The following is a 52500-nucleotide window of genomic DNA, read 5'->3' as shown; positions in this document are numbered from 1 at the left end:
CAGCGACGCCCGCAGCGTTCTACTGGAGGCCATTCGTAAAGGTAGGCGGAGTTCCGCTAAATGAAGGCAATATATTATGCAGATGCTGAAAGTGACTGGGTAGCTCAGCGAGTATTGACGCTGACTATCACACCTGGAGTCGTCGAGTTTGAATCCAGGGCATGCTGAGTGACTCCAGCCAGGTCTCCTAAGCAACCAAATTGTGCCGGTTGCTAGGGAGGCTATAGTCAGGTGGGGTAACCTCCTCGTGGTGGTGATTAGTGGTTCTCTCAATGGGGCGTGTGGTGAGTTGTGTGTGGATCGTGGAGAGTAGCATGAGCCTCCACATGCTGCGAGTCTCTGCGGTGTCATGCACAATGAGTCACGTGATCAGATGCGCCGATTGACGGTCTCAGAAGTGGAGGCGACTGCACCACCGAGTAACCGGACCACCATGAGGACCTACTAAATAGAGGGAATCGGGCGTTCCAAATTGGGACTGGTAATCGGCCTGGGATTTAACATAGCAACTGGACCAAAGGGGGTGTTGAGCCAAAATTGGTTGAGCAGAGGGGGTGGGGGTGTTCGCTGTCCTTTTCTGCATATCGCGGCACCATTTTTTGGTCCGTTCTGCATAACACGGCAGCTCATTTTAGCTTATCTCGGCCCATTTCGTGGCCGACCCACCGGTCCGATCGGTTCTCCCGATGGTCAGTCCGCCCCTGATCGCCCTCAAAGTGCGTCGGCCCACTGGGAAAATGGCTGGTATGCCAGATTACCAGTCCAGCCCTGCGCACCACCACGAGGACCTACTAAGTAGTGGAATTGGGCCATTCCAAATTGGGAGAAAAAGGGGATAAACTTTGGCTGATTGCAACGCCATTTCACTCGCTTTTGGCGCCCCCAGCTGGACATTTTACTGGGAAATGGCAGTGAAACGTGCTAATTTCGTTGTGTAAAACTGTTGCCACAGTTAAAGTTCACAAGACAATTAATATGATGTAAAATGGGTTGGGAACGCCGTTAACTAACCTCATTGTGTTTGTCAGGTATCCAGTTGAGGAAAGTCGAGGAACAGAGGGAACAGGAGGCCAAACACGAGCGTGTTGGGAACGACGTCAGCCACCATTCTCTCTCGCCGCATCGCTGTGGAGTACAGCGACTCCGAGGACGACTCCGAGTTTGATGAAGTTGACTGGATGGAATGAGAAGTGAATGTGGAACAAAAGAGGGAATATCATGGGAAAAGTTTGGGAAGGAGGCATAAAAACAACAAACGTTAACCTTCTTCCTTATAACAATTATCCAGTGAACACTTCTGTGTCCTTCAGTTGTAGTTTTATTCAGGACACATAATTCCCAGAATTCTTTGCTTTAATGTTTTTAATGACTTGTTCAAGAGTTGAATCTTCTCTGTTGTGCAATTGATGAATGGGAATAACCATGTTGGGGTTTTTCGTTCTCCGATCTTTTATTTATATTAGTCTTTAATTCTCAATAATAACAACAAAATCTGTTATTTTTGTTGTTGTAATGCGCTAGTTGGCGCGACCTCTTTTCATAGCCAGCCCTTCTGGTCACTAAAGGAAGTGGCTCTTGGAACATATCACCAGAATCTCTTGACCTGGGTATGAAAATGTGATGGATGCATATTATTTTTATTTTAAATATTGTTAAAACTGTTCTTCCATTTCAGAAAGTAAACATGTGATGTCATTGCATGGTCGTAAGGAACAAACCTAGGAAGAAACGTTTTTCTTATTAAAGTGTCAAAATTCCTACAAATCAATATCAGAGTGAATCTCACGAAACTCTCATGGGGCGAAGATTCTGGGGTGCACAGGGGCCCCCCTAAGCGCCCCACCCAATATTAAGCTCATTATTAGGACTTTTATTGTATTTTTTTTTGCAATGTGAGATTATTTTCATGAAAAGCATATTTCATCCCCATAATAAAAAAATAAAGTATTTAAACATCATAGTATTTGTTGTACTGCCTTTATGCTGATTTCGATTAAAAGAAATGTCAAATAGCCTTAATTGTCATATAAAAAAATTATAATTCATTTTTTACGAATTGTGACCCAGACATGTTTTCGTGAGATTCATCCAACATTGAAATACTGACACTTCCCATAATACAAGTCCCACATACAACATTGTGGCCGTGCGTTGGGGTCTATACATTGTAATTTATTGCATTTTTAAATTTATTTTGTTAGCCAGACAGAAACTGAAATTAAACATGATTTTAAAATACTGTATACAGTGTAACGTATGTAACTGTTTACTTTAACAGTTTGCTTGAATTAATAAAAACTAATGTTTAAGATTCTGACAGATTTGGTAGAACATTACTTTACTTTAGAGGCTTAAAAGTCTTAAGGAATTAAATATATATAGGCCTATATATAATTAAATGTCACTTTGATATAGATTGATACTTGCATAATAATGCATAAGTCCACGTTATGCATTTTTGTTCAATTTAGCAAGACATGCCAATTGAAACAAAATGCTAATAAAGAGATAAAAATGTATGGATGCTGTCAATGCTGAACAGGACAACGTGTTACTCAACGGCGCCCTCTTTCTGTGACAGCGGAGAAGTGCAACTGGCAAAATTCTTAGTGTTGCAATTTGTACCTCGGCCTGTAGATGCCGCTGCAGCATCAATGATCGATCCCCAGATAGGAACAAGTGCACTCTGAGGAGGTCATAAAGTTAGACAGGAGCACATCTTATTCAGCTTTTGCCATAGAGACCAACACAAACTCACTGCCAGCTCATGAGTGAAGTTATTAGACATAAAAACAATTTGAATTTTAATGGTGGCTTTTTGTAAAGATGCACTCTACAATAACTCTAGTTATTTCTGGTGATGAAAAGAGGTAGGTGAAATGAAGAGAGAAGGCTTGTGATGATGATGATGATGATGATGATGATAATAACACTTTGGATTTGGGCTGTTATGAATGTGTTGTTCAGTGGGTGCTCAGTTGACTTGAGCCTGATTAGAAATGCAAAAATTAGCACGGACCACCACATATGCATGCAACATCCAAAAGCACGTGACAACCACCCCACAGATAGCGCACAAAGGTCTTTTTGGGAAGGCCGGTGAGAAGTCCATTGCTGTAGTCCGCCCTACAGGTGATGAATGCATGAATACATTTCTCTAGTCTTGACTGGATACAAAACATATAGTTCTGGCTCTGTTCTTTAATTGCTTTGGTGCGATTGAACGACTGAAGCTAAGGTCTGACCCCAAAACGACCCCCAAAAGTTTCCTTACTTTAAAAAATATATATTTTCTCTCCAATGTGGAACGCCCAATTCCCAAAGCGCTCCAAGTCCTCGTGGTGGCGTAGTGACTCGCCTCAATCCGGGTGGCGGAGGACGAATCTCAGTTGCCTCCGCGTCTGAGTCCGTCAATCCGCGCATCTTATCACGTGACTTGTTGGGCGCGTTACCACGGAGACGTAGCATGTGTGGAGGCTTCACGCTATTCTCCACGGCATCCACGCACAACTCACCACACGCCACACCGAGAGCGAGAACCACATTATAGCGACCACGAGGAGGTTACCCCATGCGACTCTACCCTCCCTAGCAACCAAGCCAATTTGGTTGCTAAGGAGCCCCGCCTGGAGTCACTCAGCACGCCCTGGATTCAAACTAGCGACTCCAGGTGTGATAGTCATCGTCAATTCTTGCTGAGATGCCCAGACCCCCCAAGATTTACTTGATTTTTTGTCTGTAGACTCCTGGCTGGATTCAAGGAGGGAATTTCATAGTTGTTGCCAAATATAATGACAATCAGTTTTTTCTTTGTTTAACTGAAGGACGTTCTGACACATCCAGCAGTTAATTTCGTCAATGCATAGTCACAGAGAGTCTATGGGTCTAGGTAGGTCTGGAATGGAGCCTTGTGGGACTCCTCATAGATGTCCACTCAAACTGATAGTTGCCTATGTTCACATAGTAACCCCTCCCTTCTATATATGACCTGAACCAGCTGAGGACCGTCCCAGAGAGCCCTATCCAGTTTTCCAGTCTGTCTATGAGTGTGTTGTGGTCGACAGTGTCAAAGGCAGTACTGATATCCGATGAGATGTTTTGCCTGAATCAGTATTTAAGTGAATAAGACAGGAAAAGACTGACGACATGTAAAGTGACCAATGTTTCAAAGTAGCATTACAGAAAATCATGTTACAAAACTGTAATCTAATGAATGTCATTAAGCTCTCATGTAAGCCAAAGGCGACTGTGGCAAGGAACAAAAACTCCATAAGATGTGACAAAAACGGTTTGCATTAGATATCATGAGCTAAAAATAAACAGTACTGTGGCAGGGCGGAGAGCAGGGTCATAATTCTGCACACCCGGCCCCTAATCAGGCTAATCAAGCCTCAGAGAGGATAAAGGCCGACTAGAGACGGCAGTGGGACAGAGAGAGAGAGTTACGGGCAGCTGTCCGACACCTGTGTGTGTCTTTTTTGTTTAGTTCTTCATTAAACTATTATTTATATTGTCAAGCCGGTTCTCGCCTCCTCCTTTCCATTAATCCTTTACACTGGTGCCAAAATCCAGGAAGGAGGAGGGATACGCCCGTAGTGGAGTCCTCGGCACTACCATCCACCCCAACGGAGCAGCCGCGGCCATCCGCCAGAGGACGGAGGAGCCCGGCCACCTGGAAGCGGGTGAACGGCCTCCGACCGCGAGGGTAGGAGGGGCTCCCAATGAACCGCCTGGAGCGGTTACCGCTGCCAGGGGCGGGGGAGACCCCTACAGTCCACCAAAAAAGGCAGGGCGTTCTATCCGCCAGGGGCTAGAGGTCTGCCTCCGATCCGTCCGGGGAGGGTGCAGGCTGTCGTCCATTAGAGGGTGGAGGAGTGGCCGAGGACCAGGCTACGGCGTATCGGAGAACTGGCGAGTAAGTGTCTCTCTCTCCTCACTCTCTCGATCACTGCCACTCCGAGTTGTCCTTTCCTTCTCTTTTTTTAAATGTGTTGTTAATTTGGCACGATCATCGTTGCGGCATGTAAGTGCCACACTTTTCTTTTTGTTTCCCTCCCTCATCCAGGTAGACGGGGATGACCTGCTGGCAGACGGGGTGGAAGGTACGCCCCTCCCCAGGGAAAGAGGGGGAGGGGGTATACGTCATGTCTGTAAACGGCTGCATTAAACACACACACACACACACACACACATACACACACACACACACACACACACACACACACACACACACACACACACACACACACACACACACACACACACACACACACACACACAAATACTGCTTGTGGATATATAGCTTACATGCTACTAAGTGCCTCAAATAAATATAAATATATTTTATAGATGCGATGTAACTAACCTGGCAGACCTTGGTGCATCCAGTGTCAAATTAGGTCAGAAAATGGTTAGCTCTTTCCCAAAAGTGTCCCTGTTTTTGTGCACAATATGCACTGGACAGTCAGTGAACAGACTATTGGCAGTCTATGGGCATGCCATTCAACTCGGAAAGTAGGAATTTCAAAATTCCTACATGGAAAAATGCAATGACACCATTTGAAGTTGGACTCATCCTCATCTCAAACGCATCAATGTACATCAAGAGTAAGCGTGTAACCCTGGTGTCCTGGACAACCCCCCCCCACCCCGTTGGCCCTTATCAATCATGGCCTCCTAATAATCGCCACGACGCCACCCATGAATTGGCTGTATCACTCCACTCTCTCCTCTCCACCAATAGCTGATGTGTGGTGAGTGTTCTGGTGCACTATGGCTGCCTTTGCAACGTCCAGATGGATCCTGCACACTGATGGTGGTCGAGGAGAGTCCCGTCCACTGTGTAACGCGCTTTGAGTGTAGTGTCAGTAAAGAGTTAAGGAGTTTGGTTGCTAAGGAGACATCTGTGTTGACAGTCGAACACATGCAAAGCTAACATGAGCATTGCACTTTACGCTCTGTGATCGATAACATCGTTTACTTGCTCGTGACATACAGCTCTAAACTTCAGCTCAGTGTAATCTGCTAGAAAGCACATGACTGAACTCATTAACCAAACAGCAAACATGTCCACTCCCACGAGCGCTCAGAGCTCATGGCCTGTGATGTACTGCCACGTCCTTGTGCCAACAGTGCCCTGGCATCAAACAACAGGGATGTGATCCGTCAGAATAGTGCTGTGATTCAATACAGACCATTAATGTGACACTGAGCGAGTAGATTGCAGCGTTACACTGTTAGCTGTTTGTAAAAGAAGACAGGGCGAGTTACGGGGCTTCCCCGCCCTTCAGTCACCTGCACTGCCCACGCAGGGCGATAAACGTGCGGGCATCTGAATGTCTGTTTAAACACAGGGTGAGATAACACCCAAACAGACAGTGCACAAATAAATGTGCCTGGTTTGGTTTATGTTTTATGTATAAAACAAAGAGACAAAAATTGCTGAAAGACCTTTTTGGAAGAAGATCTTGTGTAATTTCCAGAAATATAGTTTATAGTCGGAAAATTAGATCTACAGACACTTCAAGATGTAACACGGTTATATTGGAGACCACTCATAAATCTAATGGGCTGAATGCAGCAAACGAAAAGAAGAATGACAGAAGATTCCATTAAAGTTCTAGAACAGTTCTAGAAAAGAGCTCATGGTGGCGAGAGGGTTAAACAGACATTTGCTGCTCCAGCTGTCTCCAGTGATGATGTAACAGTTGACTGAATTCATGTATAAGTGCCCAGAAACAACATTTCATCTCAGACTATATCAAATCTCTTGGAGCTCGTTGGAAAGGTCTCATCGAATAGCTGGAAATTAATTAGTGCCTTAGGAGTTTCTCAGGGCCGAAAAGTGTAAAATTCATGACTGCTGGACTTTACTTGCACTGAAACCTACTGCACATTAATCACAGCAAACAGCAGATCCTGACAGCAGGAGTGAGTACAAATAGAGAAGATATTTTGTGCCTTACCTGCTGGAAAAACCAGCTTGGACTGGTAGCTGCGTTTGGAACATGGTTTCTTGCTGGTCCAAGCTGGTTATTTACTGGTCTATTAGCTGGACCGGAGCTTGCCAAAACTTGTCATTAGTTGGTCACATCTGGTTATTATCCAGTAAGAGCTGGTCATTAGCTAGTCAAAATTGGTAATTAACTAGTGAACGGAAAGCTGGACATTAGCTGGTCAAAACTGGTAATTAGCTGGTCAAAGCTGATTATTAGCTCGTTAAAACTGTTCATTAGCTGGACATTAGCGGGTTTAAACTGTTCATTAGCTGGTTAAAACTGTTCATTAGCGGGTTTAAACTGTTCATTAGCTGGTTTAAACTGTTCATTAGCGGGTTTAAACTGTTCATTAGCTGGTTTAAACTGTTCATTAACTGGTTTAAACTGTTCATTAACTGGTTTAAACTGTTCATTAGCGGGTTTAAACTGTTCATTAGCTGGTTAAAACTGTTCATTAGCTGGTTTAAACTGTTCATTAACTGGTTTAAACTGTTCATTAGTGGGTTTAAACTGTTCATTAGCTGGTTTAAACTGTTCATTAGCTGGTTAAAACTGTTCATTAGCTGGTCAAAGCTGATTATTAGCTCGTTAAAACTGTTCATTAGCTGGACATTAGTGGGTTTAAACTGTTCATTAGCTGGTTTAAACTGTTCATTAGCTGTTAAAACTGTTCATTAGCTGTTAAAACTGTTCATTGGCTGGTTAAAACTGTTCATTAGCTGGTTAAAACTGTTCATTAGCTGTTAAAACTGTTCATTGGCTGGTTAAAACTGTTCATTAGCTGGTTAAAACTGTTCATTAGCTGGTTTAAACTGTTCATTAGCTGTTAAAACTGTTCATTGGCTGGTTAAAACTGTTCATTAGCTGGTTTAAACTGTTCATTAGCTGGTTAAAACTGTTCATTAGCGGGTTTAAACTGTTCATTAGCTGGTTTAAACTGTTCATTAGCTGGTTAAAACTGTTCATTAGCGGGTTTAAACTGTTCATTAGCTGGTTTAAACTGTTCATTAGCTGTTAAAACTGTTCATTAGCTGTTAAAACTGTTCATTGGCTGGTTAAAACTGTTCATTAGCTGGTTAAAACTGTTCATTAGCTGGTTTAAACTGTTCATTAGCTGTTAAAACTGTTCATTGGCTGGTTAAAACTGTTCATTAGCTGGTTTAAACTGTTCATTAGCTGGTTAAAACTGTTCATTAGCGGGTTTAAACTGTTCATTAACTGGTTTAAACTGTTCATTAGTGGGTTTAAACTGTTCATTAGCTGGTTTAAACTGTTCATTAGCTGGTTAAAACTGTTCATTAGCTGGTCAAAGCTGATTATTAGCTCGTTAAAACTGTTCATTAGCTGGACATTAGTGGGTTTAAACTGTTCATTAGCTGGTTAAAACTGTTCATTAGCTGGTTTAAACTGTTCATTAGCTGTTAAAACTGTTCATTAGCTGGTTAAAACTGTTCATTAGCTGTTAAAACTGTTCATTGGCTGGTTAAAACTGTTCATTAGCTGGTTAAAACTGTTCATTAGCTGGTTTAAACTGTTCATTGTCTGGTTAAAACTGTTCATTAGCTGGTTTAAACTGTTCATTAGCTGGTTAAAACTGTTCATTAGCGGGTTTAAACTGTTCATTAGCTGGTTAAAACTGTTCATTAGCTGGTTAAAACTGTTCATTAGCTGGTTTAAACTGTTCATTAGCTGGTTAAAACTGTTCATTAGCTGGTTAAAACTGTTCATTAGCGAGTTTAATCTGTTCATTAGCTGATTTCAACTGTTCATTAGCTGGTTAAAACTATTCATTAGCTGGTTTAAACTGTTCATTAGCTGGTTAAAACTGTCCATTAGCTGGTTTAAACTGTTCATTAGCTGGTTTAAACTGTTCATTAGCGGGTTTAAACTGTTCATTAGCGAGTTAAAACTGCTCATTAGCGGGTTTAAACTGTTCATTAGCTGGTTTAAACTGTTCATTAGCTGGTTTAAACTGTTCATTAGCTGGTTTAAACTGTTCATTAGCTGGTTTAAACTGTTCATTAGCTGGTCAAAACTGTTCATTAGCTGGTTTAAACTGTTCATTAGCTGGTCAAAATTGTTCATTAGCTGGTTTAAACTGTTCATTAGCTGGTTTAAACTGTTCATTAGCTGGTTTAAACTGTTCATTAGCTGGTCAAAACTGTTCATTAGCTGGTTTAAACTGTTCATTAGCTGGTCAAAACTGTTCATTAGCTGGTTTACACTGTTCATTAGCTGGTCAAAACTGTTCATTAGCTGGTTAAAACTGTTCATTAGAGGGTTTAAACTGTTCATTAGCTGGTTTAAACTGTTCATTAGCTGGTCAAAACTGTTCATTAGCTGGTTTAAACTGTTCATTAGCTGGTCAAAACTGTTCATTAGCTGGTTAAAACTGCTCATTAGCGGGTGTAAACTGTTCATTAGCTGGTTTAAACTGTTCATTAGCTGGTTTAAACTGTTCATTAGCTGGTTAAAACTGTTCATTAGCTGGTTTAAACTGTTCATTAGCTGGTTTAAACTGTTCATTAGCTGGTTTAAACTGTTCATTAGCTGGTTAAAACTGTTCATTAGCTGGTTTAAACTGTTCATTAGCTGGTTTAAACTGTTCATTAGCTGGTCAAAACTGTTCATTAGCTGGTTTAAACTGTTCATTAGCTGGTTTAAACTGTTCATTAGCTGGTTAAAACTGTTCATTAGCTGGTTAAAACTGTTCATTAGCTTGTTTAAACTGTTCATTAGCTGGTTAAAACTGTTCATTAGCTGGTTATAAGCAGGTCACAGATTGTAAATAGTTGGTCAAAGCTGGTCATTAGCTAGTCAAAATTGGTAATTATCTAGTCAAAGCTAGTTGATAACTGGTGAAAGGATAACTGGTTATTAGTTGGTCCAAGCTGATTGTTAGCTGGTTAAAACTGTTCATTAGCTGGTTATAAGCAGGTCACAGATTGTAATTAGTTGGTCAAAGCTGGTCATTATCTAGTCAAAATCGGTAAGTATCTGGTCAAAGCTAGTTGATAACTAGTGAAAGGAAAGCTGGCTATTAGCTGGTCAAAAATGGTAATTATTTAGTCCAAGCTGATTATTAGCTGGTCTAAGCTGGTAAGTAGCTGGTCAAAGTTGGTCATTAGCTGGTCAAAACTGGTAAAGCTGGTTATTAGCTGGTCATATCTGGTTATTAGCTGGTCAGTACTGGTAAATAGTTGGTCCAAGCTGGATATTAGCTGGTTAAAACTGTTCATTAGCTGGTTAATACTGTTCATTAGCTGCTAATAAGCTGGTTAATGTGCATTATTAGCTGGTCAAAGCTGGTAATTAGCTGGTCAAATCTGGTTATTTGCTGGTCAGTACTGGTAAATAGTTGGTCCAAGCTGGATATTAGCTGGTTAAAACTGTTCATTAGCTGGTAATAAGCTGGTTAAAATTTATTATTAGCTGGTCAAAGCTGGTAAATAGCTGATCCATGCTAGCTATTAGCTGGTTAACACTGTTCATTAGCTGGTCAAAGCTGGTAAATAGCTGGTTAAAGCTAGTTATGATCATGTCAGAGTTGGTTATTAGCTAGTCAAAACTGATTATTTGCTGGTCAAAACTAGTTATTAACTGGCAAAAGCTGGTCATTAGATGGTTGCTCAGATAGAAAACCACCAAGTTCCAAAACTATTCAGGTTTAAGCTGTGATGTTTATGAACAACTGATTTCAAGCACCGCTTTGGAGACAGGCTATTTAAGTAATTACCAGAACTGGAATTTAATCAATGTGAATAAACGCCTAACATTGCAAATGATCTCTAATTATAGAGTGCACAAGAATCATTGTTCCATATAAAACCTAATAAAGTCTTTGAGAGCTTTGTGCAATGTGACATTAGAGAACAATATTCTCATTAATCAAGTAGGCAGAGCCTTGACAGCCACAATATCTGTTTGTTTGAGCAGTTTGGGACACTATTTATTTTCTCTTGTAGTGTTACATTTGTTCCACACACACATGCACTGATACTCTCATGCTCGCAAACACACATACACGTACCGACAGCAATGAATAAATCAGTTCAAGTGTACTTTAGAATGTATTTAAAATGTACAGTCAAGGACAACTTTACAAAATAGAAAACCCACCACACACAGAACTCTTCAAACACGTACAGTAGGCCTATACAATACTGCTTTGGCATCTAGAATTTTACAGTAAAGTGCAACATTTCGGTTATAAATAATATAAATATTCATTCTCGATGTGGGTTGTTGCGTGTGTCACAGGTTTGTGTTGTTCACAGCATTTTTTAGACATACTGGTCGCAGTCCAGAGTCTTTATAAAGTGCAATTGCGCAACAGACACTCAGAGCTTTTTACACGAACAGGCAACATGTAAAAAAGCACACGGGGAACGGATCTACACCTCACTGGGTGACCTGGAGCGATACGAGCCGCTGTTCTGAAAACAGCCGCAGAAGAGTATGTAGATGGAGCGTTGGATCTCTGTGTTCCGGTAGGCATAAATAATCGGATTGATCATGGAGTTGTAGGTGGCAGGGAGCAGCGTTGCGTACGTATATACCGGAGGATACTCGCGCTCCCCGACCAAACAGTATATGGCAAAGGGCAACCAGCTCGCCCCAAAGGTACCCAAGATGATGGCGAGCGTGGAGACGCCCTTCTTAGTGGCTACGTAGTGCGACGTGGTGAAAAAAGTTTGCTGGAGAGCGATCTGATGTGCGTGATGGCACACTATTTTACAGATCTTGAAGTAAAGACTGAGCATAAGAGCGAAAATGAAGAAGAACGATGTGGCGAGGAGGGTTAAGTTGGTGCGTTTTAGGGGCCGAACGATGCTGCAGGTGGACGCGTCGTCCAAGCAGTTCCATCCCAACACGGGAAGCAGCCCTAGGCAAAGAGACGCGCCCCACGTGCCCACCAACATCAAGTGCACGTAATGCAGCGTCTTTTCAGAGAAGTACGTCAAGGCATTGTAGAGGGACAGGTAGCGGTCGACCGTGATGGCGAGGAGGCTGCTGATGGAGGCGGTGAAGGAGGCCACCAGGAAGCCGACCGTGATAAGGCTGATGGTGTCAGAGGAGATCAGATACTGGAACATGAAGTTCAGAATTAATCCCACCCCGGCGAGAAGGTCAGCGGTGGCGAGGCTGCCGATCAGAACGAACATGGGGTTTCTCAACGTCGGCGAGTAGAAGATGATGGCCACCACGATGGCATTCTCACAGGCGATGATGGTACCGGAGAGGCACAACATGATGTCCCACGGGTTCACGTGGAACTCGAGGGCTGCTGTGGTGAGCGCGAGGCTCTCGTTGCCGTCGAAGGCTTCGGACTTCAACCACGACGCCAGTGGTAGTGCTCCACCGCTCTCGTTGGCCAATCTGCTCTCGTTCATGTCTCAGTGAGCAACCTGGAGAGATAAGAATGAGATGAGATCACATGTTGAAGGTTTTAGGGTATGACAAAAATGATTGTTGCATGTCTGTTTGATAGATCTCACACTTACAATAAGGTGTAAAACCTTAAACCAGATTCAATCGTACAAAGGGTTGCATGAACGAAATAAATGGGCATAACTTTGCATTTGAAAGACACCATCGGAGCTCTCCGAGAACTTCTTTTAGAAGCATTTTGTTTGTGCATAACCCTCTTTAAAAGTTCACATTTAAAACGCAAGGACTGATTTCAATGTATAATTTGGAAAAACTGCGATTACAGGAAACGAGGTCACCATGTTTATAGACTTTGAGCATTGATTTATGTTTCATTAATGTCCATTTCACATTTCAAATAAAAGGTAACCCCATTTTAAGAGGTTGAATAATATCATATATAATAAAAGCTCTGCTTTTAAGAAGTGTAATCGTATATTTGAGCATCTATTAACATATAAAGGGTTGCATGAGGGATAAACAACATTGCAAACACAAATCTCTGTATGGGAATATCTGCTGTTTGAACGCATGCTGCTGAAACAGAGAACTTTGCTTTTAGGCATCAATTTGAATTACAAAATTAGCATTTTGTTTTGGTGTGTGTGCAAAAGCATCATTTTAAAGGTGCCGTTTAAAAACACGCATTTCAGTTGATAGTCGATCAGTTTTGTACCTTCTCATGTGTGTAGAGGACGATAGAAACAGAAGAATAAACGATGTAATGATGTAGATAAATGTCTGTTTAATGGATTGCGCCCTCAAAATAAACTTTTGCATTGAAAGAGTAATAAACATCTGTTGTTTAGGAGAAACTGCCGCTCGAGAATCCGACCGGAGCTGTCCGTGGTGCTGAAACCGGCAACTTCGGTCTCGCGCATCAATATTCATTTCAGCGCGTTTTGTGCACAAACACCATTTAAAACGCGCATGCTCTCACTGACACGTGCAATCAATGCCGTACCTTTTCACTTCACATGGAGGAAACTGGAGCTGGTGAGACTTTTTTCCCCAAACAAACCGCTCAGACGATCTCAGCTGAATCCTTTACTCGTCTCTCGATTCCCGGACATGAGTGCCGGTGCTGCTGCGGTTCACGGGCGCCGGGAGAGGCATCGCGCGGGCGGTGTGAGTAAGCGAGTGAGTGAGTGACTGGCATGTGCGGGTCCGCGCGGGTGCTAATAAACCCTGATGACGTCAGCGAGACGTCGCCTGTCATCTGAGCGCTTCAGATCATGAGAGATGAAGAACAAACCCGATCTAACAGCTGAAGCACTCTCATTGATTCTGGAACAAAACGTCAAGTCCAATATTCGGGCACTTCAGTCACACTTGTGTTGGATATTAAAACAAGGGTACGTTATTTTAAAGAGGGCACAAGCACACATTTCAAGCAAGATATTTGACAGAAGGCCTGTTATAAATGCTGGTGTCATGAACTGACTTCAATATATCCACTAAAAATCAACAATACACCGGTTCATTAACAGTCATTGAGCAAATACTGATCAGAAACAAATGTTAAATCTGCAGATTGGATTGGACACTGCGTTAGATAACAAAAAATAAAACCAATTTACATTCAGACATTTTTTTCAATCAAGTGTGATTACAGTGAACAAACACATTTGGGGACTTTGTACGTGTTGGACTCGCTTATATTACAAATGCAGAACAATTTAATCAAAAAAAAATGCACAAATGTGTGTTCCAGTGAGACACTTCCAATGCAAGTCAATGGGGTTTAATCTGTAAACATTAAAATACTCACCGTTACAAAAGTATAGACACAAGACATAAACAATATGTGTGTTAACATGATTTTACTGTCATTAAATCACTTACTAACCACATCTGTGGAAAGATATGGCCAATTATACAACTCTGTTGCCATGACGACATGACACTGTAAACCCTTAAGGAAAGTCCTGTAATGCATAATCTTAAATACATTACCAAGATTGCAAAGTTTACATTAAACGTGCCAAAGGAGGACTCAATCTACTGACGTGAGAAATAACCGTGTATACATTCCAGAAGCATTTGACAGTGAAATTATTGTAAAACTTACAAAGCGTTCATGCCAAACTGGACATTAAAATGTCACTCCAGCTCAAAATACCATCTTAAGCCATCACAGCCCTTCCAAAGTACTTTAAGAGATTTAGAAAAATGATTGTAACACAGTTAAAGATGGGCAAGGAGGAGAGAGAACTGGCTTGTAAATATAAATGATAATTTAATTAAAGCACAAACATAAACACACACATGACGGACATGCCCGTAATTCTCTCTCTCTCGAACCGTCGTTACCGGCCGCCTTTATCCCTCGCGATCGCGATATTCCACCCCGGCCCCGCCCCCCTCCGCTCCACAATGATATCCAGTTATTCATTGTGTTTTGTTGACATCTGATACTTGCTGAAAACTCAAAGTTCTTAAATGGAACTTTGTTTAGAAATGCGTTTGCAATGTAACATTTTCTTATGTAATATGTTGAACTAAACGAATCATTTGAATATCCTCCCCTTTCTTAGACATCATTTTATTGGGGGTGTAGAGTTCAAGAACTCTTAATCTGCCCACAGGTGTTAAAATCACTTGATTTAGAGACAGAAGCTGATTCGGCGCTCCAGCTGGAGCGAGAGACCTTCACGTGTTACAGGAGAAAATGAAATGTCTGTATGTCACGCCCCATGAGGCGAATGTTCTGTTCTTTACCTGGACAGGTATCAGATCAGTCCAAACAGTAAAATGTCCACACTGCACATCTGTATGATTACAGCCCAAAAGAAAGAGCTTGTACTAGAGGTCTTTTGTCAGGCAATTTACAGGACGTTCGTTCCTATCAGAGGAAAGCCAAAGACTCTTTATATGTGCACACAGAGATCCAAGAAGTAATATCATACACATGTTGCTTGTAACTAATGATTCTGGTTGTAGTTAAATAAAACAGATTGACCAACAGAGATCTGAGAGTTTCAAGGTTTCTGGATGATTGGCAGGTTACATGATTTGTGAGTGGTTAGTGTGCCAAGCGTAGTCGCTTCTGGCCAGACCGTTGAGTAAAACAGCAAAGATCTGGACTATATTGGAAGAACCGCCCACTGAGACAGGAAGAGCCGTCTAACTGACATGTAACGTGATCAATAATCAGCTGGTTTTGTCATTATGTATCATTTAGGGCGGGTTTATCAGAGATATATCATTCCATAATAAGATACTTCAAACCGTAAGTCTGATTGATCAGCAAACAATAGTTGTATAAAACTGATGATCTAAAATGCATAATTGAATCTTCTCATGTTATCATGTAATAATTGTTATTTAAATTAGGGTGACAACATTCGATTGAAGGTATAAATGCATTCGAAATATAAACTAATAAAACTAGACATGAACTGTCCGAAAGAACCGATTCACTTAAATGATTTGGATTTTCCAGAACTACATTTGAGAGTAAGAGGAAGATTTATTAATCTGATTAATCCTTTAACTTCATTACTAGAGGTCGACCGATATATCGGTTTAAGGGATAAATCTGTGTCAATAGTTGCTTTTTGTAACTATCGGTTATTTGGGGCGGCTGTGGCTCAGGTGGTAGAGCGGGTTGGCTGCCAATCACAGGGTTGGTGGTTTGATTCCCGGCCCACATGACTCCACATGCCGTAGTGTCCTTGGGCAACACACTGAACCCCAAGTTGCTCCCAATGGCAGACTAGTGCCTTGCATGCAGCTCTGCCGCCATTGGTGTGTGAGAGAGTTTTTGTTATTTTCCTCGTGCAACCCAGCGTACACATGCGTGGACATTGTAGTTTGGCTTTGCTATACACAATGCATAATTTAAAAGAATTAAAACCAATTGCATACAGTTCACAAGACTGGCGCACCGCATCACGTGACGACAGCATGACGTCCATTTCTGTGAAACGCTTCTACGGCTCTCCACCAACAAAAGTGCCTCTGCTAAGAAACCTCTTTCAGTTTTTTTATTGAAACGTGTTTGGTTGTAAAGAGTAGCGTCTCTAATTTCGATTGATATGCTGCTTTTAAAAATGTATTCATTTGTCATGCATCAGCGTGCTAATAAACATGATGTCCACATACAGGGACGCCGCTGACCATATTGATGCCCTATGCAGAGTTCCAGGTGGACAAGGGGGTCATCTGTGAGCGTGGAGCGATCGTCTGTGTTCCGGGATTTCGGGTCCTTAAATAACGTATAATGTACGAGTAAGGGCAGCCAGTGGACTTTCTGGTGCCCCCTTAGGGAGTTGGTGCCCTATGCAGACTGCGTAGTATGCTTATAGGGAACGGCGGTACTGTCCACATATTTTTTATTTTATCATCACTGTACAACACGGTTCTATTCATTAACATTAATAAATACGTTCTTATATATTCTGTGCATTATCACATTGAGATTAATCTGATAATGTTGCTTTAAAAGGCTTTATATGGAGTTATATAACAATAATGTGCACTTCACTGTTCTGAGGCCAGTGCAGACAGACAGCACACTGGAGGTTAAGTCATGAACTACATAGGGAGCATCCTATAGCTCTCCTATAACTGTTCTGAGACCAGTGCAGACAGACAGCACACTGGAGGTTAAGTCATGAACTACATAGGGAGCATCCTATAGCTCTCCTATAACTGTTCTGAGACCAGTGCAGACAGACAGCACACTGGAGGTTAAGTCGTGCACTAAATAGGGAGCAAGGGAGCATCCTATAGCTCTCCTATAACTGTTCTGAGACCAGTGCAGACAGACAGCACACTGGAGGTTAAGTCATGCACTAAATAGGGAGCAAGGGAGCATCCTATAGCTCTCCTATAACTGTTCTGAGACCAGTGCAGACAGACAGCACACTGGAGGTTAAGTCATGCACTAAATAGGGAGCAAGGGAGCATCCTATAGCTCTCCTATAACTGTTCTGAGACCAGTGCAGACAGACAGCACACTGGAGGTTAAGTCGTGCACTAAATAGGGAGCAAGGGAGCATCCTATAGCTCTCCTATAACTGTTCTGAGACCAGTGCAGACAGACAGCACACTGGAGGTTAAGTCGTGCACTAAATAGGGAGCAAGGGAGCATCCTATAGCTCTCCTATAACTGTTCTGAGACCAGTGCAGACAGACAGCACACTGGAGGTTAAGTCATGCACTAAATAGGGAGCAAGGGAGCATCCTATAGCTCTCCTATAACTGTTCTGAGACCAGTGCAGACAGACAGCACACTGGAGGTTAAGTCATGCACTAAATAGGGAGCAAGGGAGCATCCTATAGCTCTCCTATAACTGTTCTGAGACCAGTGCAGACAGACAGCACACTGGAGGTTAAGTCGTGCACTAAATAGGGAGCAAGGGAGCATCCTATAGCTCTCCTATAACTGTTCTGAGACCAGTGCAGACAGACAGCACACTGGAGGTTAAGTCGTGCACTAAATAGGGAGCAAGGGAGCATCCTATAGCTCTCCTATAACTGTTCTGAGACCAGTGCAGACAGACAGCACACTGGAGGTTAAGTCATGCACTAAATAGGGAGCAAGGGAGCATCCTATAGCTCTCCTATAACTGTTCTGAGACCAGTGCAGACAGACAGCACACTGGAGGTTAAATCATGCACTAAATAGGGAGCAAGGGAGCATCCTATAGCTCTCCTATAACTGTTCTGAGACCAGTGCAGACAGACAGCACACTGGAGGTTAAGTCATGCACTAAATAGGGAGCAAGGGAGCATCCTATAGCTCTCCTATAACTGTTCTGAGACCAGTGCAGACAGACAGCACACTGGAGGTTAAGTCATGCACTAAATAGAGAGCAAGGGAGCATCCTATAGCTCTCCTATAACTGTTCTGAGATCAGTGCAGACAGACAGCACACTGGAGGTTAAGTCATGCACTAAATCTTGTAGTGTTTATGTCTGTGTCCGTTATAGTAAAAAACAAACTACTGGAAAAGCTGTCACGCTACTGAGAAATGTAAAGTTGGTAGCATGTTACAAAGTCAGTATCACCTTTTATTTTGTTATTTTTAAATTTTCTCTTCCCTGTTTGGAACGCCCAATTCCCAAGTCCTCGTGGTGGCATAGTGACTCGCCTCAATCTGGGTGGCGGAGGACGAATCTTGACTTGTTGAGCGCGTTACCACGGAGACTTAGCACGTAGCGCGTGTGGAGGCTTCACGATATTCTCTGTGGCATCCACGCATAACTCACCACACACCCCACCGAGAGCGAGAACCACATTATAGCGACCACGAGGAGGTTACCCCATGTGACTCTACCCTCCCTAGCAACCGGGCCAATTTGGTTGCTAAGGAGACCTGACTGGAGTCACTCAGCACACCCTGGATACATACTCGCAACTCCAGGTGTGATAGTCAGCATCTTTACCACCTGAGCTACCCGGGCCCCTTATTTTGTTCATGATAATGATCGGCTGACTGCACATTCTCAGTTACAAACCTGATTGTTTTTGTATCAGGCTCAATTGAGTTTTTTATTATTATTTAGCTCAGTTGTATCTGGATGCACTCTGCCGGTCTGCTGTGGTGCATTTGAATCAAGATGACTAACCGTCGTTGGTAACCGGCTACTGTAAAGCTCACCCAAATAACCGGTTACTCAGGTGGGTCTCTGAGTGTCTTTCGATCTGTTTTTCTCCCGGTATCCTAGAAACCAGCACGGCTACATGCACTGACTCACAGCTGAAAAAAGGCGAGTGATTCTAACAATGTAAACAGAAAAAAAGAGGAAGGGTGGGAATGACAGAATGAAAATAAACTTGTGTTTATGAGACAGGATCACTAAATGAAGTGAAGAGAAAATGAAATCCGCCAAACCTCACAGCTACAGACTGAAGTGTACTTTAAACCCACATGTGTAAGATAATGCATTTATTCTGCCAATCTGGTTCATGCTTTCCACCTAGGCGAAAAAAAAAACCCACTGACACACACTGAAACCCGAGTCATATCTAGAGACCAGAAAATCATAGAGACTTGGGGTGGACTCTTTTGAATTTGCCAGTAAACAATCACCTAACAACCACACAGAACACCCTAGCAACTGCATAGCAATGTATTAAAACACTAAGAATACCTCAGCAACCAAACAGCAATGCCTTGGCAACCAACCAGAGCACTCTTGCATAGTGGAGGTGACTTTTGCACAGGTAAGCACCACTCAAATATGCATCAGAAAATGCAGCATAAACACACACACACACACACACACTCACACACACACACACACATACATACACACACACACACACACACATACATACACACACACACACACACACACACACACACATACACACACACATACACACACACACACATACATATACACACACACACACATACACACACACACACACTCACACATACATACATACACACACACACACACACACACATATACACACACACACACACACACACACACACATACATACACACACACACACACACACATACACACATACATACACACACACACACACACACACATACACACATACACACACACACACACACACACACACACACACATACACACATACACACACACACACACATTCTGAAGACTAAATGGAGCAGTTTTGCACACAGCAGGACACAAGTCATAAGATGAACAGCAGAATGTAAAACCTGAAGCAAGAGAAGAGATGCAGTGGAAACTATGGAGATAAAAACATGTAATGATTCTCGAGTAGACGGTTTTAAACTGAACACAGCAGGATGGAGAAACACAGACAGACACAAAAGCTTCATGTGTCTCAGAAACGGCGAGATAATTCAATAACTTTCATCTTTAAATGAAAATGTAGCAGCTGCGAGTACAGTTACTGCACAACAGCCGTTTCGTTACACTGAAAAAATACAATAATAAAACTGAATATTCGATTTCAATCTTTGTGAGAGTAGAAAGAAAAAAGGTCCACAGTTCTAGACAAAGCCAGCAGACACTTCAAGACTTTCGACCCTTTGAACTTGTTAAACAGATTCGGCTCAGAGTTCAGTAGACTCGTTTTTACACTCTATAGACCCACGAGTGACAGCCGTGACCTACTCCAGCAGTCTCAGAGTGAAACATGCATGCACACATTTTTATACTTTTCATCCAGGTCTCACTATTGTCCATTTGAGATTGATAGAGCTTTAAATAGCCGATAATCATCAGCACTTTACTGTGTGAGTGAGCGTGCGCACATGTGCGAGTTCCACCTGCTGTAGCCGCGTGTTTCTCGTTTCTACAGTGATGAATGCACGGGACTCACGTGGCACAGGGCGCTCGAGATGCAGAGAGAGAGACAGAGAGAGAGACAGAGACAGACACAGAGACAGAGAGAGAGACAGAGACAGAGACAGAGACAGAGAGAGACACTCTAGATATATAAACCAATGACATTAGCTGACAATAAACTAAACTGGACATTGAATGAAACGGAGAGTAAAATGTATTTATTTTGCCCCATATAAAGTTTTTCTGTTAATCACAAGTAACATATTTCTTAAAACACCCTTAATAATCTGCATTTATTCATATAAAAAAAAGCACATAACTGGTAATCTGGTACTCAGAAGGTCGCTGGTTCGATCCCCACAGTCACCACCATTGTGTCCTTGAGTAAGGCACTTAACTCCAGGTTGCTCTGGGGGGATTGTCCCTGTACGGCGGGTTCCTGGTAGCTTCATGTTTAAGTCTTTTGCAGTTAATTTGCGCCTTTTCTTCTCCATGCGTTTTCTGCGCCCTAGATCCTAGTTGGTCACGCCTCCATAGTTTAGCCATTTCAAGAGTGTTGCATCCACCTGAAAGGCATTTTACAATATTTGACTTTTCAGTCTCAGTTAAATCTCTTTTTTGGCCCATTTTACATGAACGTCAATCACATTTGAACACATTTTCTGGGCCCCCAAGGGCCATTCACAAATACTGATTTGTAAAAATCATTTGTTTTAGACTAGTGTCTTTATAAAGTAGCATAAAAACACATCAAAGATGAGGATCACTGAAATATACGGATTGAAATCTCCACTGGAGGGGTTTCACCAAACAACGCACTCAAACACAGGCCACGGGGCATGTGGCGTTCCAGCGACTCTCAGAGGTACATTATGCATTTCGTATTTCTTCTCGACGCATATCGATTAACCCCAAGATGTGACTAATGTGTTAAACAGTGACAGCACGCGCCTTGGCCTGCACAAAATTACACTGTAATTACAGTGTAGCAGGTGATGAATTTGACATTTAAATATTTCATGAGTTATAGCGTCTTGTCGCGGCCGTTGAGTTCATTTATAGCAGCGTATGCACGAGACAAATGAGCATGTGACACGTGCACTCATGATATGGCTGGATGGCACCATAACAACCAGCACCAGGCGCTGAAATCTCACAGATGATAAATGGCTGTGGCGTGCATGGTGTGGAATCAGTGATGATGCTCAGTGAGAGAGAGAGACATACAGTACATCTAAACAGAGTCGAAGATTGCTTATCTGTTTCATTCTGATACACGACTAGCATACGTCATGCCAAGGACATCAGAAGTCTAAAAAACACTGAGAGTCAAACTCAACATGTACTCTACAACAGTTGCTATTAACTGCTGTCAAAACGATCTATGCTGGTGCATCGAGGTTAACCAATCATAACAGAGGTCATGTAAATACAAAAGGTTTATAGCTACAGTAGCAAAAGCAGAATAATAAGGTTCAAGGAAATGGTCATGAGAAACTACTTGACTGACACTAAAAGTGAACATCAGGGAAAATTAATAAAATGCTAATAACGATTAGCATGTGATGACCCCTTAGTTACTAGAATGATGATAATAGATAATAGGGTCAATGACAAATAAGGTCATCTGAGAAGATTGAAATGAGAAAACGTTTAAAAGCTAGTTTAAAACACATGTGTAAGTATGCATGAATGTCCATGTTGGTTTCATAAAATTTGCAAAAACTTTTTATAACTTTTGCAAAAAATATGGTTTAATGACATATAGACTTCATAGACTTCAATGTATTCTGCAGCGCTGACACGAGTCATGTGATGACCATTTACACGTATAAATGTCACTCGCTTCATAGACTTCAATGTATTCTGCAGCGCTGACACGAGTCATGTGATGACCATTTACACGTATAAATATCACTCTCTTCATAGACTTCAATGTATTCTGCAGCGCTGACACGAGTCATGTGATGACCATTTACACGTATAAATATCACTCTCTTCATAGACTTCAATGTATTCTGCAGCGCTGACGCGAGTCATGTGATGACCCTTTACTCGTATAAATATCACTCACTTCATAGACTTCAATGTATTCTGCAGCGCTGACATGAGTCATGTGATGACCATTTACACGTATAAATGTCACTCGCTTCATAGACTTCAATGTGTTCTGCAGTGCTGGCACGAGTCATGTGATGACCCTTTACATGTATAAATATCACTCACTTCATAGACTTCAATGTATTCTGCAGTGCTGGCACGAGTCATGTGATGACCCTTTACATGTATAAATATCACTCACTTCATAGACTTCAATGTGTTCTGCAGTGCTGGCACGAGTCATGTGATGACCCTTTACATGTATAAATATCACTCACTTCATAGACTTCAATGTATTCTGCTGCACTGACGCGAGTCATGTGATGACCCTTTACATGTATAAATATCACTCACTTCATAGACTTCAATGTGTTCTGCAGCGCTGACACGAATCATGTGATGACCCTTTACACGTATAAATATCACTCACTTCATAGACTTCAATGTATTCTGCAGCGCTGACACGAATCATGTGATGACCCTTTACACGTATAAATATCACTTCATAGACTTCAATGTATTCTGCAGCACTGACGCGAGTCATGTGATGACCCTTTACTCGTATAAATATCACTCACTTCATAGACTTCAATGTGTTCTGCAGCGCTGACACGAGTCATGTGATGACCATTTACACGTATAAATGTCACTCGCTTCATAGACTTCAATGTAATCTGCAGCGCTGACACGAGTCATGTGATGACCATTTACACGTATAAATGTCACTCACTTCATAGACTTCAATGTGTTCTGCAGTGCTGACGCGAGTCATGTGATGACCATTTACTCGTATAAATATCACTTCATAGACTTCAGTGTATTCTGCAGTGCTGACGCGAGTCATGTGATGACCATTTACTCGTATAAATATCACTCACTTCATAGACTTCAATGTGTTCTGCGCGCTGACGCGAGTCATGTGATGACCCTTTACACGTATAAATGTCACTCGCTTCATAGACTTCAATGTAATCTGCAGCGCTGACGCGAGTCATGTGATGACCATTTACACGTATAAATGTCACTCGCTTCATAGACTTCAATGTATTCTGCAGCACTGACGCGAGTCATGTGATGACCCTTTACTCGTATAAATATCACTCACTTCATAGACTTCAATGTGTTCTGCAGCACTGACGCGAGTCATGTGATGACCCTTTACACGTATAAATATCACTCACTTCATAGACTTCAATGTGTTCTGCAGCACTGACGCGAGTCATGTGATGACCCTTTACTCGTATAAATATCACTCACTTCATAGACTTCAATGTAATCTGCAGCGCTGACGCGAGTCATGTGATGACCATTTACACGTATAAATGTCACTCGCTTCATAGACTTCAATGTATTCTGCAGCACTGACGCGAGTCATGTGATGACCCTTTACACGTATAAATATCACTCACTTCATAGACTTCAATGTGTTCTGCAGCACTGACGCGAGTCATGTGATGACCCTTTACTCGTATAAATATCACTCGCTTCATAGACTTCAATGTAATCTGCAGCGCTGACACGAGTCATGTGATGACCATTTACACGTATAAATGTCACTCGCTTCATAGACTTCAATGTATTCTGCAGCACTGACACGAGTCATGTGATGACCCTTTACTCGTATAAATATCACTCACTTCATAGACTTCAATGTGTTCTGCAGCACTGACACGAGTCATGTGATGACCATTTACACGTATAAATGTCACTCGCTTCATAGACTTCAATGTAATCTGCAGCGCTGACACGAGTCATGTGATGACCATTTACACGTATAAATGTCACTCACTTCATAGACTTCAATGTATTCTGCAGCACTGACGCGAGTCATGTGATGACCCTTTACACGTATAAATATCACTCACTTCATAGACTTCAATGTGTTCTGCAGCACTGACGCGAGTCATGTGATGACCCTTTACACGTATAAATATCACTCACTTCATAGACTTCAATGTGTTCTGCAGCACTGACGCGAGTCATGTGATGACCCTTTACACGTATAAATATCACTCACTTCATAGACTTCAATGTATTCTGCAGCACTGACACGAGTCATGTGATGACCCTTTACACGTATAAATATCACTCACTTCATAGACATCAATGTGTTCTGCAGCACTGACACGAGTCATGTGATGACCCTTTACTCGTATAAATGTCACTCGCTTCATAGACTTCAATGTAATCTGCAGCACTGACACGAGTCATGTGATGACCATTTACACGTATAAATGTCACTCGCTTCATAGACTTCAATGTGTTCTGCAGCGCTGACAAGTGTCATGTGATGACCCTTTACTCGTATAAATATCACTCACTTCATAGACTTCAATGTGTTCTGCAGCACTGACACGAGTCATGTGATGACCATTTACACGTATAAATGTCACTCGCTTCATAGACTTCAATGTAATCTGCAGCGCTGACGCGAGTCATGTGATGACCCTTTACACGTATAAATATCACTCGCTTCATAGACTTCAATGTATTCTGCAGCGCTGACGCGAGTCATGTGATGACCCTTTACACGTATAAATATCACTCACTTCATAGACATCAATGTGTTCTGCAGCACTGACACGAGTCATGTGATGACCCTTTACACGTATAAATATCACTCACTTCATAGACTTCAATGTATTCTGCAGCACTGACGCGAGTCATGTGATGACCCTTTACACGTATAAATATCACTCGCTTCATAGTCTTCAATGTGTTCTGCAGCGCTGACGCGAGTCATGTGATGACCCTTTACACGTATAAATATCACTCACTTCATAGACTTCAATGTAATCTGCAGCGCTGACACGAGTCATGTGATGACCCTTTACACGTATAAATATCACTCGCTTCATAGTCTTCAATGTGTTCTGCAGCACTGACGCGAGTCATGTGATGACCCTTTACTCGTATAAATATCACTCACTTCATAGACTTCAATGTAATCTGCAGTGCTGACGCGAGTCATGTGATGACCCTTTACTCGTATAAATATCACTCACTTCATAGACTTCAATGTAATCTGCAGCGCTGACACGAGTCATGTGATGACCCTTTACACGTATAAATATCACTCGCTTCATAGTCTTCAATGTGTTCTGCAGTGCTGACGCGAGTCATGTGATGACCCTTTACTCGTATAAATATCACTCACTTCATAGACTTCAATGTATTCTGCAGCGCTGACGCGATTCATGTGATGACCCTTTACACGTATAAATATCACTCGCTTCATAGACTTCAATGTAATCTGCAGTGCTGACACGAATCATGTGATGACCCTTTACACGTATAAATATCACTCGCTTCATAGACTTCAATGTATTCTGCAGCGCTGACGCGATTCATGTGATGACCCTTTACACGTATAAATATCACTCGCTTCATAGACTTCAATGTATTCTGCAGCGCTGACGCGATTCATGTGATGACCCTTTACACGTATAAATATCACTCGCTTCATAGACTTCAATGTATTCTGCAGCGCTGACGCGATTCATGTGATGACCCTTTACACGTATAAATATCACTCGCTTCATAGACTTCAATGTGTTCTGCAGCGCTGACGCGAGTCATGTGATGACCCTTTACTCGTATAAATATCACTCACTTCATAGACTTCAATGTATTCTGCAGCGCTGACGCGAGTCATGTGATGACCCTTTACTCGTATAAATATCACTCACTTCATAGACTTCAATGTATTCTGCAGCACTGACGCGAGTCATGTGATGACCCTTTACACGTATAAATATCACTCACTTCATAGACTTCAATGTATTCTGCAGCACTGACGCGAGTCATGTGATGACCCTTTACACGTATAAATATCACTCACTTCATAGACTTCAATGTATTCTGCAGCGCTGACGCGAGTCATGTGATGACCCTTTACACGTATAAATATCACTCACTTCATAGACTTCAATGTATTCTGCAGCGCTGACACGAGTCATGTGATGACCCTTTACTCGTATAAATATCACTCACTTCATAGACTTCAATGTATTCTGCAGCACTGACGCGAGTCATGTGATGACCCTTTACACGTATAAATATCACTCACTTCATAGACTTCAATGTATTCTGCAGCGCTGACGCGAGTCATGTGATGACCCTTTACACGTATAAATATCACTCACTTCATAGACTTCAATGTATTCTGCAGCGCTGACACGAGTCATGTGATGACCCTTTACTCGTATAAATATCACTCACTTCATAGACTTCAATGTATTCTGCAGCACTGACGCGAGTCATGTGATGACCCTTTACACGTATAAATATCACTCACTTCATAGACTTCAATGTATTCTGCAGCGCTGACACGAGTCATGTGATGACCCTTTACTCGTATAAATATCACTCACTTCATAGACTTCAATGTAATCTGCAGCGCTGACGCGAGTCATGTGATGACCCTTTACTCGTATAAATATCACTCACTTCTGCATATTAATCATTGATCTTCATAATAAGAAAAGTGACCGATTATGGTTTCAAAATGGCAAATTTCTCTGAAAGGTGAGGGGTTTGGATCCTTGAAATTAGAATTTTTTTCATGCATTTATTTATTTTGTGTAATTTGATAGTTTTCCATGGCACACTAGTGTGCAGCACAGTGGTTGGGAAACGTTGGGTTTCACCACATGACTTTGATTTAGTGGACAAAATGATTCCAAATATTAATCATATTTTAAAACACAATTGTTCCACTGCTTATTAAAAAAATATTATAAAAGATTATTCCAAACTACTTCTGCCAAGATTAAGATTTTAATGAGACTTTATTTAATTTGGTTAAATTAAATTTTATATAATTTATATTTTCAGATGACGACAGCACAAAACATTTTTCAGAAAAATATCCAAATAACTTTGTATTCAGTAACTGAAAATATGTTCATCATAGTAGAGGTGTAATTCAAGCAACTGTTTTGTGTGAATTCCCTTTTCAAAATATCTTTGAATAAATTATCTGATCCGAAAAACAAAAACAAAAGTGAGTTCCACGTCATTGACCCAACGGACATTATCCAAACATGTTGCACAACTGGAAATAAAACCGCATTAATTCACTCACAAATGAAGCCAATTTAATACACAGCTGCCAGTGTGTGTGTGTGTGTGTGTGTGTGTGTGGTGTGTGTGTGTGTGTGTGTGTGTGTGTGTGTGTGTGTGTGTGTGTGTTTGTGTGTGTGTGTGTGTGTGTGTATAAACGGGAGGCCGACACCTGAGAAACAGATTCGGTGGCACACATTTATCCTGCCATGGCAACAGGTCACTATGACACTGTGACAAACAATCTGAGGATTTTAGTGAGAGCTGCGTGAAGACTTTATAAATTAATCTGTGTTAGTGAAGGCGTCTTACAAGTCTAGTACACACTGATTAATACCACATCCGTTGGTTTATACCTATACACAACATCCACATTTACACACCATTGACGCCTGTTGGGTAATTAGCAGGGATGGGCATTTTGGTCATTTTGTCAACTCGAGTACTTGAAGCATGACTTGTACTTGTGTGTGTGTGTGTGCGTGCTTCTCATATTCTCATCACTCACATTTATCTCAGAATTTGAAACTTCATACAAGGAAAACTGCCACGGAACGCCACTTTATGTTGGACTTACAACTTGGAAACTCGTGCGGAAATCTTCAGCTCTTATTTCGCAGAGATGCAGGTGTGTCACGCAAACATGTCGGCACTGAGGGAGATTTACAGTCAGTTATAAACCCTCACTGTTATTAAATAACATATTTTAATGAGTCAAAATTTCTACATTATTTGACAAAATGTGTGCAGAGATGGATGATCAAAACATGGTGGATTAAACGTTCTTTTGATGATCGTAAACTTGTAGAACAAACGCTAACATCGCAGCATCATTTCTCTGTTTGGTTACTATGGGACGTCTCTGTTGTCAATCAAGGTACAGCTGAAAATCACAACGTAATCAATCTCCCTGTTTGTGTATAGTTTCAGGTAGTTGTAACTGAGATTTCAAATTCAGTGCAAACAAAGTTCTGTCTGTGTATAGCACCTGCCTACAGAAACTGTCAGAATGTATTGCAGCTTTACATTGAAGGATGAGGAAGTTAAAACAATATTGGACTCAACAGCAAACCTGCAGCTATCTGCACAGTACTGTTGCTCATTTCACAAGAGAAGTGAGAAAGGACAAGATGAGACGAGGAGAGGAGAAGAGCAAGAACACACGAGATGAGAAGATTCGAAACAAGAAGAGATATGATAACAGAAGATTTGAGAAGAGAATAAACAAGATGATAACACAAGAGTTAAGATGAGAAGTCTTGAGATGAGAAGAGACAACAACAGAAAAGAAGATTTTAAATTAAAAGAGGTGCGATAGGGAAAAGATTTGAAACAAGAAAAGACTAGATGAAAAGTGAAGATATAGGATGAGAAGAGAAGACATAAGACCAAAATAGATGAGATGAGAAAAGAGGATGAGATGAATGAAATTTTTAGATGAGAAGAGGTTAAATGAGAACATTTGAGACCATGAGTGAAAATGATAAGAGATTATTTGAGATGAGACGAGACAAGATGAGAAGATTTGAGATGAGAAGAGACTAAAATTAGAACATTTGAGGGCATGAGAGAAAATGAGAAGAGATGATTTGAGATGAGATGAGATGAGAAGAGAAGAGATGGGGAGAAGATTTGAGATGAGAAGAAAAGAAAAGCCAAGGGACCAGATGAAAATCGATACTGAGAAGAACATTTGAGATTTCAGAACATGTGAGATTAGATGAAAATAAAAGAAGAGCTCTTCACTCCAGTATTCATGTTATTCATTAAAGTTCTCAGAGTGCACTCGCTCTGACTCACTCATTCATTCATCTTTCAGCCATTATAATTCCAATCCTTCCATCCCTCCGTTTTCCCCTTCAATCCCTCTTTCAGTGTCTCTCAAGGCAAATAAATCCAAATGGCCTTGTTGGCATGGAAACATGGCAGAAACCTTGAGTCATGCACGTGGGTCGAGGGCTTGTGGAGACACAAAAGCCTGCGAGTCTGTGAGAGCGTGTGCTTTAATACTGTACATTAGAAAGAGCATCCAATATGAAGAGAAATATTGTGCATCATCCACTTAATGTTCATAAACATCAGAGATATCATTAATACTCAACGGAAAAACTCCAGAACAGCCTATCTGAACTAATGCCATGACGGCATCCATATCACCATATCGGCAGCCATATCACCCTGCAGCTCTTGCCTGGTTGCCCACTAAAGCTAAGTAGGGTTGAGTCTGGCCAGTACCTGGATGGGAGAACTCCTGGGGAAAACCAAGGTTGCTGCTGGAAGTGGTATTAGGGAGGCCAGCAGGGGGTGTTCACCCTACGGTCTGTGTGGGTCCTAATGCCCCAGTATAGTGACGGGACACTATACTGTAAAAAGGCACTGTCCTTCGGATGAGATGTTAAACCGAGGTCCTGACTCTCTGTGGTCATTAAAAATCTCACGACACTTCTTGTAATGAGTAGGGGTGTAACCCTTGTGTCCTGTCCAAATTCCCCCATTGGCCCCTATCTACCATGGCCTTGTATTAATCTCCATCCCTAAATTGGCTACATCACTCTACTCTCTCCTCCCCACCAATAGCTGGTGGGTGTTCTGGTGCACTATGGCTGCCGTTGCATCCTCATCCCTATGCTATGTAAAGCGCTTTGAGTGCCTAGAAAAGTGCTATATAAATGTAAGGAATTATTATTATGACTAAAACCACCTAGATTATATTAATATATAAAGTGTTTAAGAGTCGTAGATGGTATAAAAAAGTAGCCAACGCAATATAGCATAAGGATAGGCTAAGCATTGTTTTTACGCATGCCGTAACATCGTGGACAGTCGGGAGCTAAAGCCTTTCAAAGTATATCCTTTTGAATGCGAGCACACCCGAAAACGTTCGACATGGACTGTTCGCTTATCTAGAAAAGTAAGTCTGCTCGTGGACAGTCTGTATGTATTGTAGTGATGGCACAACTTGCCTCAAGCGCACGGTGCGCCAGACGTGCCAGCATCATTCGTACACTACAAATATGAATTATTAAGGGTATAAAAGAGTGCACTCTATAGGCAATTAATTGTTGATTGATTACACACAACATAGTAAAATGTATAGGCAATATGGAACGATTTCGGACACTTATGTCATGCTCTCAGATTATTCTCTTTCTCATCCACAAAGTAGAGAATTGTGGAATAACTGTGTTTTCTCAGGTCAAGGTAACATCAGCTACAGTGCTGCGCAGTGAGGGCTTCTCATCACATTCACAGCGGATAACTTCATAAAGAACGGATCAAGGCGTATTGTTCAGCGAGGGCATATGCGGCCAGGTATACACTCACTCAAAAGCCCATTAAAACAGCCTCGACTATCTTAGAGATTACATTGTACTTATTACCAGCGAATGAAGGGACAAGAGAGATGTGAAACCAGTGGCAGAGGTTCAAAAAGAATGTTTAATGAATAAAGCGAAAGTGTTATAACGTCTGCTTCTCATTACCACAACACATAAAACACTCTGAGTGAGATGGCGAGTCCAGGTTTCCATGTTTGAACTTATGCTCTTTCTGATGTATTCAGACCCCTTCATTATTTTCACATTTTTGTTATGATGCAGACGTATGTTAAAATGCTTTGAATTGTTTATTTACATTTTGCCAAAAAAAAAACAAAAAAAAATTGAAATATCATATTGGCATAAGTATTCAGACCCTTAACCTTGCCAGCGATTACTGCCTCGAGTGTTTTTGGGTTTGATGCGACCAGCTTTGCTACACCTGGATTTGGGGATTTTCTGCCATTCTTCTCTGCAGATCTTCTCAAGCTCTGTCAGGTTGGATGGGGACCATCTGTGAACATTTTCAGGTCTCTCCAGAGATGTTCGATTGGGTTCATGCTAGGCTCTGGCTGGGACACTCACAGAGTTGTCCTGAAGCCACTCTTGCATTGTTTTGGCTGTGTGCTTGGGGTAATTGTCCCATTGAAAGGTGAACCTTCGGCCCAGTCTGAGGCCCTGAGTGCCGTTCATCTTTCCTTCAACCCTGACCAGTCCCCAAGTCCCCGCTGCTAAAAAACACCCTCACAGCATGATGCCACCACCACCTTTCTTCACCGTTAGGATGGTTTTGAGCAGGTGATGAATGGTGCCTGGTTTCCTCCAGACATGACACTTGGAATTGAGGCCAAACAGTTCAATCTTCCTCTCATCAAACCAGAGAATCTTGTTTCTCACAGTCTGAGAGTCCTTTAGGTGCTTTTTAATGTGTCTTTCACTGAGGAGAGGCGTCCGTCTGGCCACTCTGCCATAAAGCCCAGATCGGTGGAGTGTTGCAGTGATGGTCGTCCTTCTGCAAGTTTCTCCCGTCTCCACACATGATCTCTGGAGCTCAACCAGAGTGACCATGGGGTTCTTGGTCACCTCTCTTACCAAGGCTCTTCTCCCCCGATTGCTCAGCTCTTGGAAGAGTCCTGACTGTTCCAAACTTTTAAGAATTATGGAGCCCACTGTGCACTTGGGAACCTTCAATGCAGGCGAATATTTTTTGAAGCCTTCCCCAGATCTGTGCCTCATTATTTTATATATATTCTTGGGTACAACGAATATTGTTTCAAAATTTTTAAATAAAATGGTTTATTTTGTTTACATTATTTATATTTCATTTAACAGTCATAATTTTGAAGCTGTAAGTGTTGCAGTAAGAAGAAATTAAGCAGAATATTCATTAAAATATCTCAAATAAAACATGATTAAATAAGCATGATAAAACACAAGTATATACATAGATATACACTGGTGGCCAAAAGTTTCGAATAATGTACATATTTTGCTCTTATGGAAAGAAATTGGTACTTTTATTCACCAAAGTGGCATTCAACGGATCACAATGTATCAGTCGGGACATTAATAACGTGATAAATTACTATTAATCTTCAGAACTTCTTAAACTACTTCAAAGAGTTCTCATCAAAACATCCTCCATGTGCAGCGACGACAGATTTACAGATCCGTGTTATTCTAGCGGTCAGTATGTCCAGATACTCAGGTGACCTTTCACCCCACACTTCCTGTAGCACTTGACCTTTCACCCCATACTTATTGTAGCACTTGACCTTTCACCCCACACTTACTGTAGCACTTGACCTTTCACCCCACACTTCCTGTAGCACTTGCCCTTTCACCCCACACTTCCTGTAGCACTTGCCCTTTCACCCCACACTTCCTGTAGCACGTGACCTTTCACCCCACACTTCCTGTAGCACTTGCCATAGATGTGTCTGTCTTGTCGGGCACTTCTCACGCACCTTACAGTCTAGCTGATCCCACAAAAGCTCAATGGGGTTTATATCCGTAACACTCTTTTCCAATTATCTGTTGTCCAATGTCTGTTTCTTTGCCCACTCAAACCTTTTCTTTTTGTTTTTCTGTTTCAAAAGTGCCTTTTTCTTTGCAGTTCTTCCCATAAGAGTCTTCTCTTTACTGTTGTACATGAAACTGGTGTTGAGCAGGTAGAATTCAATGAAGCTGTCAGCGGAGGACATGTGAGGCGTTTATTTCTCAAACTAGAGACTCTGATGTACTTATCCTCTTTTTTAGTTGCACATCTGGTCTTCCACATCTCTTTCTGTCCTTGTTAGAGACAGTTGTGCTTTGTAGACTGTAGTTACACCTTTGGATGAAATCTGCCATTTCTTGGCAATTTCAAGCATTGTATCGCCTTCATTCCTCAACAATGATTGACTGATGAGTTTCTAGAGAAAGCTGTTTCTTTTTTGCCATTTTTGACCGAATATTGAGCTTAAGACAAACGACAATATTGGAGTTATTTTGTCAAATAAAGTGCTGCATCACAGATGTGAGATATTGGTTAAATATAATACAATTACTATTGATGTATTATTATTATTAGTAGTAGTAGTATTACAGTGAATATCACAAAAGTATAGAGTTGTGATATATTTCAGTTGTACTTTCTGTTGCTTTTATTTTGGTGGAAGCTTTTATTTTGAAGCCCTTTCTGTTTCTGTGTGTTTATGACGGTAGTTTTTCACTTCTAGAAAAGCAGGTCGCTAAATGACTCAAAGTGATTATTAAACAGCAAAAAGCTGCCATTGAGTTAAATGAACATGTAGTCTGTATGTGCAACATGCTTCAAAGTGAACTAGCGCTCTGCTCGCTGTCATCTGCTACAAACAGACCAGACGATGCTCATGATGGTGTTTTCACACATTTAAAAGTGCCCACATTTGAAATGCGAAGGACATGCAGACTATATATTTATCTGATTAAATTGCAGCCTTTGTGGTTCCACAGAGGTGGTAAAAGACGCTGGCTACCACCCCTGGAGTTCGCTAATTCGATTCCCGGGGGATGCTGAGTGATTCCAGCCAGGTCTCCTAAGCAACCAAATTGGCCCGGTTGCTAGGGAGCGTAGAGTCATATGGGGTAACCTCCTCGTGGTCGCTATAATATGGTTGATTCTTGGTGGGGCTTGTGGTGAGTTGTGTGTGGATGCCGCGGTGGATGGCGTGAAGCTTCCACATGCGCTATGTCTCCATGGCAACGCGCTCCACAAGCCGAGTGATAAGATGCACGGATTGACGTCTCAGACGCAAAGGCAACTGAGGTTCGTCCTCCCCCACCCGGATTGAGGAGAATCACTACGTGACCACGAGGACTTACAGCGCATTGGTAATTGGGCATTCCACATTGGGAGAAATAATAAATAATAATAATAATAATAATTTGTCCGCTAAATGTGTGACACACATCAGATTGTGTTGTTGTATTGAAGCATTTTTACAACCCTACTTTTTTCTGACTTCTACACAAATTTGGATTATAAATGCAAAATATCTATATCGATTTCTGAGATGACATTTGAGATGCATTTCTGATGAGTGCAGAATTCTGGATAAGACTAGATAACAAAATGTTTTTATTACCTCGTGTGTGCGAACACTGTTGGTCGGCTCGGACAGTTTGATTGGTGTAGAGCACTCGGAGGTGGTTCCATCGTCTTAGCAATCTTCCTCAGAGTCATCCTCCAAGCTGCTGGAGATCTGCTCTTCAGTGGGAGGAGGAGGAGCGCTGGTGGCCATCTTCCTCCGTAATATTGCTTCTTATTTACTCTAATTATTACTGAAGAGACACACTCCGCAAGAGAACATCAATTCTGAACGTTCAACCACACAAAACCGCTTTAACTTGGTGGGAGTGCTTGCACTATCTATGGGTGTATGCGCACAAACTGTGGGTGTTTTGTATGTAAATGAAGTGGCGCGAAGCATAATTAGCTACTTTTTGAGAAATAGGTCATTGCGCATTTCAAGACGTTTCAGAAGCACTCATCAATATGATTAATAATACTTACATTCTCTATATTTAATGGAGCCTACAAAACCTAACGAGAGCCACATTGACACTTTGTCCACCCGATTTCGCCAAACCCACTTGCGCCTAGACTTAGTGCATGCTTGCACGAAAATACCAAACGTAGCTAGCCTAAGTGCTCTTGCTAGTGCAATAAAAATAGGGCCCTAAACATCTCTGAATTGTGTTAGATTGATTCTTACAACCAGACAAAATTTGCCAATAGGGAAACTAATAAATAAAACTTAATATAATGTATATGAGTGTTGCTCATGAGCACAATGTTGATGGGTCGCTAGCATCCCTCTGGTTGCAAACCCTAAAACTTTAACCATTATAATGCAAAACACCAACAACACACAGCATCATGCAGTGGTCCAGAAGTTTACATACACTTAGGTTGAAGTCATTAAAACTAAATATATTTAATATTAGCAAACTATAGTTTTGGCAAGTCGTTTAGGACATCTACTTTGTGCATGACACGAGTAATTTTGTTGAGTAAAATAGTTTACAGACCGATTTTTTCACTTTTAATTGACTATAATTTCAGTGGGTCAGAAGTTTACATACACTAAGTTAACTGTGCCTTTAAGCAGCTTGGAAAATTACAGAAAATTATGTCAAGCCTTTAGACAATTAGCCAGTTAGCTTCTGATAGGAGGTGTACCTGTGGATGTATTTTAAGGCCTACATTCAAACTCAGCTCCTCTTTATTTGACATCATGGGAAAATAATAAGAAATCCACAAAGGGTTAGTAGTGGTGGTGGTGGTGTAGTGGGCTAAAGCACATAACTGTTAATCAGAAGGTTGCTGGTTCGATACCCACAGCCACCACCATTCTGTCCTTGAGTAAGACACTTAGTAACCCTAACCCTAACCCTAACTCCAGGTTGCTCCGGGGGGATTGTCCCTGTAATAAGTGCACTGTAAGTCACTTTGGATAAAAGTGTCTGCCAAATGCATAAATGTAAATGTAAAGACCTCAGAAAAAAATTGTGGACCTCCACAGGTCTGGATCATCCTTGGGAGCAATTTTCAAACGCCTGAAGGTGCCACGTTCATACAAACAATAGTATGCAAGTATAAACACCATGTGACCACACAGTCATCACACCGCTCAGGAAGGAGATGCATTCTGTCTCCTAGAGATGAACGTAGTTTGTGTGAAAAGTGCAAATCAATCCCAGAACAACAGCAAAGGACCTTGTGAAGATGCTGGAGGAAACAGGTGGACGAGTATCTAGATCCACAGCAAAACCAGTCCTATATGGACATCACCTGAAAGGCTGCTCAGCAAGGAAGAAGCCGCTGCTCCAAAACCACCATATAAAAGCCAGAATACAGTTTGCAAGTGCACATGGGGACAAAGATCTTTGAGAAATGTCCTCTGGTCTGATGAAACAATATTGAATTGTTTGGCCATAATGACCATCGTTATGTTGGAGGGAAATGGGGTGAGGGGTGAGGCTTGCAAGCCGAAGAACACCATCCCAACCGTGAAGCATGGGGGTGCAGCATCATGTTGTGGGGGTGTTTGCTGCAGGAGGGACTGGTGCACTTCACAAAATAGATGATGACATCATGAGGAAGGAACATTATGTGGATATATTGAAGCAACATCTCAAGGCATCAGACAGGAAGTTAAAGCTCAGTCGCAAATGGGTCTTCCAAATGGACAATGACCCCCAAGCACACCTCCAAAGTTGTGGCACAATGGTTTAATGATGACAAAGTCAAGCTATTGGAGTCGCCATCACAAAACCTGACATCAATCCGAGCGTATGCGAGGAAGGAGGCCGACAAACCTGACTCAAGTTACACCAGTTCTGTCTAGAGGAATGGGCCAAAATTCCAGCAACTTATTGGGAGAAGCTTCTGGAAGGATCCCCAAAACATTTGACACAAGTTAAACAGTTTATAGCAACCAAATACTAACAAAGTGTATGTAAACTTCTGACTCTATTATTCCGATATTTCACGTTCTTAAAATAAAGTAGAGATCCGAACTGACCTCAGACAGGGAATGTTTTCTACCATTAAATGTCAGGAATTGTGAAAAACTGAGTTTAAATGGATTTGGCTAATGTGCATGAACACTTCTGACTTCAGCTGTACATGAAGTGTTCTGCGTTTGCTTTTAATAGATATTCAGAGACAAAAAGAGTCATGCAAGATGTGTTAAAAGGCACGAGTTCCCACAGATATTATATATTGCACATAGCAGAGACACGTGCCGCACTAGACTAAGACTTTTAAAAGCACACAGCTGGATGTCAAGTTAATAATATCTGGGATTTATTAAGCGCAATTAAGAAATGTGTTTAGAACTCATTCACTGACTCTTTTATAAACCTTTGAGCAACACCCAGCTGGATGAATCTTTAACTAAATAGTATACTCTCATCAGCCTGTTCTGTTCTCATCAGAAATTCCGGCACTTTTTCTAACAAAGTGTTGGTGAATAACTAACTAAAAGTGTGACTCTACTAACTATTCAACAATTCATTTGTGCAAATGAACCGGTTCAAAAACGGATTCAAATATTAATTTGGTTCAATTAAATGAACCAATTAAACAAATCATTTGAATGAATCAGTTTGTTCAGAAAGTTGATGTAAATAAACAGGCTCGAAAAAAACGATTCAGTAATTATTTTAAATGAATCAGTTCATTTTGATGATTCGTGTAAATGAACCAGTTCAAAAACTGATTCAACTATTCATTTGAACAAATTCTTTTTTCCCCTCGACGATTTGCGCAAATGAATCAGTTCAAAAATAGTTCAGATGGTTCAATTAAATGAACCAATTAAACAAATCATTTGAATGAATCAGTTTGTTCAGACAGTTGATGTAAATGAACTGGCTCCAAAAACGATTCAGTAATTCATTTAAATGAATCGGTTCGTTTTGATGATTCGTGTAAATGAACCAGTTCAAAAACTGATTCAACTATTCATTTGAACGAATCAGTTCATTTAGACAGTTCATATTAATGAACCGATTCAGTAATTCATTTAAATGAATCAGTTCGTTTTGATGATTTGTGTAAATGAACCAATTCAAAAACTGATTCAAATATTAATTTGGTTCAATTAAATGATCCGATTAAACAAATCATTTGAATGAATCAGTTTGTTCAGACAGTTGATGTAAATGAACAGGCTCCAAAACCGATTCAGTAATTCATTTAAATGAATCAGTTCGTTTTGATAATTTGTGTAAATGAACCAATTCAAAAACTGATTCAACTATTAATTTAAATGATTCATTTCATTAGTATGGTTCAAATAAATGAACCGCTCCACCAATTAATTTGAATAAATCAGTTCGTTCGGACAATTTGTGGAAATGAACCAAATAAAATAAAAAACAATTCAACAATCCATTTGAACGAATCATTTCTTCTGGACAGTTTGTGTAAATGAACCGTTTAAAAAAAAAAACAATTCATGTGAATGAATCAGTTTGTTTGGGTCGAATTAATCTGTTCATTCGGATGGTTAATGAATCGATTCAACAATTCATTTACATCAGTTCATTCAGACAATTTGTGACAATGAACAGGTTTGAATACTGATTCAATTTAAATGAATCAGTCATTTGGACTCATCAGAAGATTCATTTAAGCCACAGAAGTCCCCGTGCAGCATTGCACATGTATTTTGTAGCGAAATATAAAGTTAAAATCTGCTGTTTGATTAAACCGACACACCTTCTAAAAAATGGTCAAAGATGCATTCAGTGTGAACGGCCCCTGACTAGCAACCTGACTGTAACTTTAACTACTTTAAATTATGAGTAGCTTGTAGCTTGGCAATCATCAGCTCTCAAAACACTGCTCAAACACACAAACGAGCGCTTTAGATGTGTGGATCTGAATATACACATTATAAATGCATATATAAGCACAAATCAACATGTTTTCAAGTACATACGGTACATAGTACATAACCGAGAGCCCTGACAACCGGCTCTTCATGTTTTTCCATCAATGACCACTGTGAATAAAGATCAGTGTAATGAGATTCACTTTCACACCTGAAAAACAACGGACAGGTGCTGCTAGTGTGGGTAAATATTCACAAGCTACACAACATGAGTGAAAGAGTGAACTGCTTCTCCAGTGGAGAGGGTCACTGACTGTGTAAGTGTTTATATACGCCGTGTTTGTGTTGTTTTTTAGGTTAAACTTCACACCTGACTGACGGTAAAGGGCACAAACAGTGCGGGTAATTGAAGGTAAAATCTCAATATTCTGTGTGCAAACAATAGAAATAAATAGCATTAAAGCAGACCTTAAATTATGTGTAAATGATACAACAATCATTTAAATGACTCAGTCTTCAGTTCATAAATGAACAGATTCATCGTTCATGAATAAATCGATTTGGACACTTGATGACCGTTCAAATCAATGATTCATTTAAATGAATGCAAATCATACAGATGCAGATTCATGGACGTTTTGGGTAACTTAACTGTTGATGAACCTGTTCCAAACTGATTCAATGATTCATTTAAATGAATCGGTTCATTCAGACAGTTCATACAAATGAACAGTTTCATCAGTTCATTTGAATAAGTCAGATGGTTTGGACGGTTTTGGTAACTTAACTGTTGATGAACCTGTACCAAACTGATTCAATGATTCATTTAAATGACTCAGTTCATTCAGACAGTTCATACAAACGAACAGTTTCATCAGTTCATTTGAATAAATCAGATGGTTTGGACGGTTTCGGTAACTTAACTGTTGATGAACCTGTACCAAACTGATTCAATGATTCATTTAAATAACTCAGTTCATACAGACAGTTCATACAAATGAACAGATTCATCAGTTCATTTGAATAAATCAGATGGTTCGGACGGTTTCGGTAACTTAACTGGTGATGAACCTGTTCCAAACTGATTCAATGATTCATTTAAATGACTCAGTTCATTCAGACAGTTCATACAAATGAACAGATTCATCAGTTCATTTAAATAAATCAGATGGTTCGGACGGTTTCGGTAACTTAACAGTTGATGAACCTGTACCAAACTGATTCAATGATTCATTTAAATGAATCGGTTCATTCAGACAGTTCATACAAATGAACAGTTTCATCAGTTCATTTGAATAAGTCAGATGGTTTGGACGGTTTTGGTAACTTAACTGTTGATGAACCTGTACCAAACTGATTCAATGATTCATTTAAATGACTCAGTTCATTCAGACAGTTCATACAAACGAACAGTTTCATCAGTTCATTTGAATAAATCAGATGGTTTGGACGGTTTCGGTAACTTAACTGTTGATGAACCTGTACCAAACTGATTCAATGATTCATTTAAATGACTCAGTTCATACAGACAGTTCATACAAATGAACAGATTCATCAGTTCATTTGAATAAATCAGATGGTTCGGACGGTTTCAGTAACTTAACTGGTGATGAACCTGTTCCAAACTGATTCAATGATTCATTTAAATGACTCAGTTCATTCAGACAGTTCATAAAAAATGAACAGATTCATCAGTTCATTTAAATAAATCAGATGGTTCGGACGGTTTCGGTAACTTAACAGTTGATGAACCTGTACCAAACTGATTCAATGATTCATTTAAATGACTCAGTTCATTCGGACAGTTCATACAAATGAACAGTTTCATCAGTTCATTTGAATAAATCAGATGGTTCGGACAGTTTGGATAACTTAACTGGTTTTGAACCTGTTCCAAACTGATTCAATGATTAATTTATATGACTCAGTTCATTCAGACAGTTCATAAAAATGAACAGATTCATCAGTTCATTTGAATAAATCAGATGGTTCTAACGGTTTCGGTAACTTCACTGGTGATGAACCGGTTCCAACCTGATTCAATGATTCATTTAAATGAATCGGTTCATTCAGACAGTTCATACAAATGAACAGATTCATCAGTTCATTTAAATAAGTCAGATGGTTCGGACGTTTTGGGTAACTTAACTGTTGATGAACCTGAACCAAACTGATTCAATGATTCATTTAAATGACTCAGTTCATTCAGACAGTTCATACAAATGAACAGATTCATCAGTTCATTTAAATAAGTCAGATGGTTCGGACAGTTTGGGTAACTTAACTGTTGATGAACCTGTACCAAACTGATTCAATGATTAATTTAAATGAATAAATGAATCAGTTCATTCAGACAGTTTGTGTTAACGAACTGGAACCCAAAGAAATTCAACAATTCAACAATTCATTGAACGAATCAATTCTTCCGGCACACTATGTGTAAATGAACTGGTTCAAAAACTGATTCAACAACTAATTTGAATGAATCAGTTCATTCAGAAAGTTGATGAATCAATTTGTTCAATCACTTGAACCTAATTGTAGGCTAATTTTCAAACTAATTTGTATTGGTGATTTTGCACCTGTTGTTGTAGACTTATATTGGCAGCTTGAGTCGGTAAATGGATTTGGGGAGGTGGAATATACAATATTTTGCTTTACATAGAAATTATATGGAGAAGGCAAAATGTAGTTATTTGCATATTATTTGATGTGCTTATAGGAAGAAAAGCCACATTTCCCATCATTAATATGAGTGTAAATCTAGGGCATGTCTGCAGACACTCGTGAGGTGGGATATAATTGTAAAATGAGGCCAACAAAAGCACACACAAACTGAATGGAAAACAGGAGAGAGAGGTGAAGTCAGCACTTTAAATGCTTATCAAACACATTTGACTCCCGTTGAGAGCAGGACAGACGACTTTCATGCAGTATTACTGAAATAGCATGATGCTTTGGTTTCAGGGAAAGCACAATCATGAGCGTTTAGGAGCAGATTGGAAATGAGTCACAGAGTAAACCAAGTCAAAAGTGCCAAAAATGCTCCAAGTTGTAGAAAGAACCATACACTCATAGATCTAGAACTGTATGTTTCTGTATGTTCCTGTAAAGAATCGTCAGCGACGCAACTGACCTTGCGGAGTTCGTCATGACGATGCTAAACGTGTCATCGAATGAGGTGAGCTCGTACGGTCTAAAGAACTCCGTGTAGATGTCGATACCTCCTGTTCTGCTCGCACTGGGCTGAAATGAGACACTTCATGACTCAACATGCAGAACATGAAGTTATAACAAAGTGTCTGAGGTACACATCAGTACTGCCGCTCTCTATAAGCAGACTATGCAGTCTGCGTAGGGCACCAACTCCCTAGGGGGGCACCATCTTACCCTAGGAGGGCACCAGAAAGTCCACCGGCTGCCCTGCCTCGCACGTTACACGTTATTCAAGGACCCGAAAGCAGATAATCACTTTGAACTCATACAACGCAAACCATGCCAGAGATACAGGTTTGAATCCCACTCTGAGCAGGTCGAGCAAGACCAGTTATAGTGGTGCCGTGACCCAGATGGGAGTGAGGTTTAGGGGGGTGAATGTAACGGGAGCCAGCTGGTACGTGGAAGCTGTGCATTTTATGTAAACCTCACTCCCCGTCTCACATGCTCGCTGACACCAATTCGAATCCGGTTCGGAGTGGGTCAAACAGGACCACTTATAGTGGTGCCGTGACCCGGATGGGAGTGAGGTTTAGGGGGGTGAATGTAACAGGAACAAGCTGGTATGTGAAAGCTGTGCAATTTATGTAAACCTCACTCCCTGCCTCACATGCTCGCTGAGACCAATTAGAATCCGGTTCGGAGTGGGTCAAACAGGACCACTTATAGTGGTGCCGTGACCCAGATGGGAGTGAGGTTTAGGGGGGTGAATGTAACGGGAGCCAGCTGGTACGTGGAAGCTGTGCATTTTATGTAAACCTCACTCCCTGCCTCACATGCTCGCTGACACCAATTGGAATCCGGTTCGGAGTGGGTCAAACAGGACCACTTATAGTGGTGCCGTGACCCGGATGGGAGTGAGGTTTAGGGGGTGAATGTAACGGGAACCAGCTGGTACGTGGAAGCTGTGCAGTTTATGTAAACCTCACTCCCCGCCTCACATGCTCGTTAACACCAATACGAATCCCAATCTGAGCAGGTCGAGCAGGACCACTTATAGTGGTGCCGTGACCCGGATGGGAGTGAGGTTTAGGGAGTGAATGTAACGGGAGCCAGCTGGTACGTGAAAGCTGTGCATTTTATGTAAACCTCACTCCCCGCCTCACATGCTCGCTGACACCAATTCGAATCCGGTTCGGAGTGGGTCAAACAGGACCACTTATAGTGGTGCCGTGACCCGGATGGGAGTGAGGTTTAGGGGGGTGAATGTAACAGGAACCAGCTAGTATGTGAAAGCTGTGCATTTTATGTAAACTTCACTCCCTGCCTCACATGCTCGCTGACACCAATTGGAATCCGGTTCGGAGTGGGTCAAACAGGACCACTTATAGTGGTGCCGTGACCCGGATGGGAGTGAGGTTTAGGGGGTGAATGTAACGGGAGCCAGCTGGTACGTGGAAGCTGTGCAGTTTATGTAAACCTCACTCCCTGCCTCACATGCTCGTTAACACCAATACGAATCCCAATCTGAGCAGGTCGAGCAGGACCAGTTATAGTGGTGCCATGACCCAGATGGGAGTGAGGTTTAGGGGGTGAATGTAACGGGAACCAGCTGGTACGTGAAAGCTGTGCATTTTATGTAAACGCCACTCCCCGCCTCACATGCTCGCTGACACCAATTCGAATCCGGTTCGGAGTGGGTCAAACAGGACCACTTATAGTGGTGCCGTGACCCGGATGGGAGTGAGATTTAGGGGGGTGAATGTAACAGGAACCAGCTAGTATGTGAAAGCTGTGCATTTTATGTAAACTTCACTCCCTGCCTCACATGCTCGCTGACACCAATTGGAATCCGGTTCGGAGTGGGTCAAACAGGACCACTTATAGTGGTGCCGTGACCGGATGGGAGTGAGGTTTAGGGGGTGAATGTAACGGGAGCCAGCTGGTACGTGGAAGCTGTGCAGTTTATGTAAACCTCACTCCCTGCCTCACATGCTCGTTAACACCAACACGAATCCCAATCTGAGCAGGTCGAGCAGGACCAGTTATAGTGGTGCCGTGACCCAGATGGGAGTGAGGTTTAGGGGGTGAATGTAACGGGAGCCAGCTGGTACGTGAAAGCTGTGCATTTTATGTAAACTTCACTCCCCGCCTCACATGCTCGCTGACACCAATTCGAATCCGGTTCGGAGTGGGTCAAACAGGACCACTTATAGTGGTGCCGTGACCCGGATGGGAGTGAGGTTTAGGGAGTGAATGTAACGGGAGCCAGCTGGTACGTGAAAGCTGTGCATTTTATGTAAACCTCACTCCCCGCCTCACATGCTCGCTGACACCAATTGGAATCCGGTTCGGAGTGGGTCAAACAGGACCACTTATAGTGGTGCCGTGACCCGGATGGGAGTGAGGTTTAGGGGGGTGAATGTAACAGGAACCAGCTAGTATGTGAAAGCTGTGCATTTTATGTAAACCTCACTCCCTGCCTCACATGCTCGCTGACACCAATTGGAATCCGGTTCGGAGTGGGTCAAACAGGACCACTTATAGTGGTGCCGTGACCCGGATGGGAGTGAGGTTTAGGGGGTGAATGTAACGGGAGCCAGCTGGTACGTGAAAGCTGTGCATTTTATGTAAACCTCACTCCCCGTCTCACATGCTCGCTGACACCAATTTGAATCCGGTTCGGAGTGGGTCAAACAGGACCACTTATAGTGGTGCCGTGACCCGGATGGGAGTGAGGTTTAGGGGGGTGAATGTAACAGGAACAAGCTGGTATGTGAAAGCTGTGCATTTTATGTAAACCTCACTCCCTGCCTCACATGCTCGCTGACACCAATTCGAATCCGGTTTGGAGTGGGTCAAACAGGACCACTTATAGTGGTGTCGTGACCCAGATGGGAGTGAGGTTTAGGGGGTTGAATGTAACGGGAGCCAGCTGGTACGTGGAAGCTGTGCAGTTTATGTAAACCTCACTCCCTGCCTCACATGCTCGTTAACACCAATACGAATCCCGATCTGAGCAGGTCGAGCAGGACCAGTTATAGTGGTGCCGTGACCCAGATGGGAGTGAGGTTTAGGGGTGAATGTAACGGGAGCCAGCTGGTACGTGAAAGCTGTGCATTTTATGTAAACTTCACTCCACGCCTCACATGCTCGCTGACACCAATTCGAATCCGGTTCGGAGTGGGTCAAACAGGACCACTTATAGTGGTGCCGTGACCCGGATGGGAGTGATGTTTAGGGGGGTGAATGTAACAGGAGCCAGCTGGTATGTGAAAGCTGTGCAGTTTATGTAAACCTCACTCCCCGCCTCACATGCTCGCTGACACCAATTCGAATCCGGTTCGGAGTGGGTCAAACAGGACCACTTATAGTGGTGCAGTTTATGTAAACCTCACTCCCCGCCTCCCATGCTCGTTAACACCGATACGAATCCCTATCGGAGCAGGTCGAGCAGGACCAGTTATAGTGGTGCCGTGACCCAGATGGGAGTGATGTTTAGGGGGGGCGAGTGTAATGAGAGCCAGCTGGTATGTGATAGCTGTGCGGTAAATGTAAGTCTCACTCCCTTGTCCTTAAGAGGCGCACTAGCGACTGATGCTAGAGGCTGTAGCATTTAAACCCCTTGTTAGCATGCCTGCCTCCCATGCCGAAGAGGCAAGTTGGAATCCCACATGGAGCGGGTCGAGCAGGAACAGTTATACATAAATTAAAGGCAGTAAAATACTACCATGGTTACATGTATAAATACTTTTTGGGGGATTACAGTAAAAATAATCAATTGTCACAATCCATTATATCTAAATGGTACTGAAAATTGTCTTCGTGTTCTCAAAGCAAAATATAAATAATAAATATTAACACTCCTATTCTGTTGAATAAGGACTACTTACTTTACGGTTCACGGTAATTTTTGACCATAAACAATACAGGGGTAACTTATTTATTTATTCGAATTTCTCCCAATCTTTGAAAGCCCAATTCCCAATGTGCTGTAAGTCCTCGTGGTGGCGTAGTGACTCAATCCAGGTGGCCAAGGATGAATCTCAGTTGCCTCCACGTCTGAGACAGTCAATCCGCGCATTTTATCACATGGCTTGTTGAGCGCGTTACCACGGAGACGTAGTGCGTCTGGAGGCCCACGCCATCCACCGCGGCATCCACTCATGATTTACCACACGCCCCACCGAGAGCGAGAACCACATTATAGCGACCTTGAGGAGGTTACCCCATGTGACTCTACCCTCCCTAGCAACCGGGCCAATTTGGTTGCTTAGGAGACCCAACTGGAGTCACTCTGGATTCAAACTCGCGACTCCAGGTGTGATAGTCAGCATCAATACTCGCCGAGATACCCAGAACCCCAAACGCAAATGTTTTTTTGACTGTTTTCAGAGAGTTTCTCCGTTTTAAGACAACTCGACTCCAAAATGAACACTTAAACGTCAATTAAATGAGTCGTTCTGCACATTTCTAGTCTAAATAATTGCCCATAGTAACATATCGTTAAATGCTAAATTTCTTGTTGAACGAACTGCTAATTTCTAGTTCGGCCAACTATCAATACGTAATATGAGAACTTACTTGCAATTTAATAACTGCAATCTTTGCCTCTGAAGAGAGGTGTGTCTTGCAAGGCAGTCCGCACGATTATTTGGCATAAACACAAAATACACAGTCCCTCGATCTTAACACACAAACCTCATTAAGTTAAAAGATGAGCTCTTAACTTCACCACACAACAGCTGACTAACTGTGGCAACAAAAGAGTGCATGCTGGGAAGTCTGTTGGGGTAGTTGGGACAACATGTATTTTATGTAGATGAAAAGTTATTCAGATTCTGTACTCAAAAACCTCCATGAACTGGATAAAAAGCAATCTCAGTTTTTGCACATCCATTATTATTTTGTCCTCTGTGATTATGTGAACTGAATAGAATCACGTACAAACGTGAATGTCCAGTCTGTCCCAGAAAACAAACCGTCTTTTCAGTCTTTGAACACACAATGTCTTTCAAACAGGGCCGATTCCTCGAATTTCTCTGTGTGTGATTATAGTCAAACATCAATGCAGCTCATTGTCTGTTTGACCATCCGGACAATAAGCAACAACTAGCCGTTATTACGCAATGTCCATCACAAAACAGTCACACACTGCCCGACTGGAGAAATAGGAAAGAATATAGGACTTGTGATATATTGAACTTATTGAAATATATCGAGAGCGGGAGAGATGATGACCTCATTATTCCCACTTCATAAATTTGTTAGAAGTGAGCCAATTCAGCGCCACTCGCGTCACCGAGAGGAACTCCAAAAATAATGATAGTTTTCAGGTGTTTCCGGACACTCTTTCCATCTGTCATTGGTCAGAATGATCAAACAAAAAGCAATGTTTTGAAATAGTCACTGTTTTTATACTATACGAATCTACAAATGGCGTGCAATTAAACTGATGTGAGAAAGTATTTTAACATTAAAAAAACACTTTTTAAAATATTTATCATGTTTTAAGGCATTTTTATTTTGTTTTATAGGACTCTTTTTTTATTCTCCATTTCAATTATATGATGTTAAATTACAAATGCGTTGGCAAAACACAGTTATAAAAAACATTAAATGTTTTTTACATTCTTTCTCATACTAATGTAACTTTATTGGTAAATATTAGCAGTTTAATCCATTTGCACTAATGTTACTTAATATTATTTATTTCTGTGCTGTTGCAATCGTCCAGCGCTAACCTGAAAATCCAACTGAATTAATACAAAGAGCAATAACAATTAAAAACACAAAATTAATTGAGAGAGAGAGAGAGAGTGCGCGAGCAAGCGATTTACATATTTATGCATTTGGCAGGCGCTTTTATCCAAAGTGACTTACAGAGCACTTATTACAGGGACAATCCCCCCAGAGCAACCTGGAGTTAAGTGCCTTACTCAAGGACACAATGGTGGTGACTGTGGGGATCAAACCAGCAACCTCCTGAGTACCAATGTATTATACAGAGCTCTTATTACAGGGACAATCCCCCCGGAGCAACCTGGAGTTAAGTGTCTTACTCAAGGACACAATGGTGGTGACTGTGGGGATCAAACCAGCAACCTCCTGAGTACCAATGTATTATACAGAGCTCTTATTACAGGGACAATCCCCCCGGAGCAACCTGGAGTTAAGTGCCTTGCTCAAGGACACAATGTTGGTGGTGGCCGTGGGATTAGAACCTGTAACCTTCTGATTACCAGCCCTGTGCTTTAGCCACTATGCCACCACCACTCCCAGTGAGTGAGAGAGTGAGTGAGTGAGGGAGCAAGCGAGTGAGAGAGAGAGTGAGTGAGTGATTTAGTGAGTGAGAGACCGTGAGAGAGAGAAAGAGAGAGTGAGTGAGTGAGCAAGCGAGAGAGAGTGTGAGTGATTTAGTGAGTGAGAGAGTGAGTGAGTGTGAGAGAGAGAAAAAGAGAGTGAACGAGCGAGCGAGATAGAGTGAGTGAGTGAGTGAGTGAGTGAGAGAGTGAGCGAGCGAGCGAGCGAGATAGAGTGAGTGAGTGAGCAAGCGAGAGAGAGAGTGAGTGAGTGAGAGAGATAGAGTGAGTGAGTGAGCGAACGAGCGAGAGAGATAGAGTGAGTGAGGGAGATAGAGTGAGTGTGAGTGAGTGAGTGAGTGAGTGAGTGAGATAGAGTGAGTGAGATAGAGTGAGTGAGTGAGTGAGCGAGGCGAGCGAGCGAGAAAGAGAGAGTGAGTGAGTGAGCGAGCGTGAGAGAGAGAAAGAGAGAGTGAGCGAGTGAGCAAGCGAGAGAGAGAGTGAGTGAGTGATTTAGTGAGTGAGAGAGTGAGTGAGGTAGCGAGCGTGAGAGAGAGAAAAAGAGAGTGAGCGAGCGAGCGTGAGAGAGAGAGAGAGTGAGCGAGCGACCGTGAGTGAGCAAGCGAGAGAGAGAGTGAGTGAGAGAGTGAGTGAGGGAGCAAGCGAGTGTGAGAGAGAGAAAAAGAGAATGAGAGAGTGAGCGAGTGAGCGAGCCTGAAAGAGAGAGCGAGCGAGCGAGCGTGAGAGAGTGAGTGTCCAGATTCCAAATTCTAGATTCGTCCTACGCCACCCAGAATGAGGTGAGTCACTACGCCACCACGAGGACTTCAAGCACTTTGGGAATTGGGCGTTATAAATTGGGGAGAAATTAAATGAAATCATGTCCAATTTTTTAGTCACGGTCATATCACATGATTTAAACAAAATGTGCCTTTTAATCAAATATTTATTTTGTATTAAGTTCATAGTGTTTGTTCCATACTATCTTATTTTCACTATTAATACTTGTATGTAAACCTTAATGTAAATTAAATTCACATGTATTTATATAGTGTTTTCTCACCAAAATAACTAAATAAATATTCCATAGCAGCTTTCATGAGAATATGTCCTTAAAACCCATAACGAGGAAGCAAAATGTGACAACTAAAGATTTAAGGAATATTGTTTATCACAAAACTATTTGCAGATTTCAGCTTTTATTGAGACTTTAATTCTTTACTTTAAAAAAAATATTTTTTATCCACTTTTCTCCCACTACTTAGTAGGTCCTCGTGGTGGCGCAGTTACTCGCCTCAATCCGGGTGGAGGAGGACGAGTCTCAGTCGCCTCCACGTCTGAGACCGCCAATCCGCGCATCTGATCACGTGACTCGTTGTGCGTGACACCGCGGAGACTCACAGCATGTGGAGGCTCATGCTACTTTCCACGATCCACACACAACTCACCACACGCCCCATTGAGAGAACCACTAATCACCACCACGAGGAGGTTACCCCATGTGACTCTACCCTCCCTAGCAACCGGGACAATTTGGTTACCCCATGTGACTCTAGCCTCCCTAGCAACCGGGACAATTTGGTTACCCCATGTGACTCTACCCTCCCTAGCAACCGGGACAATTTGGTTACCCCGTGTGACTCTAGCCTCCCTAGCAACCGGGCCAATTTGGTTACCCCATGTGACTCTACCCTCCCTAGCAACCGGGCCAATTTGGTTACCCCATGTGACTCTAGCCTCCCTAGCAACCAGGCCAATTTGGTTACCCCATGTGACTCTAGCCTCCCTAGCAACCGGGCCAATTTGGTTACCCATGTGACTCTACCCTCCCTAGCAACCGGCCCAATTTGGTTACCCCATGTGACTCTACCCTCCCTAGCAACCGGGCCAATTAGGTTACCCCATGTGACTCTACCCTCCCTAGCAACTGGGCCAATTTGGTTACCCCATGTGACCCTACCCTCCCTAGCAACTGGGCCAATGTGGTTACCCCATGTGACTCTACCCTCCCTAGCAACTGGGCCAATTTGGTTACCCCATGTGACTCTACCCTCCCTAGCAACTGGGCCAATTTGTTTACCCCATGTGACTCTACCCTCCCTAGCAACCGGGCCAATTTGGTTACCCCATGTGACTCTACACTCCCTAGCAACCGGGCCAATTTGGTTACCCCATGTGACTCTACCCTCCCTAGCAACCGGGCCAATTTGGTTACCTCTTGTGACTCTACCCTCCCTAGCAACCAGCCCAATTTGGTTGCTAAGGAGACCTGACTGGAGTCACTCAGCATGTCCTGAATTCAAACTCGCGCCTAATACTCACTGAAATACCCAGACCCCCAAATATTTTTTACTCATGCCGATATGTTTTTTAGGCGTGGTCAATAATAACTCAATGGCCTGTAACTTGTGAGTGCAATGTCTAAACTTTACAAAACTTGGTACACATGGACAACAGGACACTCTTAGGACACACACCAAACGACGTAAGTGTCTGATGTTAGGGGCGCTATAAAAAAGGAAATCTCTCAAATTTTAAAACTATGTTGAGGTGTAAAACCAATACAAAGCATCTGCAGGATCTGTGTTTAAATTTCATTTTTCACATTTCCAGTAGCATTTTTTGCACTTTGTTTTTGAAGCACAACAGGACAAGCAGCAGAATAAAATGGCCGTACCTGTGGCATAGTGTCTGTGAAGTGCGACGGGCATATTAAAGTGTCACGGGCCGCTGCCAAAGAAAAACCTGCTGCCATTATTTACTCACCCGCATGCTGTTCCAAACCCCTATGTGGACCTTTTTTCCTTTTAAACCCAAATATGTTTTTTTTTAGCATGAGAGTGAGTAAATAACCATTTGTGCATGAATTATTCCCTGAATAACCCATCTGTGAGGAGATGATGTCACGGTGAGCTCCACTCATGGAGACGAGAATAAGCATCAGAGAGGCGGTTAAACATTAACAGCAGCGCTTCCACTGGAAATGACATGCAGAGGAGCAGGTGAACATGCCCAGGTTACAATGACAAGAGACAATATGCATCTTTATCACCCTCGAGATTGCTATCTATTCCAATCTGCTTCATTTTATTCACTTTTCCTCGGTTCGTGTGTGCTGCAGTATTAGCATGTCCATGTTTACATGAGCAAAGGTAAAAGCTTGATCACATTTCACACGTCCATTAAAAAGTCATTTTACTGCGGCAGTGCCACTATTAGCCAGTTGAGGCAAACACTGACTGTACAGTAAGTATAGTATAGTATAGTATAGTATAGTGTAGTATAGTGTAGTATAGTAAGATATAAGAAGCAGTATAACTACATTACAGCGTTGGGGAGTTAAAGTAGCAAGTCATTAGTACAACCTGGTCACATAGAATTACGTTACTATGCCAACCTAATATCTGTGTGTTGTACGAAATGCGGCAATGACTTTTATGCACTTTCACACTATATTTAATTATTTATTTAAATGTTTATTTAATGATTTAACAATGCATTTAATCAATTCACTATATATTTATTTATTTAAATATTTAATTATTTTAAAATGCATTTAATTAATTTACTATATATTTAATTATTGATTTCAATATTTATTTAATGATTTAACAATGCATTTAATCAATTCACTATATATTTATTTAATTATTTAACAATGCATTTAATAAATTCACTATATATTTAATTATTTATTTAACTATTTATTTAATTATTTAAAAATGCTTTTAATTAATTTACTATATATTTAATTATTTATTTAAATATTTATTTAATTATTTAACAATGCATTTAATAAATTCACTATATCTTTAATTATTTATTTAACAATGCATTTAATAAATTCACTATATATTTAATTAATTTTAATATTTATTAATTATTTAACAATGCATTTAATCAATTCACTATATATTTAATTATTTATTTAAATATTTATTTAATTATTTAACAATGCATTTAATTAATTTACTATTTATTTAATTATTTATTTAAATGTTAATTTAAT

The 52500-nt window shown here is 41.5% G+C and overlaps 2 protein-coding genes across 4 annotated transcripts in view; one reads left to right on the top strand and one right to left on the bottom strand.

Annotated features, from left to right (window-relative positions):
* LOC127623603 (actin-binding protein WASF1-like) overlaps nt 1-2288 on the top strand; it is a 41758-nt gene extending 39470 nt beyond the window's left edge. Inside the window, exons 9-10 of the mRNA XM_052098006.1 lie at nt 1-41; nt 1029-2288. The exon at nt 1-41 is cut by the window's left edge and continues 507 nt beyond it. Of these exons, the coding sequence (XP_051953966.1) occupies nt 1-41; nt 1029-1165 (178 nt within the window). The 3' untranslated portion in view covers nt 1166-2288. The remainder of the gene's footprint in view (nt 42-1028) is intronic.
* Nucleotides 2289-10971: 8683 nt separating this feature from the next.
* On the bottom strand, nt 10972-34899 carry LOC127623624 (G-protein coupled receptor 6-like). Of its 3 annotated transcripts, none has more exons than XM_052098037.1 (2): nt 34774-34899; nt 10972-12406 (listed from the first exon to the last, which is right to left on the bottom strand). In XM_052098037.1, the coding sequence occupies exon 2, from the start codon at nt 12389-12391 to the stop codon at nt 11393-11395; it is 999 nt and encodes a 332-aa protein (XP_051953997.1). In that variant the 5' UTR covers nt 12392-12406; nt 34774-34899; the 3' UTR covers nt 10972-11392. The 3 variants fall into 3 exon arrangements, with proteins under 3 accessions (XP_051953997.1, XP_051953998.1, XP_051953999.1); XM_052098038.1 differs by lacking the exon at nt 34774-34899 and adding an exon at nt 21005-21594; XM_052098039.1 differs by lacking the exon at nt 34774-34899 and adding an exon at nt 13393-13559.
* Nucleotides 34900-52500: the final 17601 nt, after the last annotated feature.

This window comes from Xyrauchen texanus, chromosome 30, assembly GCF_025860055.1.
Source record: "Xyrauchen texanus isolate HMW12.3.18 chromosome 30, RBS_HiC_50CHRs, whole genome shotgun sequence".
In the NCBI taxonomy this organism is placed as follows: Eukaryota; Metazoa; Chordata; class Actinopteri; order Cypriniformes; family Catostomidae; genus Xyrauchen; species Xyrauchen texanus.
This window is presented reverse-complemented; position numbering and strand designations above follow the sequence as displayed.

Bases quoted from the DNA above. Each gene is read 5' to 3' on its own strand.
- LOC127623624 (XM_052098037.1), bottom strand. From the start codon at position 12,391: ATGAACGAGAGCAGATTGGCCAACGAGAGCGGTGGAGCACTACCACTG.